Source organism: Aptenodytes patagonicus, chromosome 8, assembly GCF_965638725.1.
Source record: "Aptenodytes patagonicus chromosome 8, bAptPat1.pri.cur, whole genome shotgun sequence".
Classification (NCBI taxonomy): Eukaryota; Metazoa; Chordata; class Aves; order Sphenisciformes; family Spheniscidae; genus Aptenodytes; species Aptenodytes patagonicus.
The window spans coordinates 13,080,446-13,151,751 of record NC_134956.1 but is presented as its reverse complement, the minus strand read 5'-3'; the positions used below and the strand labels follow the sequence as shown (position 1 = coordinate 13,151,751).

General features: G+C 44.7%; 1 protein-coding gene across 11 annotated transcripts; it reads left to right on the top strand.

Annotated features, from left to right (window-relative positions):
• Nucleotides 1-40,258: 40,258 nt before the first annotated feature.
• SLC41A3 (solute carrier family 41 member 3) lies at nt 40,259-71,035 on the top strand. Of its 11 annotated transcripts, none has more exons than XM_076346404.1 (11): nt 43,792-43,810; nt 46,018-46,336; nt 56,890-56,997; nt 57,829-57,900; nt 58,702-58,846; nt 60,958-61,104; nt 63,734-63,878; nt 64,597-64,676; nt 66,505-66,639; nt 67,444-67,592; nt 70,110-71,035. In XM_076346404.1, exons 2-11 carry the CDS (start codon nt 46,046-46,048, stop codon nt 70,293-70,295), a joined length of 1,458 nt encoding a protein of 485 aa, XP_076202519.1. In that variant the 5' UTR covers nt 43,792-43,810; nt 46,018-46,045; the 3' UTR covers nt 70,296-71,035. The 11 variants fall into 11 exon arrangements, with proteins under 11 accessions (XP_076202524.1, XP_076202519.1, XP_076202518.1 ...); XM_076346403.1 differs by lacking the exon at nt 43,792-43,810 and adding an exon at nt 43,940-44,054; XM_076346400.1 differs by lacking the exon at nt 43,792-43,810 and adding an exon at nt 44,864-44,955.
• The last annotated feature ends 271 nt before the right edge of the window (nt 71,036-71,306 follow it).

The following is a 71,306-nucleotide window of genomic DNA, read 5'->3' as shown; positions in this document are numbered from 1 at the left end:
TTCAAAACTGTCCTTTATGTAATTTTGTGTTTGGTTTGAGTCAGCAGTTTACAGTTTGTACAGAAGTAACATTTGCAATACCAAGTCCTAGAGGAATTTTTCAAGACAAGAAGGTTATTTCATATGAGCAGTTAAAAAAAAAATCAAAAAAATTACAAACATCTGTATTTTCTCGAGGGAGACATAGATTATTGCTTACAATGGTGTGGGCTGGAATGTGCCTCTTTCAGCTGGATGAATCCATGTGCCCTTGCCAAGAAAGTTTTACATTTCCCTTTTTCCTCGGCTGCTGTATCCAGCTTTGGCACTGTATCTACTTATTATATTTATTTCTTGGATGTGCAGGTTTCAGCTTTGGCATTTACCGCATCTCTGTATTTGTGTCCCTACCCCCCTCTCTGACATCATTCAAGTGAGATCAGGGTGGGAAAAAACCCACAGCTTGGAGAGTCTAGTCAGGTATAATAGCAAAAATAAGAGCTTATATAGTGAAAAAAATGATAGACAGTTGGCTAGTTATAGCAGGATTGTTCTCCAGGAGTTTTGCCTTTGTTTTCAATGAGATCAGGACTGGGCACTTGGCTGCAGTGAGAAGTGGATCCGGGCCATGTGGTTTTTCATCCAGACCTTCCCAAAACTCAGGAGTGTTTAAATCTGGCCTCCCCTTGGTGAGAACATGCAATGCTTGGATGTACATGCGCATGAGTTGATTTTGAAAGTGCCATGTAGGCAGAGCCCTGGCGTTAACGTTCCCAAGCAGAAGCTTGCAGAGGGATTGCGATCGTCTTTGGACTTTGAACAAGATGCATAATGGTGCCATCTCCTTGTGTCTTCCTTTCTCCCAGCCGTGCTTGTCCCATATAAGGGCCAGAAACAGTGTGGCTCACTGTAGTGTCTTTCCAAAGCTGTAAATATCCAGCTGCTATATAAAAAAGTTGGCGCTTAATACATTTTCAGGAAGACAATTCTCTGTTTGTGCTCATTTCTTGAACCCTGCTCCTGTATAGCTTGTATTCAAAGAAAAGAGTCAAGACAAAGCTATTCTGTTAGTTGCTCCAGATTCAGAACAATATTCTTTAATGCAATAGTTATTCTTGGTCTTGGCCCTTTATAATCTTGATTTGATTTATTTAAATCACTGTGAAAAATCTGGGAGGCTGGCAAATTGTATTTTTTAATTCCCCAATTCATTTTCTTTAATTTTTTAATAGAGAAAATGAAAAGAGAACAAGCCTGAGAATTGATATATGGTGTATACCACAGCCTCTTTGGATGGGAAACATGAATCTGTCACACATGCCTCAGATATAAATCACTCTGCACCATAGGGATGTTAAGACTCTTAGTACAAATGTACGTGTTGGGAAATTGTTCTGCAAATGTTACATGTACGTGTGCAGTAGCTAATTTGCAAATCTGGAAGACTTGGCTTGCTTACATCCTCTCTGAAGTAACTCAGGGTGCCTGGTCCATGTTGGGAAATGGGCTGCTTTGCCAAATGAAGCTTTAAAAAAAAAAAAAAAAAAAAAGTCAGTTGGGTGGTATTGTAGCACAAAATGTCCCAACCTGGTAAACTTTTTATTTAATTTTGAGTTTATTTTTAGCACTCATGAATTAATGAGGCAGCTTTCTCTCTCCGAGGGTGGAGCAGGGGATTCTCTATGTGGGCAGAGGGGGCGAGTCCTGCCACCGCTTCAGTCCACAGTACAGGGCATGGGGGAGTATGTGTCATCTGCTGAGCACGCAGTATAAAGATCTCTGTTCAGTCTCTAGAGACTGACACAGGCCCAGCTCAAAGAAACTGGACTTCCAGCTTGAGTTATAGTGACGAATGACTTAAGCTCTAAAGATCTTGCTTTGATCCCTGATATGTTGGTCAAACTGAATGTTTTACCAGTCTTTTCACCTAAGATTTATGTTGAAATGTCTGCTTCTGTGCAGTTCAAATCTGCCTCCAGCCTGAAGCCCTGAATGCTAAGCTTCATTTTGGTGTGATTTTTTTTTTCTTCACAAAACTAGGATTAAATCAGATAGTTTCATTTGAGAAAAAAATAGGAGGAGAATGATTTTTGCGAGAGTTTTCTTGCCCTGAGGTGCCAGTAACTAGTAGCCTGTAAATTTTGGTGCCTGTGGACCAGCCGAAAGCCTGGTTTCTTATTTCTGAGGGAACTGCTAGAGCCAAAGGCCATCTCTCTGGGTAGACTTTCTGGGATATGAATTTATCATTATTTGATGTGTACACAGTTGAACATGCTGGCTGCAAAGAAGAATAGCATATGTAATAATTATAGGGGGACATGTCTAGAAAAGGAGTCCAAATTCAAGGATGCAATGAATGAATCAGTGGTTAATTAAAGTGCTTCTGAAGTATTTGGATGATATAATGGGAGAGTAGTTTAAAAAAGGTTTTGTCTAGTCATTGCTATCTACTTATTTACCTGGAAAACAAACATGTACCAAGCAGTAGTAACAACATGATTGCTTATACAGTACCTTCATGTTCAGCTAACATGTCTGTAGGTTGAATTGTTCCGCGCACCCCAAATCGTAGGGAAGTCAGAGGGTTTAAATGAATGTCTTGAGTTTAACCTCTTGTGTGATTGCAGGCATGGGCAAGGAAGCCACGTTGCAATGTGAGTACCAAAGGTGTTATGTGTTTTTTAAATGCAGTCCAAAGCCATATTTTCTGTTTTATGGCTAAGTGACGACTAAGTTGGTGGCCCAAAGGTTTTTAGATGTTGACAAGTTCAGCCAGCAAACAATGCTTTACATGCGAAAAACCCTCTTGTGTGGTCATAGATGTTAATAAGTAGGTCAGAGTTTCATTTGGCCTGGCTTAAATTTCAGGCCTAACATATCCATAGGCTAAAACAGTGTGTAATGTGATATTAGGAGGAAAAAAAAGGGGGGCTGAGAGAGATTAGATTTCAGGGAGATTTAAAATACTTCATCCAGTGATTTTAAGTGATTTAGGCATCAAAGGCTTTCGAATACTCTTCAGCATGCTTTAACCTTGAGTGATGCATGTAGACTGTAGTGTTTGCATAAGAAAATATTGTGTGGGGTTGAAATAGTTCCCAATTTAGATGTGTAGTCATAAAGACCTACTCTGTTTGATAATGGAAGTTTAATAATATCCAAGCATGAATAATATGCAATTATGCTTCTGCTGCATTATTTGCATCAAGGGACTATCATAAAGTTTCAGTTCAGTATCTGTCATTACAAAGAGTGAGCATGAACTGATGTTGTAATAATAAAAAGACAATAAAAATTTTGCTTTCAGCAGAAATGTGGCACATTCTGGCAAGCACTATGGTTTCCAGGAGATGGACATGTCATGAGAGGCTGGTGTCCTTTGAGTAAGTGCTGCCTATCTATCAATCTACTCAAGTGCTTACATGTTAAAAAAATAAAAGCAATTTGATTCCTGCCTGTGATTATAAGGAAATGACATACAGATGGCATTGAAATTATGATTATTCAAAATATCCATAATGCCCCAACGGGGACCTGCGCAAGGAGTTGGACTTTAAACCAACAGAAAATGTTGAAGATGAGGGAGAACCATGCTGCTTTTGAGTAAAGTAGGAAAAGGAAGGGAACCTGCACAAGGGTTGTTGGTTCAAGATTTCCTTATGTCCTTGCCCACAGAGGTGATCCCCAGCACTCTCAGTATAGTCACTGTTTTTGCATAACCCAGCCCTTGTCCATGCACAGCCGTAGTGACTCCAAACTGTTAATTATGTTTTTCACACCCAGTAAAATGGAGCTAAGCTCCCCTCCATTCCTCCTAGTGCTGCAGTTCCAGTCTCTCATCCTTCGTGCTCCCCACACCACCTCACCCTGGACAAATCAGCCAGCGAGCCAAGAGAAACCTCTGAGCTCTCTGGCTGTAAGGACAGTTGGTGGGAGCCAGGTTTTTGCTGTATCATCTCTCCGAGGGATTGGGCAGGTAGGAGAAAGGGACAGGGTTGGAGCTTACAGGGGCCGCTCAGTTCCCGGAGCTGAGGGACACCCTCTCCCCAAACCCTCCTGTTGGAGGAGGCTGCGTTGGCAGCCTTTGCAGCGTGAGGCCACAGGAACGTGCTCTGAGTAGGATCTGTCATTTGGGACCTCGGTGGTGGGGATCATGGTATGTGAAAGGGGAGTATTGAGGTTTTTGGACGTGTGTATAATACCTGTTCACCAGCTTGGGACTGGTCTGTCTCTCTTTTCAGCTGGTTTGTATCCCCAGGTTTTCTGTCACGCTCCAAGTCTCCATTAACAAGTGTTTGTTTATGTTGTACTTGCTCTAGGCCACTATCTGCCTAGCAAAGCATAATACACATCTACACAGAAAGAGCAATATGAGCTAATTAATTCCTGATTCAGGGAAACAAAAGATAAATTCCTAAGTGAACTAGTTTTCCTAAAACTAAATAACTCTTCCCACCTGCTTTCTCTCCTCTTGCCCTCCTTCCTGTGTACAATAAAATGGCCATCCATGAAACATGCAGCTCAATTGAAAACATAATGGGCTCAATCAGGGTTTGGAGGAGCACCAAGAGATGATCTTCAGGCCATGCTGAGGAGAATTTTGCTGGACACTAGGGTAACACCATCTCTAAATAGGAACACTCTAGTGACACAGGCCAGCTTGGCCACTGTCCACTGGGAGATGGTGCTTTGCTTTGCCAAGCTGGGGTATTCAGGCTGGTGTGTTCTCAGAGGTGAGCTCAAGCCATAGGACTTGGGTCTCCCTGGTCTACTCTAGCCTTCTGTTCTCAGTGGATGGAGAGGCTCCTTCAGTGGATAATTCAGACTACATAAATCACTGTCCTGTACTGACTTTCCTATTAGAGGGTCATATGGAAAGCAGTTTCCTTAGATGCCTCAGTGAATATCTTCCCTCCCTCAGGATCAGTCTTCGCTATTTTAAGAGCCCAGGACAGGGGATGCAATCAATTCTGGCATGTGCTGTGTGTCGGATGTCTGTGGCTACCTGCGTCCACGCTGTGTAAAGAAATGCCTATAACTAACCTCTTCTTTCAGCAGTAGCTGACAGCAGGGCTTTTTTGGGAAGGATTTTGTCTGCCTGACACTAGCCAGAGAGTAGAGAGACAGCTGGTCATACCATGCTCGATGTCTTCGGTGTGGGTCGAGTGCACATCCCTTCCCTCTGCTCTGGCCCACAGTTCCCCTTAACTCTATGCTTAAGTATGAATTCGTATCCTCAAAGTGTTTCTCCAGCTCTCTGAGAGAGGCCCACTGGTTAGTCTTTACTGGTGACTATAAACTGGCTGGATAGAGCTGGGCCTCCTTCTTTCCATTCAGTTCCCTACAGGGCAAATCCTGAAGGCCTTTCTTCCAGTTTCAGTCAGTCCCATAATTGGGATTTCTCTTTCCCAGATTTGCTAATATCACTGTTGCTGGAGGGTATTCATTAGTTGAACACAAGATATTGGGGCTGGTCCAGGGATGGCTGGGTGAAATTATATGGGCTGTTTTATACTGGTGCTCAGAGAAGATAATTTGTTTTTTAAAACTTGGGTTCAGTGGGAATATCACCTGTCAGCATCTGGCACTGTAAATTGCCATGTCAGTTTGTTGGCAGAAACTATGAATGGGACCAAAAGTGCCCCTGATTTACACCACTCAAAGCTGATACTGTTTTTTTAGCATCACAGGATACACAGGCACAGCTAAAAAACCATTCAGGAAAAAAAGTTGAAGTTAGACATTTTCTTCCTACTCACGGGACCTGAAAACTCAAGCTTACTGTAAACAGCCGTGGAAAACATTTTATGTTTCCAGAGTTCTGAATCCAAACATTTCCACGAAGCAGTGAACAGTTTGAGAGTAACACACTTCTTTTCATTAGTATATTTTTTCTAATAGATGTACAAGTTTTTTAAAAAACTTCTCTTGCTTTTAGGGACAAACATCTCCCTTCTCAGAGCAGATTTTGGTCAGAGATGGGGAAAGGGAAATGTATACTTCCTTAAATAAATACCTATATGTGTTTTTAGTATTCCTGGGTATTTTATTTTTCAAGCAGAAGCTTGATTATAACCATCGTTTAGTACTATGGAAAATGTACAGAGTTGTTTTGGCTGGATGGAGCAAAGCAGTGGGTTAAATTTTAGCACATTTAGTAGCACAGAGATCTCCTGTGAAAGACAGGATTGTATTATGTAACGGTCCGGCTGCCAAATACTTCTGCTGGCAGTGGTCAGCCTTCTATGCACCATTGACATCAAAACCTAATGAGGTTTGATCCAGAGAAGGGATTTGAAAGGACGTCTTGTTTTTCTTCAATCTTCACAAACTGAACTTGTTTAAAAAGGGGGAGGAAAAAAAAAGATACAGAGTCTTGTTTGATAAATGAGGAAAAATAGTGGTTTTTCTCCAAAGTTTTGGCTGTTTATTGGTTTAACAGCTATTGCTCAGAACAAGTCGTTTCTATTTACGGTGTTTGTCATATCAGCTAACCTTGTGTGATGGATCGAGGGGGCTGGAGGTCAGGCCTGCATGTGTTCCCTCCACAGGGGCTTTCTGACAGCTTATCTTAGTATCTCCTGTGCCTAATATTTATACATAGTCATATTGACCATTCAGTAAACATAGGACCAAACAAGTGTCCCACTCCCTATAATGTATACGCTAAATAAAATATATCAGCAAGTAAATGGGGACAAGAAACACAGGAACATAACAAGACAGTGTGCAGGGGTACCAAGCTCCATGAAGGCTGCCGCAGTGCTAGAAGCAATATAGCATGATACTGTGTCAGAGGTAATAAGCTCTTGCTGAAAAGCAGGTCTTACTAGTTTACCTAAAAACGTAAGGGATGTGCTACTGCGTGAGAGCAAAGGTTTATCTAGCCTGACATCCTCTCTGACAACGACTGGTAATGAAGGCTGAAAGGAAGAGATCAGGGAGCAGGGCATGTGTTGAGTGGTCTGTCCCCTGATACAACACCGACCGGCAGGTTAGCCATATCCTGAGTTGGAGATTTAATAGACTGTGACTCCGTGAATGTGTTTAATCCCATTTTGAACTCGTATCACGTGGTCACAAGCTCCACAGTTTGTGTTGCATGGAAAACTTTTTCCTCTGGTTTGTTTCAAACCTGCTCTTGGCTTACTTGGACCCAGGATACTTTCTCCAGATTGTTGTGTACAGGAGCATGGGAACACACCGGCTCATGCAAATGTGGAGTAGTGTTAGATCAGACATCTCCTCTTCATGTTTCTATTGCAGTGCAGACATAGCCTGTTTTGGCATAATACAGGAAAGTTTCAGCTTATGAGCTTGCCTCGTCATTGTCATATTTTAGGGTGATTTCGTGGCAGAGTTGGTTTTAAGTAAGAATTTAAATCAAGAATGAGGTGGATTTAAAGATGTTTATTAGAAGCGGCTTTCCATGAGGTATAGTATAGTTTGTGCATCCGTGGAAAAAGGAATATGAAGCTTATTTGAAATAAATAGCAAAGTTGCCAGCACTAGCAAAATGGAGGCAGGAATGAACATATGGGTAGCATATTGAATATTTTACGCAAGTACAGTGCTTGCCTTGGAAACGTATGGCAGAACGTATACACTTACCTTAGCCTCACCCAGGAAATTCAATATCCTTTTGTTCATTTGCCAATGGGGAAGGTGGTGTAATCAGAGGTTAAATACCCCAAATGAAATCACTGAACAAGTCAGTGGCAGAGCTGGGATTGCAGTCCAGGAGCAATGCCTTTCAGTTATCTATTTAGTCTCCTGCCTGCATTTCTCTGGAAAAGTATTTCTGGTCACAGTGTTAGAGGTGTTAACTCAAATGAAGTTTGACAGTTAATGCTTGTATTTCTGCTTTCATCTTGAAAGTTTCAGGGCTCTCTTGCCTGTTCAACAAGTCCTGTCAAAGCTGTTTAAGAGAAAACTACAGAGCCCAGGATTATTGTTAGTTTTCTCTTGTTCAGCGCTTCAGCTGTTGCCAAAGCTCTCTGATGATGGTCGCATGTGTAGGAACAGAAACGTGCTGATAAAGTCCAACTTTAATGTCTGTGTGTGTTACCAATGGTACAGGAGTGGAATGTGAATGATAAGCAGCATTGCCACATGACGGACTGCATTTTGCATGCAGGTCTCAGCATCCGCTTCTCTCCCCTAGAATAGCTCCCAGTCTGCCAGGATCCTGGGCAGCTACAGAAAGCTGGTTGCTTATAAGGTAACCTGTTAGAGGAATGAGGTTGTTTTCCCCTCTTTTTCTCTCCCCCTAGATTCTCCTTCCAAAGGCCCAGCATATTTCAGGTAAGTATTGTGCCAATGAAAACATATCTGCATTTAAAAGTGGCATATGGTAAAAGTAGTCTGATATCACAACACTGGAGATTTCTTCTGTTAGGAAGGAGTAATTATGCTGAAAGTTTTCTGGTCTAGCGCTGTAATGTACAGAGACATAGGGACATACACTCAGAAAGAACCAAGTAAAACCCTCAGGACCCTCAAACCCTGATCTGATTTGGATTTTTTGAAGCGCACAAGTTCACATGGCTTTCAGCATCTGTGAAGACAATGTAAACTAATGAAACGGTCTTCAGACAGCAATCTCTGAGGAGGGACTCTAATGATAGGCCATAGAGCAGTGACTGATGGGGCAAGAAACTGCTGAGTCCCTTGGAAAAGGCAGGATGTACAATCGCATCCATTTTGCTATCGCATTCATATCTACTTTGCTATCTTGATTAAGATAGGGATAAACAGAGGGATTAGCAGGTTATGCTTGTATATCTTGAAAATTTTGGGCTCAGCGAGTGTACCCTTATTTTAACAGCTCCTGCATTTGTAGGAATGGGTTGTTTTAACAACAGATATGGCTGAAAACCAAGCCCAATTTATTTATCTGAAGATCAAATCTTGAAGTTTTCTTGTCCCTTGAGAAAGATGGTTGGGGACACAGTTCTTAACTCATCCTCATTTTCAGGTTGCATTCACAGCAGAAGATCTTGGGGTAGGGAGGCATGCTAGCATTCATGCCCTGTTTGTGGTTTGCTTGGGTTTGTGTGTGGGTTTAGTACAATCTCAAGGAATCCACACTTGGATTGTGAGAGTTTCACAAATAAACGTCACGGAATGGAATAATTTTGTAATTCAGTCTTGTCATCTTAGTGAAAGTAGAAGTTGCTTAGAGGATGGACTTAGTAAAAACAGTGTTGCCTAAAAGCCTGTTTTAGCACCCTAGTTTGGTGTGACTCCATTGATTGTGGAGGAGTTGTGTTCATGTCAAAACATAGTGACAAGAGGATAAATTGTGTTCTGGAATTTTTAATGCAGAAAAAACAACAGAATTTGAGTTGGAGTGATTTATAGTATGAACCTATTCCATCAGGGGCACATTTGAAGAAATAAGGTTGTCCTCTTGTTTACAATACATGGGCCAAAACCAGAGAGCATGGTGTCCAAATTGTTTTTCGCAAACCTGGCATGACACCCTATTTTTGACGCTGCTTGACAACTAGACACTGCTAATTGGTTATATTAATGTATAGTAAGGCAGGAAAATTGTTGGCTTTTGCTTGGTAATTAATCCAAAAATGTTGACGTCTGTAAAGCCTTTACAAGAGGTTATTTCAATACATACATTGCAGCAGAACGTGAGAGGATATTTGCATAACACCTTGGATGCGCTCAAACTTTTCTCAGATACATATATTGATGTGGCTACCATGGGCTTGGGAAAGTGAAGGAAAAGCACCAGACTTGGCAAAGCCCATAATACAGGTTTGGCTTCCAATATCTGCAAACTAGCTTTAGACAGTGCCCAATTTTCAAGCCAGGAGGTATGCCTAGGCCCCTGTATTTTGTTCTGCCCTCGTTCTGGGTACATGGGGCGTCCCAGAAGCCAGGGCAAATGTGGTGTTTGCTTTGGCTGGGTTATGTTTGGCTGACATTTCCTGAAGGAAAGAGTTCAGGAAAATAAAAACCTAATTTTTATTGGGCATCATAATAACAATAATAGCAGTTCATTAAACAGAGCAGTTGCATTTCCCCCTTTTACTTCTGAGAGGCAGTGGGAGAAACAGGCAACACGCATTGTAGTCGAGAGTAGAGATTAATTCTCCATCTATCTAACAGAAAGTAACAGTTTATGCAAAATTGTTTTGGGAAAAAACTGCATAATTACTTCTGCATCTAAAAGCCTGGCTAGGTAGCCCAGATCTTGTATAGGAAAAAACAACTTTCTGTTACTTGGTTCTGCCCTTCAACCATTTAAAATGGCCACTTTGTAGCATCTGGCTTCCATAGGGAACCAAATGCAAGCAGGGTTGTTTCCAGTACTCGGGGAAGTCAATAGAAGGACACCATTTGTTTTTGATTTGGGCCTCAGACAAAGCAACTGAGGGGGGTATATTATGTGGCAGTGTGGCACCTAGATTTTATGGTGATTTGTTTATTGTAAGTACTGCCCATTCTCCCAGATGTGCTCTGTGTTAACTTTTGCAGTGCTATCTTTGTCATTTAGATACCGCCAGTTTTTACACAAAAGACTTACCTCTCCGAGTTCTTTGTGCTTACTATGTGAGGAACCCTGGATGCAAAACAAAAAACAAACAACAATGAAAAAATTGGGTCTTGGACTATTTTGGGATATTTATTGCTATGGTGTCTCTAGAAGTGTTTGCACGGAAAAGGGATTGGGAGCTAAATCCAGTAAAATATGCAAACACCTTTGCATTGTGTAATTGTCCTTGTAGCTATTTAAATCCAGTATTAACAGCTCTCTTAGGGGCAAAAATTAAGTAGTTATGACTTCCTATGAGCTAATGTAGGCAATTCTGCACTGAGCATGGCGACTTTCATGAATCTCACTCTTGTACATGCACTCATCTAACATCTACCCATAAGGTCCCCAAGGTAGGCACTACAGTGCTGGCCTTTGATGTTGGGAAACAAAAAGTAAAATCTTTGTGTTTAGCAAATGTAAAAATAGGCAGGATAGTAGAACTGCATTCTGGCACTGTGTATTCTGAAAGGAATCACAAATTGATTAGGGAAGCTGGTTTTTAATTATTATTCTGGGGATCTGCCTTTAGCAGTACTATGCACTTATTCTTGAAAAGGTTGCCCTGTTACGATGTTTCAGGTTAGATGCACCAAAATTAAATCACACTTTCCTCAGCCATATCTTCTGATTTTTAAATGAAATCTCGATGTATTTATAGTTGGGGGGAAAAAAATCTAAACCCAGCAGCGACAAATTGTTCCCTTCATGATACAACGAAGGATAAACTTTTATTGGTTTATGGGCTTGCTTCCCCCTTGTCACTTGGCTGCATCTCAGAGTCATAATCAGTACCTTTTAACACCAGAATGAAGCAGATTTGCTCCATATGTTTCATACTGTATATTGCTACACTATCTGCTCTAGCTGTGCCCATAGCCCAGTGACTCCCATGTCAATGCTGCAAGAGCCAGTAAATTGCAAGCTCTTGGCAATAGCAGCAACTATTCCCCCTGAAAATATTGCATTATATTCCCTGGCAAAAGAGAATATCTAATGGAGTACAGATGATGTGAATTAATCTTTGAATAAGCGTTTAATTTGTTGGCCAAGATCTGATTGCCCTTTTTTTGTAGTATTCTCATAATGAACATAAAAAGATTACAAGACTTGTGAATGTAGTCAGTCCTCTGGAAGCTCTGGCAGCTGGCTCAGCTTTGACTTCATTTTTTTTCCCTTAGTAATTAAAAACACTTCTACAAACTCAGAACCCAACCATCATTAAGGGCACTTCCAGAGCAAGATGTAAGATTCAGAACTCCATCACCTCACTTAGCCCTTTCTAGCCAGAGATGCTGAAGAAAAGTATCCTGCTGAGAATTTGTTTGAAAAATGTATTTCTTGCACAGATCATTAGAATTGAACAGGTTGGCTTGTCTACAAACATATGGATTAAAAGTATTGCTATAGCTGAGATACAGGACACTTAAATTAATCCCTCCTCTTGGGTAAACCCTGCTTTCATTAGGCTCAACAAAGAGCACACTGCGATGGCCTATAATAAATTTCGCCCCAAAACCATTTCCAGAATGATGTACAGGATGGCAGAGAATAGATGCTGGTAATTACATAAAGCTTTGGTTAAAAATACAAGGAATATATTTGAATATTCACAGACTCATTAGAAGAAGACGAGAGGAAGACCCTGCGGCTTTCTGGACAATGGAAGGGTCTTGCACCAGCAGTGCATTTGCGTCATGACAGGGAGGAACTGGGAATAGAGGGAGCGATGAGAGAGAGAGAGAGAGAGAGAGAGGAGTAGAAAATCCAAAAGGATTATTTTGAACTGGATCCCAGAAACAATGGGGTGTAGATAAGATATTGCAGGCAAGGCTTGTCTTGGATCAAAGACTTGCTGGTGAAATCAGGGGGCTGTAGGTCTTGGCCTGGATCCCACTAGCACTGCATTAGACTCCATCCTGTGACATGTGGGATCTCATGTTCCTGATGCAGTTGAATCTACAAGGCTATGTGTCTGCTCTGATCGGGATGGGGCTAGCCCTTGTCTTGCCCTTCTGCATGGGGCGAGAAGGTGAGAAATTACACGCTGCACCTGGTAGGGTCGGTGTCATGGGCAACTGGGGAGGGTCCATGAGAGAAGGGGAGTTTGCTGTTCTCCACGGCCAAAGTGATCGTGGCCTGAAGGAACAGGGATGCAGTCCAGGCCTTGGCATTTACAAAAGGAGGTGGTGACAGGAAGATTTGCAGGCAACAGATGTGGAAGGAGAAGGAGAGTTCAGGGACAAGGAGGATGGTGCGGTTGATTCAGGTGCAAAAAGAAAGTGGCTGGAGACAGGGTGGCGGGCAATGCGCCACACTTGAAAGTATGCTTCTCAAATGGCTGTGGCTTTTTTTTTCATTGTTAGCGCATGTGGCAGGTTGGCACAGTTCAGAGCTGTGTTTCCAGCCGGGGGCTCTTGGTTGCAGGGGAAGATTCTCTTCTTGAGCACATTTCTGCAGGGCTTGTGTTAGGAGGTGGAAAAATATGGTCTTGGGCTAAAGCCAAGGAGTGGAGCAAAGATAGCTGGGTTTTATTTCTGATCCCAACACAGGTGTAAGGTTTGCAGGAGTCATTTAACCTTCCATTTCCCTTAATGTAAAACAAAATAATAGCCTCTTCTTATCTAAAAGGATATTTTAAGGCTTAATTTCCTTAGTAAAGCACTTCTGGGGTAAAAGCTGCTGGTGAGAGGTAGAAAACTTTGAAAGCAGGGTTCACACATCCGGGAGTTCTGTCTTTGACTTTTAACTCTACCCCGAAGGACATCCACGTTTTGGCATCTGTACTCCTGCTTTACAGTGTTTGTGCAAGTGTTGTGTTTGCTGTTTTGCTGGTTAAACGCACGTGACAAGGTCAGATGGCTTCTTGTCTGATCCAGAAATGTCAGACTGACTTTGACAGCAAACTGCAGCGGGGCCCAACCATGGACATCAGGTGCCTTGTTACAGATTTCCCCGCTTTGTAGCAGAGTGCTCATGTATGACACAGCTAGGTCTGGATTCGGGGCAGTTCAGCTGACAGGTAATTGCAAACATTGAGGAAAAGGAGACAGCAGTTAGGGTAATAATTTACCCATTCCCCCTGTGAATCTCTTATGTCAGAAAAATTCCCAGAGCATATGCTGCGTGATTTTCAGGGATGCTGAGCACTCATGTTTCCTTCTGTTTTCAATGGAGAATCAAGCCATTAATTTGTTTGCTGATAGCTGACTTCTAGTGAGAAACTACAAGAGGAAAGATGCAATGGGACAGTGACTTTCACAGATTGACATGATGCAGGAAAATCTTAAACCTTTTGAAGACCTCTTTTTCTGTTAAAATTAGCATTTTTCATGTTCATCAGAGTCCTCTTCGTTCTGCAGCATTGGGGGGAGGAAAAGGTAAGGTCAATCCAGTTTACATTCATGTACTTTGCTTTGTGTACCTTGCAATGTTATGTTCACCACGTACAGGACTCTAACAGATGGCTATCCTCTCCCAAATATGAAAACAGCTTCAAGTACCAACACTGTTGTGTGTTCAGGAGTGGTCAGAGTCCTCCTGGGCTGATAACCTCAATAGATAAGAGAAACAAACTGAGCCAGAAGGAAGCGCTTTTGTTCCTGTTATATAAATAGGAGAGGCCCAAAAATGATGTGACTTGCTTAGGGTTGTCCTGGATGCATGTGGCAGAGCTGCACTATAACCTAGACCACTGGGACCTAGCATTTTAACTCAGCCACTGAAGCATACTTGTTCTTCCCTGAGGCCTCATCAGTGGCTGATAGTTTTAAATCATTACTCAAACAGGTTGATTAAATTCTAGCTACCAGGATCTATTTTACTATTAGTAGAGCTGCTGAGTGTTTCTCTGGAATTCCTCTCTTCTCTCCACCCTCCCAGGTTTGCTGTGTGCAGTTATGTATCCCTTAAGTTTTCCTTCAAAACTCAGATTCATTCAGTTCCATGAATGCACGATTCACAGTGGAGCTGACACATTTCATTAAGCTCAGCACATTGCATAGAGGCTTGGCAAAGGGTCCCTGGGCTTTATTCAACCCAGACACACCGTGTGACCAGCTGTCACAGACTGTGTTGTAAAATTAGAATAAAACCATAAAACACAGTTGAGGGAAGGGAAAAAATTGTCCCTCTTTGGAGACAGCACTTTGAGCTGTGACAAAAGATTCACAGAGCACATCAGACACAGACGCACACAAAAGCTTTGTGCAAAACTCAGCTGGTTTCACTTTCCATGCTTGAACATTATACCACGGGTAGGTGCCACTGTATAAAGGATTCACCTTGTTCTAGCTTCAGCATGAAGTTCTGCTTTTAACTTTGTTGTCCAGAGCACATACAGTTTTGGTGGAACACTGCATCCTTTTAACCAGGCTACAGGATTAAAAACAACCTGTAAAAACATTGCATCTTGCTGTGCTACATTAGGGAACAGCGTAAGAGTGGGGAGTTGTGCAGCCCTTTTTCCATAAAGGAACTAAAATCCGTTTGTATTCATTAGATCTGCCAGAGTCTGTGTGAGGTAGACACATGTACTGGTTGTCCCTGTTTTGTAGAGCTCTTTCCCCCCCCCCCCCATTGCGCAAGGCAGCACGTTGTGGGATTCTTCACCATACAGATGCATCTGGGTATGGTTTTTTGGGGCTCCTCTGGCCTCAGGGCTGTTAAGTGGCCCAGCCCCAAGCAGTGCAAAGCTATGACCTCTCCTCTTGACTCCACATAAGAAATGTAGCTGGGTGGCTGTCATGATGCCTTTAATGCGTGGGATGCTGGATCAGGAGAGAGGGATCTGCACTGCAAGTGTTTCAGGCATCTTTTTGGGGGACATCAGGCAGGAATCAGCTGGCTCATGAAGCTTGTTATATCTGATTAAACAGCTAAAGAATTGTTACAGAGTTGAATTCTAGGACTCTCTACTGCATTTGAGAGCTCACTTGGAGGCACTGAGGGATTGATTTGTTGAGTATCTGTATTTTCTCTTGATGTCAGATGGAGATCTTGATTGTCTGAAACAGGACTCTGCAAATCAGTGGATATGAGGAAACTGTGGCCTAAGTAAATTGGCCACAAACGGCAAGTGAGTAACAGAGCTGGGACAAAACTCTTATTTCCTGACTTTCACCATTGCAGTTTAACTACCAGGTGTCATTTTTATTGTCACTGTTAGGTAATTGGATGATGTATAAGTAGGTCATAACTTTGGTAGAGAAATAATTGGAGAACTCAAGGCACTGATAGATGACTACTGTAGATGCTAACAAAATTAGTTAATCAACAGTGATGAAATTATATCATCATCCAGTAAGTGAAGCATGCAACACCGCGACTGGAATCTATTCAATGCCTGCTGTTTACCTTGATTCATGCCAAATTATAAAATGGGTTAAGCTATTTCCATTCCAGCATCATGTTCTCCACGTGGGAGAAGGCTTGCCTAATGAAATGCTTCCAAGTGAAAAACTCTGTTCTGAGGCTCATTAATCTCTTTCCTCTGTGATAAGGAGGTGCAGTTTATGTCCATATTGAATCCTGACCCTTCTGGAGCAGAGATGGTAGCAAAAATGTAGACCATATGGAAATTAAATATGTGTTAAGTTCTCGTTTGCTTATGTTTAAGAGCCACACGTATAACCTTGGATAGAAGAACAGCTCTTTGAGGACATTAACAGGCATCTGCAATGACTTTTCCATGGAATGCTATCAGTTGCATTCATCTCTTAAAATCGGGTCAGTATGTTGAAAAGGCAGAAAGATGAGGCTGCTGAGGTGTGTCAGCACCTTCAGTAAATGAAGGTTTGGGTTCAGGTCTGTTCTCTGTTGGACTCAAGAGTCGCATCAGGTCCCTGTTCTGGACACTGACACAGCCCTAGCACTGGAGATGGAAAGCCCCCACATGCTTCATGATAGCACTGGTTCCGCTCTGGGATGGATGGATTTGGGCCTGGAAAAGTTTAGACAGCTTGGTTTCTGTAGGTATCCTGCATTTTGCTCTTCCTAAGCATAGCACAGATGCTTGGAGTCTGATTTACAGCAGAGCTTATTAGGCTAATCCTGCATGATTCACTGTGTGGGAACAGATGTGGCTTTTTGCAATATATAGACAGAGATCCCACTTGCAGCATTATTTTGTTTATAAATGCGTAAAAACCCCTCCACCTCTGATATTGGGAAGCAGTAGGCTGGTACCTGGATCCAAAGAGAGCATCTTGGATGTGAGTGTGGGGCTGATAATATGAGGAAAAATAAATTATGATCTTGGGGTTTTAACTGTCTTATTCATGAGGAGGTGGCAATGTTCAGCATCTCACAGGATTTAACCCAGGAAGGGATATCTGGCATGTCCCCTTATTTCTACTGTGCTTCTACAAATCGTCAACATAAGATTTTTTAATTTTTTTTAATAAAGGCATTTTTTTTTATGGCTTTTATAAGAATAAATGTCAGGTACAGCCCTTCTGCAAGTCATGAGGCACATTGACACACACAGAGACACTTTTCCCTGAGGAGCTATGGAATTTTGCAGCTTTTTTTTTTTCCCCCTTCCCCCCCTCTCCCCCCCTCCTTATTCCAGCCGGGGATCTGAGGAACAAGGCTGTTTGTCAGGCAGCGTTTTTGTCTAAAGTGGAATGTGACCGGCCTTCCCAATGAAAGCCTTTCAAATGGGCTGCCTGGGGGATCTTGCAGCAAACTCGCCCTCACCGCAATAGTAAAAGAGTAGCTCTGATATAGCTGGCCTGGCAAAGCGGATATACAGGAGTGAAGGCCTCTCAAGGGAGCGAAGCCAGCTGGAGTGTCCTCTTGACTGAGCAAATAGTAAAGGGAGTCCTTATTCTGCTGGGAAGAAGTTGTAGGATTGGCTTTACTCCCAGCCTCTGGCAAGAGGGACGTGTCCGTGGCAGGGAGAGGGTTTTGTCCCTAAACACTGTGTGATATGGCTATGCTCTGTCCTCGGGATAGGGCTTTCTTGCCCTGTAAGGGGACTAAGGGAGACAGACTTGAAGTGAGAGCAGTCCTAAAATTGCTTCAGTGGCAACATGAACTCAACTGGGCCCCAAATCTGAGGAGGATGGATGTACCTTTATGCTACTTTTCCTTCTCTCCTTTGCTTGTTTTTAGCTCCCCCAGCATTTGCAGAAAAGCCCTCAGGCTTTGCGTCTTACTGTCTGTTTGCTGCTCTTTATTTTTCCAAGCAGGTGTTTGTATTGATTCTGATGTAATCAAGTGATTATTGTCATCCTCAGACCTGCTATCAGGCATTTTTAAGTGCATAAAACTGCTTGCCTGATGCATGCGGTATTGCATCGCATGTAGATTCAGGCATTTTGTTTGCAGCTTCTGAAGCATCTTCCCCAAATAGGTAATAGATGCACTTTTCCCTTTAAACAAATAATACCTTAAAGAAAAAAGGAAAATGCTAGTGCTGCTGTTCCCTTGGGTTTTCATATCCTGAAGGACCCCTCACCAAATAAACTACTACCAGGCTGGGCAGGAGGGTTGGATTTTCAGAAATGCAATGGCTTAGGCCTTTTTAATGCAAATCCGTGTTTCTGGGAGCTCATTTAACGGAGAGCTCATATGAAAGCAACATCTTTAATTGCATACAGTTTTTAAAATCTGTTAACTTGAAGGGTAGTTTAGCTTTGGCAATTGGCTGTTGATATGACAATTATCACGTTTTCCATGGTAATAGCTATTTTCTTCAGACTGAAAAAAAGAAAAAATCATACTTCTATTAAGCAGGGGTACCACAGACTCAGTCTAGTATATGTGAACTTATTGATTTCTAATGGACTTTAGAGATGGACTGCTTTCTGAAGTGAGAATTATTACTAGCATCAAAAAATACTTAAGATTAAATTCTGCTCTCAGTAAATTCAAGGTTTGAACATAGAGAATGACAGATAGCATTTGATTTACCAATGCTGCCTAGGTAATAATCCCACTGGGCAAAAATCATAGGCACAAAAGCATTTGCACTGGCCTGCTGTGGGAGTAAGATATCCTTAGATGTGCAAATACCCCTGTAGCCCCCTAAGGCAAGAACACAAATAAAGGTAGGGCAAATGCATGGGAAGCTGTGAGCTACATCCGTCATTTAGCTTACTGTTTCTGTACCTTAGTCTTCCCATCTGCAATCTGGGTACAAGTAGCTCTGCACTGCTCAAAACTGTTGTGAAACTTCATGGATGAGAATTTATAGAATGATTTGAGGTCCTCTGGCAGTGGGGCAGCATATTATTAGAGTCAGAACTGGGCCAGATATTGAGTTTATGCCTGGCCCCTGGGGACCATAGCTTGACTCAGATGCTGTAGGTAAATTTAAATCCATGCCACAGTCGCTACGTCTGCAGAGAATGGCTGTTTTCCTTTTATTCTGCTGTTCTTCAATGGGTTTCCAGCCTTTGCTAGCCTGTCTTTGTGAAATGAATTTTCCCCATTCAAAAGCAGCAGTGTTTTATTTTTGTTTTAGCTGTTCTTGGGAATGCAGAGCAATTCAATCAAGAGGAAAATACACCATGAAAAGCTCTGAAAGCCCTGAGGTCAAGGATCTGAAGTTACCCACAATATTAATGACAAACCAGTGGCTGCACCATGGCAACGGACAGAAGAATATGTGGCGTGGAAACCATAAGTAGTGTGGGGCTTTGAAAGAGCACAACCAGGAGAAAAATGGAAATTACATGATGTTCTCTCTGTTCTGTGCTAGGACAGCCATGTACAGTCTAATCCCTAATGTTGGCAAGTCCAAGAGTTTCAAGAGGGCCCCATAAGAGATGGAGAAAGGAGTTGGAGCTGGAATTAAACTGCTGAAAAATTTTATTTAAAGGGGGAAAGGTTTGGGTCGGAGCACGTTAAATGAAGTCCCTTTAAAAAAAAGGATGCTGATGTTATGGGATCTCCGTGGCTGGATTCTCCTCTGGGGTTCCCTGCTGGGTCCAAGTGAGTCACTCAAAAACCAAACGTTGGTGGTGGACTTGATTAGAAATATGAACCTCAGCTCCTTTGCCAGAGCTGGGAATTAGTGGCAATAGGTTGCACTGTTGACTTCAGAGGGTGTTGAGTTTCCTAATTAAGAAGTGAAGGGGTTGTTTCCAAAAATGCCTCTAGGTTATGTTTCTGTGACCATCTCTGCTGGCTTGTGGTACATGAGACAATAAACAGCTGAAGATATGGAGGGCTGAACTGTCCAGCTCTTGCATCATATGGCAGTGCTAGGGAGTAGGGAACGAGGCAGGGAGAGAGATGCAGCTTGCTTCTCCTATGGGGTCCGGTGAAAACTGCAGTTCCTATGCTTGTAAGTGTGAGAATTATATCAGAAAAAAAGCCAAATAACCTCTCTAATGGTGGTCCTGCAGTAGTCCTGGTCCTACTGTCACCTTCATTCTTACTAGCAGATGAGGCACTGATTGGAGAACTCTCAAACATGGGATGCTGTTTTACCTTGCAGAAACCCACTTCTGCTGACTGAGCAGTGTGGCACCCATGGTTAGTTCACACCAGTTTGTACTGGTCTAGTTCAGGCTTCGACAAACATTTTTCATTTGGCAGCAATGACTGCAGCAAGTAGTTGGCAGTGGTGAAACCAAGCTCTACAAACCAGTGATGATCCACATTACCACAGCTTGGCTACCTCAATCTAGAGTAAGTGTGTTTTTGTCGTCGTATTGCAATGTGTGCTGAACCCTCCACCTAATCCTCAGGTGGCATATGTTAGCATTATGGCTTGAAATCAATGCTGGCAGTTGCAACTGCGTATTATTCTGCACAAATGCCTTTTTTTGCTCTTTTCTTTGGCTGCGTGAGCACTTCAGCCATATAACTATGCACGGAGCTTTGTATACATGTGGGTTTTTTCTTTTTTTAAACCAAGCCCCTACTTTTCAGAACAGCAGTGGTATAGATAGCAACTCAAAACCAGGTCATGGTAAACTGGATCACTGAACAGCCCGCAGTTCTGTGTTGCTGTAATATCTGTTGCTGTAGCATTTGTTGTGTACACTGGCAATCAGATGACCTAATTCTTTTTGTGTTAACAGGGAGAGCACTAGGGCAGGGAGAGGACTGAGATTTGGGGAGAGCCCTGTGCAGGAATCTGTCCATTGAATCTAGTTGGCTAGAGGAACTTGATTATAACAACTGAATGAGAAGAGAGAAAAGCAGCATATAGGGCTTGGGGGATGGGGGTGGGGGAAGGGGAGTAACTTGACTTGGAAAAGGAAATGAGCAGCAGAGGAAGGCAGCATGACTTTGTGGGAGAACATTAAATATCAATGAGGAGTGGGCAAGGGAAGGAAAACCATCTGAAATCAGAGAAGAACGTTTTTAAAATAAAAAGGTTCACTGGATAAAGGCGAGAACTGGAGAAGCAGTGAACTTATTGCTGTGAATGCTGCAAAGGATTGCTTAGCACCTAAAATATGCCCATAAGACCCTTCTGATGGTATGAAAGGCAGTAGCTCAGGAGGTGTTGAATTTGGAACAGGAGGGCTGCGCAGCTTCTGGGCACTCTGGTGAGCAGTCTCCTTTGAAGCACTCTTTGATCACTTGGGAAAAGCTGGGATTAAATGACAGAAGGGAACAGAAAGTTCAGCTTGGACATGTGGCTGAGAAATGTGACTGTGTTTTCTTCAGTTGTTTGGCATTTCTTGGGTACCTTTTAATTTCTTGTTCAGTGGCTACTCAGCTGACCTTGAGTTGAGTATTTTACTTCTGAACATGTGAGGGTTGCATCTTTCCACACCTTCTAATGCTTGTGGTGCTATAGCTCCAACCATACGGCAAACAGAAATGAGATGAAACTGGCTAGTCATTAATACTATTATTTCCTGAGACCATTCTGCTTTCCAGAATAATCTTAACTGTACCAATTTAGTTAATTTTTAACTGTCTCCTTTGCATGGATCCTTTTCTCCTCATAACTAAATGTCTAACATGGTTGTGAATAGATAGAAATGGCGATGAAGAGCGAGTGGAAGAGTGATGGCGAAATGTGTGTGCGTGCACTGAGGGTGATCCAGACTTTAATTTCTGTGGAATTGTTTTGTTGACTAGTGTCTCCAGGGCGGGGGCATGCTCTGGGTTCCTTCTCCCTTTCAATGTCTGGCCAGGACTGGCTGGCAGCAGAGCGTAGTCCCATGGAAGACCTACAGGAATTTCGCATCTGCCTTAGAGCAAATGAGCAGGACAAGACTGATGGCCAGGTTTGGGGCAGAAAAGAAGTGTTGTCTCTACTGTTTACTGATGGAGGAATGTGTGTGGGTTTTGGGCTTTTGTTGCTTCCAAAAACTTTTAACAAAAGGATCTTCTAGGAGAATTTGTTCCCATGCAAAGGTGGCAGAGGTAGGTGGAGAGGAGCAGCTGGGTCCGTCCATGCAAGACTGGTCTCTGTGCCATTGAACATGATTAGTGTGGTGGATGTCCCTATCCTTTGGACACCTCTTTATTTGGACATTCCTGCAAAGCTGGGAGTTGTACAAGTAGCTGGCTACATTGAGGGCTAAATGCAATGCTGATGTGATGGAGGGAGGAAGGTAGCAATAGTGGGTGCCCCATCTTGTGTGACTCTCTAGACAGTTGTAGCAGGCAAAGTGAGGAGGAGGTTTGTGTAGCATCCTTGTCCTCTTGTGCTGATGCTTTCTCCGAGGGCTATTCTGCTGGTCAAACCAGATATTGAAAACTGTGAGCTACTATCCCCTCAAAAATGGCCCAGGTGTTACACTTGGACTAAGGAACTACGAATCTGCCTCTCTCTGGCTGCTTTCTTGACTCCCCTCATTAATGTCTTGATATTTCTCAAGGTGGTTGTGTGGCTCTGGAGCCACAGCTGCCTCATAAGTACAACTCCTCATGCACTGACTATGTCACATAAACAGCAGTGGGGGCCTGTGCGGCTCTGGAGGCTTCTCTGTGACTTCAGATCTATATGGAAGTAAACCAGGAGGGGGCTAAGCCTGCTATGGCTGCATGCACAGCCTGGTGCCAACACACACTAGAGCAGTGAGACCCCAGTGGAGCTGCTGTCCTTGCCTCTGTGACATATTCCTAGGCTTGCAGAACGATATGGTGTGTCTTGTGGGTTTTGGCTGCACAAAACTTTCAATATGCAAAGCAGTGTTGGCCACTGCTCCTCCAGCTGTTCATAAAGTGATACGTGTCAGTGGTAACCCTGCATGTAATATCAGAAACAGCAGCTACAGATGGAAAATCACCAAAGTGCAAGTTGTACTGACATGCTCAATGCCTGACATCAGATTCCTCGGAAAAGATCCTGAGGAATCTGGGAACCGTGGCACATGATGGATTATTTCTGGTTTGGCCTGTCTCCTCCATGCAGCTTATTTCTGTCAGTCTCTGCTCCTCTCGACAGCTGGAGGGTTGTGGAAATGCAGCTCGTCTCTCGCTGCCTTTACTATTCCTGCTCTGCTAACAGGCTGGTGTAAGTCTGAGTGTGACACACGCAAATGTTGATCATATATCCTAAGGTGACAAAGTCCTGGAGTACAGTCTGCTCTGTTCTTTCCAGCAAGGATGCAAAAAATAATCACACGTTTGCTCGAAGCAAAAGACATACTAAAACTCCAGCTGTTACGTTCCTTCAGAGTTTGTAAGCAATTATGCACCAAGAAAAACAGCTTACCATGGGTTACAGAGAAGAGGCAGATTTAAAGCCCATTGCTGTCTTCTGATCCCTGCCAATAAAACCTGCAAAGGCTGCTTCCAGCTCTTGCTAGCTCACTGAGGGGCATATTCCAAGCTCTTCCATCACAGTTTTTTTTCCACTGACCCTGTTGTTACAGAATCAGATGTTAGCAGTCTGCCTGAGCAGTGTTGGGCAGGACTTGCAAATTGTAGAGCAGTGTCCCCTGGATGCCAAGCCCCCTGCAAGGCTCTCAGCACTGTGCAAGAGTGGGGTGAGACACAGGGAGAGATGTTGTTCTGTGTCATCACAGGCTTAGGGCCCAGCCTGTCAAATGCTAAATGCTCCCGGCTCCTTGGTGCTGCCAGTGGGATTTGGGATATTCAGTACCCGGTGCACAGAGTGGCTTGCTCAGATCTGACAAGAGAGGTTTTTACTCCAGGCTTGGATGATCCTACTTTAGTGTGGGAGGGGTGGCTTAGGCAGCTTCTTTTCTTTCAGCCTGGTTCCAAAAGGCTCAAAGAACAGTACTACTAACCCCATGAAGTTCTTGATATTTCCTCTAAGGATGTCTAACAGCAGGAAATAACCTGTCCAAACCTTAACCTGAAGCACAGATTCAAAAAAAGCGGAGCCCAAGCAAAGCTGCTGGATGATTCCACATCTGTAATGGGTCAAAAACCAGGGCTGAAGCCAAGTTCGTAGTCGCATTTCCACTCCAGATCCAAGTTTTCTTTTAGAGTCTTATGTTTATATAACCTGAGTACGCTGGTGGATAGACTCACACAGGCTGTGCAGCAACATGTGACTGAGTAGGTATTTTGTATAGTTAATGCTGGTGTCAATATTAACTGGTCAGTCCTCTTTAGTAACATTGAACTCTCATTTTACTCTGCCTAGTAATTTATTTCAAGGTCTAGGGCTCAGTGAAGGAGTCAGCCCACCTTTGGGCTCATTCTCTACAGGATGATGCTTTTCTAGTAGAGATCCCAGGGAAATAACAGCACTTGTGGGAAGGGTGATTTCACCCTGAGGATTGTCTGAATCCCACTCACACAGGTAGAAGGAGCAGAGCAAAAGCTTTGGTGGCTTCCTGCTTTGGAAAAGGAGGGGAGCTCACTGCAGAGACCACTATTTTCTGGGCACTGGGGCCAGATTTGTTCTGTTAGTGAATCTGCTCTCATAACGTGTGAGACCTTCTAGGTATGCAAAAGGGGGCAAGATGAGCCATTAGCTCTTGCAACAGTTCCAAAAAAAGAGCGAAAGTCCTGTACTGCTTGTTCACAGCCTTCCTGGTGTTTGCACAGGGGAAGTCTAATGCCATTCCCCTGCCATATTGTTTCCCATGAGTATCTGCCAAAGAATGCCTGATGCAAAAAATAAACCATGGCAAGTGCTGTCTGTTTCCATTACTGTATGGGGAATGACTGGCTTATGTAACATGCAGTGTGAAACCATTGCCGAGATCAAATATAAATATTGCTCTATTGTGGAATGTACTGGGAGCATAGTTGACATTTTTGTGGCTGATGAAAAATCAAAGCTCATTATCACTCCTGAGGTTTACCCTCTCTGTGTGTGTTTGTGTGTGGGTCTATTTCTGTTTATTAAAGGCTCTGGGTCAAATCCTCATATTCTGAGTCTATTTTTACTCGGTTGCTACTCAGGCAAAACTTTCATTGACACTAATTGGAAAGCTGCCTAAGTAAAGGGCGCTGAGGGAATTGAGAAGCTGGCTGTAACTCAGTTTGATTTTTACTGAGATTCCCTTTCTTGAGATTTTTCTTTATATTATATATACTTGCTAACGCAAGTTTAAAACGGGTGCAAATTTACACTGCACCACTGGAGCCGAACATTGGGTTTATGCAGCTGGGATCTTTTTTGCTCTGCATTTGTGATAGGTGTCCCGTGAGTCTGTAGGACTTTCCCCATGGAAGGGGCGGGGGTCTGTGGGTGAAGCCAGCCAGATGGCAGCGGAGCTGTGCTGACTTGCACTGGCTGTAGATCTGGCATGCAGAATATTTATCTTTTTTCTTTTTTTCTTTTCCCCCCTCATCACTTGAAGCATTTGGAGTGTGATGGCATGGATTCAAATGAGTCCCGTCCAATCTCGAAGATCTCCCTGATTTTTTCCTTCTAACCTGCTGCTTCCAAGCTTTTTCTTTCTGAACTGCCACCACTATCTTGCACAAAGGCAGCAGGTTGTCATTTGTCATGGAAGGCCCTGCGTGAAAGACACCTGGGGAGCAACTGGCTTGTGGAGTGAAATGCATATCCAGCTGATGAAACAATCCACTGGTAGTGCATTGAAAATGTCTGTCAGGCGGAAACTCTGAACTGGGAGCAGTCAGAAAGGAAGATACATTTCCTTTTATCATCAGCTTGTTTTTTTATTTTAGACTCACTAAAATCATGCACTTCCTTCTTAGGAAGGATTTGGTTTGAGGAAAAACACAGACAAGTCCATCCTGGACAGATGGTGCTGCAAAACAGGGTGGCGGAGAGGTGTCGTGAAAGGAAATGGAGGAGTGGGTGTGCAGCGAGGATGGAGAGAGGGAGTATGTCTGATACAGGCTCGAGCAAGTCTGGGAGGAATGATGTAAACCAGCCCCTGAAATGAGCAGGGGAGCTTGTGGTACGTGAAAATCGTGTCAACAAGAAGAAACTTGTGTGAGTGCACAGGGGCTTTCTGTTTCCTTCAGTGGCGCTAAAGAGAGTTGTCAAGTTGCAATCTACTTACTGGACACAGTCAAACATTTTGTTCCAGTCTTTCTCTCCACATCCTGAGCTCCACTTTCCTGGTGCTACCACTCAAACTAGTCTGGAGTTTGGGAACTTGGGCCCAATGCTCCCAATTCCTTTCTTACCACCCTATGATCCAGCCTGTGTTTTAACTAATTGGGCCATTTTCTAGCTATTCCTGGAGAGTGTGGGTGAGACTGTGCTCTGGGCCACAATGCTGGTCATGGAAAATAAGCTATGTTCTGATTAATGCTATGTTTTGCTATTAGGAAAGCAGTGGTGGGAGAGTTGCCAAGGGCTTATTGCTGTTTCTGCAGAGAAGGGATTCTCAGATTGCACTGTGGCACTTAGGGGAACCCACAGTCCTATTTGCTGATAAGTGTCAAGCCTCTGAATCTCTCCAGAAAAGGGGTATATCCATATTATGCTCCCAAACCCATTAATCATGGGTACAGAGAGGTGACACCGTGCCAGTACAACCTTCGAGAGGAGGTGTTGAATAGGTTAGGAGGTAAACAGGTTGGTTGGTCTTAGTGGTATATGAAGCTCTATGGGGATAGCAGAAGGAGGACTGCTATACTGAGAGATGCTTCTGATGAACATTAATCAGCACTAACTTAATGTTCTGCAAACTTAGTACATTTTCAATGAGTTTTATATAATGCTCATTATCTAGCCAGACAGTTTACCCCAAGAAATATGTTGTGTCAACTGCCATTTATTTTGATGCTAACCAAGTTTAGTACAAGCTTAAAATACACGTCTTGTTTAAACCTCAGCTTACATTGACGACGTGAATAGAACAAGAAATTTCCTTTTTGTCAGTCAGCTTTAAGGTCAGACTTCAGGTTTCTTACCCTCTGATATGACAAGTTATCCCAACTATTGGCCCAGGCAGCTAATTCAGCTGCAAAAGATAAACTGGGCTTCAAATACACCCCTGAACTTCTGGGGTAAACATGCTGCCTTTCTTGGGATATCTGCAGAAGCAATAAAATGCAAAAATCCCTTGTATTAAAAGCCTTTTTCATGAGGTTGCTGATCCATTATTTAGCAAACCAAGAGGACTGAGCAATTTGGTTAATTTTGGATAAGAAGCCTCTCATGTTTCTCAGCTTCATTCATTACTATAGTTAATATGTAATTACAGTTAGGTAAAAATACCATTAGCCATTAATTCCCTGTTACTGATGAAGATGGAATTGAGTTACCACTTATAAGTGCCTTATTTCATGCTTCTTAGTGCCTGAGCCTCCAGAGGAGCATCTCTGAAATATCTCTGTAGGGCAGGCAAAGCATGATTTTCCTAGATCTGGGCTGGAGTTGTGACCCAACCTGAACAATCAGTATTTAAGATTTTGGTTGAGTTTCTTGCATTTCACAACACTTGGAAATGTTTAAGAGACCTCCAAAAGGCTCCCAGGATTTAACGAACACCCCAGCCAGTTGGTTCTCCTGGTGTGGGGATGGTCAGCATGACTTTATATGTAGCTGAGAAACTCTAGGGGCTTTCACTGGTACATGTTTCTGCTCCCTAGTTCAGGGAGGGAAAGACGGGCACTCCATGTGGCAGAGAGCTAAAGCATTTCACATGGGATGATGTGCACATCACAAGGTCTCTGTTGTAATCCTTGGCCTCCTCCCATGTCTTTCCAGGGCGTATCTGTGCAGATGGGAGCAGGCAGAGCTAAGCTCTGCTTCCTGATCTCCCAGCTGGCCAGACACAAGCTGGTCCTGGTCCAGGTGCTGTGTAGGTGCATTAGCAGAGTGCAGTGCCCTGTGGCACAAGGATGGGCAAAGAGAGAGTGTACTTATTTCTGTCCATAGGCACTGGCATACCTAACCTCTTTGCAAGGCACAGAACCGCTGGAGGAGAAGGGATGTCCAGGAGTTTTTACTGCAGGGCCCTCAATCATTTGGTGTGCGAAAGCACCAGCAAATAAGAAGGCATCCAAAGTGACTTTCTTTGCTTCCCTTTTAAATTCTGGATCATTATGACCTACCTTACCGTAGTATTGTGAAGCTTCGTTTCTTAATATTCGCTGGTTGAGACAAGATCCCAAAAGGAAGGTTTTAGACAGGAACACCTGTGTGTGACCCCAGCTTTAAATACAGATTTTCATGTCCCTGAGGAAACGTAAGGGAAGACATGCTTTGCATTGTGGGGCAATGACCGGATTAATCACCCCCACGGAATGACTTTGCCTTCTTAAATTACCCTGTTAAAAGGGCTTCCTGATAGAATGCCAGGGAGAATCTTACTGACTGGTGCTAGAGTAAGAGGCTCAATATATATGCGTACTATACTTTACACATTCAGGTGTAAAGAGCCCCACAGAGCTTCAGTAACCAGTGAGTCTGAGTGCCTGTGAGCTCCTGTTCCTTGTGATTTGTCAACAGAACTCATGACTGTGTCCACAGAGAGTTAATTATGATATATTTGACATGCTTTATTATAAACCACAGCTGCAGGCCTCAATGTATACAGCAGGCTTCCTCCAAGTCTATCATTTAGACAGATCAACCCAACATTGCTGCAAGGTCATAGCTATTCAGGAAGCTACATTAACTACAAACTGACACTTGAGCTGAATAAATTCACTTCATCCAGTACTGGAAAAAAAATCACCAGTTGTCTTTGGATAATGAGGTGTACTTGATAACAGGCTTGTGACTGCCTCTCCACTATTTCATGGTCTTCTTGCCTTGGTTTTCTGTTCCTTCCATTCTGCAAAAGAAGATGGGCCCCTTGCTTTGTTTTGAAAATATCTAGTGACATAATGGAGACCAGATCACAGGACTAAATTAAATGATTCATAGATTATTAGATGTTGAGGCCAGAAGGGACCATTATGACCAAATCCTCTGACCTGCATAACATAGGCCAGAGAATTACATCCAAAAATTCCTGGAGCAAGTCCTCTATTTGTATGGGAACTATGAGGATATCTTTTAGAAGAAGGGTTTTAATTTAAATTACCGCAAGTGATGGGAAATCTCTCTGATTATAGTAATTGCCATGAAGCCATGACATCCCTCTGCCCCCAGCCAAAGTGCTCAGGGCTCAACTATAGCATGATCATTTTACACTCCCTTTCAGGAGGAGGAGTTCAAAGCTGAAACTCTGCTGTTGTTTTCTGAGAGGAGATGGCTATGAATTGACTATAGCTCAAGAAATCAGTGCAAACTGCCCATTGAAAGGAAGGAAAGGAGATGGATTAAGCTAGATTTTACTGAGATTCATGAGGCTATTTCAAGTCATCTAAACCAGGCTGTGATATAAGTAGAATAGCCTCCTGTTGGTCTTGAGCTGCAGACAGTGCAAGGGGCGCTTTGAGATTGCTCCAGTCCAGCCCACAGTCTAGTAGGTGATCCACAGGGGTGCACTGAAGAGTAAATGCAAAGCATAGCTCTCTGCACTGAGCAGAAAAAGGCCTGAGGGTGTTTTGCCCTGAAGTGAACTTGATTCCTTTTCAAACAGATGTGTGACGTTTAAAAGCAAAGGGAGGACTGGACATTAAATGCTTCAGAGCCTGACCCTGCCAGGGGATCTGTTCCTGCAAAATACTGGATGTCCTCAAGTCACTGATGAGTGTGAAAGCCAAAGCTCTCCAGTACATAGCAAGATCAGCTCTTTAATAAGGGTAGTGGTGTGTGGGCAAACTTCCCCTGCCTGAGCCAAGAAGGAGAGCGAGCATCTTCTCTAGGCATCTCTTGTACTCTGGGACACTCATTCTGTATTTCTCTATTTCTAGTTTGATCCTCTGGACAAGAAACTTCAGACTTCAAAGAACCAGAGCATAAGCTCCCACAGTGCCTCTGTTCACAGCCTGGTTGCTTTGCAAAGCACTCATTCCTCTCAGGCTGCTCAGAAGCGTGGCTCTTCTGATAGCTCATTTACTGGGAGCATGCCTGACCTTTAAAGGGTTCACGTTCAATTACCCCTCTGTGCCACTTTCTGGTCACCAAGCAAATATCTCAAACAGCCAAGAAGGCAGTGCAGCTGATGAGGATGTTTCCAGCCAAATCCCTTAGCAGGAGGGAAAAAAGAGACATGGGAGTTTCTCAGAAAGCCACGTGCAAAGTAAGAAGTGATCTCTTTAGGAGTATCCATTCACACCTCCCTTCCAGCTTGCCTCTAGGTCATAACAACACCCCTTTTAAAAAAGTTTTTATTACCACTACTATTGTGGTTTGGAGTCTTTAGGACAAAAGAAATATAAATATACCTATCAACCCCATTGACTATCTTCATATGTAGCTTGCAAAGATATTGCATGAATAATTGATGGTATGGTTCATATCGTGCCATTGATTAGCTAAACGCTGCCTGAACCATCCACCCAACCCTTTGAAGATGAAGTGCTGAATATTTATTGTCATGATCGTAATTCTGGCTTTCAGTTCCATGGAGAAGGGCCAGCACTGAAACTCCAGCTCCAGCCACCCCAAACATGGGTGTTGTTTGGAAGCTGATCCACGATAGGGTTCCAAGTTTAGCAAATCTTTATCATGGAATGAATAAAACCCCAGGTGTGACCATCTTGGGGTCGATCTCTGGCCTCACTGGAATCAGTGGGACTTTTGCCAGTGGCTAGAGTTGGAGCCAGGAGTGCAGACTTGTGAGGTTCAAGACAGGATTGTGTTTAGAACTTGATCTTACCTCCTTACTTAAGCTTGGGCAGGAGGAGAAAGTGTTCCTCAGTTTGTACCCTTTCCTAAGGACCTAAGTAGAAGCAGCTAATTAAAAATGTTGTATTCAGTGTCTTGTTCTCAGGCAATGGGGAAAACTTTATGATCTCCTGCCCCATCTTCTACCCTAGTGGTGTAGACATCCCCTTTATTGGATGTTCTCGCTACAAGCAGTTTAGCATGTTAGCCCAGCATTTCTGGAAACTTGTAATGAATTTTATTCTCTGAAGGACATTTACCGCTGTAGCCAGAAATGTCCCTCAGACAGCAGAGTTTCACTCTTTTGGGAAATGCATGAGATCAGATGAGGGTGGGAGTCCTTTATGGGGCTACACAGCTACTTTGAGGACCTCCGCCAGAACCAGTCTCCTCTCTTGCTGGCTGTAGTCAGCCTTATCCAGCAGCGTTGTCCTGCCTAGGCAAAAGTCAGGTTTCTGTGTCTGAAGAAGAGTCTTGTGTTAAGGTGATGCTTTTCTTCTTTGTGTTGATACACAGAGGCTGGAGGTGGAAAGAAAAAAAGGCTGCTTCTTGCAATCACCCCAGTTCATTTTGCACCTGCAGTGTGGCCAAACTTCGCATGTCTGTGAGCCACACACACTGCCTGAACACACTCTTAGTGGCTGCATGCTTGGGAATGTAGGGAGCTGAGAGCCAGCCCTGCACCAGCTGCGGAGCAGCTGCTGCCCAGAGGCACTTTGTGTGCTAGCTGCTGAGGACCACATCCCATTGCGGTGTGGCGATGCTTGCTGTGACCGCAGCTCTAGGTTCTGACATCCATCTTGCTTTCTGCAGCACTGAACCACATTAATCCGCCCCTTTCCAACTTTGTACACCATTTCCAATGTTTTTAACTTACGATGAATTCTGACCTTGAGAATTAGTTTCTGCGGGCATAGGTGAAGGAGAAGTAATAGACTGAAAAACGAGTGTGTTAAGAAAGCGTACTACTTCTGGAGAGGATGGACTGCCAGTAGGCAGAGGTAGAGAACTTTCTCCTGCCTGGAACAGGACAGGATGTTGGGCAGATACTGGCAAGCAAAACAGCTAAGGGATAAGGAAGAGTAAGTGATCTATGTTTTACTCTGGCAAGCTGTATCAGTATATCTCATTGTGTGCTTTACTTTTTCCTTGCTCTAAAAGGGTCTTTGGATTTAACGTTCTGAGCGTGGGGAAACAAATGCTTAACACTCAGATTTCAGTGTCTCCTTGCACAGCATCCGTTGGCACATGTGCTAGACCCAGTGAGCTGAGGCACTTATCGTGTGACCTTTCAGGATTAAGGTTTTAATGCAGGCAAATGCTGGACAGATTTCCCTTGAGCAGCGCTCCCAGTGTTGCTGTGAAATGCAAACCTTCCTGCATAGCTGCAGTGCTGAGATAAGTAGTTACTCCAAAACAGTTGTTAACCAGATGAGAAGAAACCCAACTCGGTCCACAGGCACAGGCTCTGCTGAACCCAGAAGCCACTTGGCTATTGCAGCCATTGTAGTCTGCGGTAAAAGCCTTCCTCATGTATGTGAGCAGAGGGGCTGGCAGAGATGCTGGCTTTGTTTAGTGCTGAAGATTTTTTCTAAGATTCATATTGTCTGATTACTGCCTTTTAAAATTCAGTGTTTTAAGGCAGATTCCTTCTGTAGTCAGCAGAGAAAGATAAGCACTTTAACTAGGTCCCATCTGAAGAGAAGTGTTTAAGACGGATTGGATGAATTGCCCCCTGACTCTCTTTCCTGCCTAATGTTTAATGGGTTTGATCCAGCCTTTTTCAATTTTGACATATGCAGTCAGGGGCTTTAGACATTAGCCAAGTTACACTGGCTTAACAGTGATCACAGCTCACATTTTCCCTCTTATCTGTGCAAGGCAGAGATTTATGTAGCTCAGCAGATGTGCAGTAGCTCAGTAAACCAGAGCAACTCAATTGAGTGTCTGAGAATGAGAAATGCAATTAAATTCATAAAACACCCAAGGATGTATCTCTAAGTCTTGATAGTTTGTTACTTTCAGGAGGTAACTAGTCAGTATTTATCATAGCTAGTTAGCAAATTGTGGAGTGGGAAGGGAACTCTGAAAGCCATCTCATCCATCCTCTGCTGTAGCTACCTGTGTGTAGGTGTTTATGCCTTTAAAGGTCTCCCTTATTGGAGGCATGCTGGCCTAATGCTTCATTATCTCTGTAGTTTGAAAGCTTTTCCTAAGCTGAAGTGCAGTTTCCCATGTCTTTCTGGATGCTTGTTAGCATTTCAACATAGATAATTAAACTAGTGTATTAATGGGCAATAAAACAAACCAAAAATGCCCAAAGGATGTTTAAGTGGGCAAGAGAAGAGAAGGGAGGCTTGTATTATGTCTGCAGACATAGGTAGATTTCGGCAGTGACAAGACAGTGACTGTCTGCAGTATTAAAGAGATGGTTTAGGAGGTGCTGTTTGTGGAAGTAAGGTTGAAGCATTTACTCCCCCCCCCCCCAGTTGCTTGAAAAAAAAACTGCAAAGGACTTTTGAAGGGCCCTCACAGCTTAAGTTAATGAAAAATATTTGATTATATAGTGATTCAAAAAGTAAGGAGAACTTTAGTAAGATCTTTTTTGCACCTGTACAGGACACTCTCTGGTCCTTTTTTTTAGCCTTGTGACCTGGTATTTGTTCAGTTAGAGTGATAGTCCCCTGGTGTTATAGATGGGCAGGAAGTTGTTCTAATGCTCATTCACAGCCAGAGTTTTCTGGGAGGGTGAAAATTCTCCAAAAGCTCATTAAATTATTACCTTCATCCCTGACTGCACGCTGCAAAACATTTCCCCCCAGTCTTAATGTCACCATCCGTTCAGGCTTATTATTACAGAGTAGATCACAAGATGTAATGTACTACTAACATTGCTGCCGCAGGCTCCAAACAGACCATCACAAATATGGAAAGCTCAGGGCCCACATGCCTATTATGGTTCTCATTACTCCGAAACGCTTTGCTGCCAGCTCAGAGTTTCCAGGCAGTGCAGTGCAGGGCAGGGTCCATTCACCAGAGCATCTCTCTCGTGTGGTACAGGGCAGTATTAAATGCACGGTGCTCAGCAGATTGGTTCTCGTTATTAGCCAAGAGAGTTAGGATCTCCAAACAGAGAAACCTCTTTGTCCGTCATTTCAAGGACTGTGATTTTCTGCTTAGCACACAGATATATAAATAGATCTCGCCTTAAGATAGCAAAGCTGTTTTGGGTCCTATTTGTGGCAGAAGCTAGCTACTAATGGAATAAAAATCCATAAATGCAGTCTTTCATGTGTCTGCAGCTTTTTTCACCCAAGTGTTTAAGAAAGCTTTACTACAGAACATGCTCAGTTGTTAATTGTAATTATCCTGGTAGCATAAATGAGAAGACTGAGATACAGGAGACTAAAATGCTGCTCAAACTAGCAGCACATGTAAATGTAAGCTTTGCCTTGCCTCCTCCAAGCTTTCTTTTTCAACAGGTGGACCATGCTGCCTCTGAAGTGTGCAGTAGTGCCAAAATCCTTCAGGGTAATATCAAAGCTTCTGGTAAACAGTTTAAATAGCTATTTAGCATATATCGTGTGCTATGACTTCTCATTGTTTCTGAATCAGAAGGGCTTTGAATCTAATATGAATCACTCACTGCTAATAGAGGGAAGCAATAGTTCTGTTTATGGCCAGAGGCACAGAGAGATTTGGGTAATATTGAGGGTACAGATTCCTGAAAAGCCAAGGCATGTGATGGCTACTATCAGCATGTTGATATGAGACTTAGAGGCAGCACGTGGGCTGTATACCCATGGGCAGGCTCTTGACCCACACTTGCAAAACTGACACATGCGCTTCTTGCATTCAGGAACCAAGCATTTCCATGCACAAAATGAGTGGTGGCATGCAAGCAAGAACATACTGTCTTTTCCCCTTGTCCAGGCTGCAAATTAAAAAACCCCAAGATTTCCTAGAATGATATTTGTCTCTGGTATTGTAATGTTACATATATACACTTGCATGTAATCAGATTTCTAAGCTAGTTTGATGGAGTATCTGAGCTTGCCATGTCAGGATGAGATCTCCTTGCATGGTGGCATATATGAACACTCTTAAGTTAGAGTCTGAGCCTGGAAAGATGTTCCTCATTATTAGGGAGAAGGGACTGGATAAGAAGAGATCAGGGAATAATGGAAGGTGATACAATCTAGGGGCAAAAGAGTTTAAACAAGGAAAATGTTTTTTCTGCTTGAAGTCTTCAGCTGATATGTCTGTAGCTTTGCGTAAGTTAGATAGAACTCCTTGTGTCTCAGTTTCCTTAAATGTAGCACAAGGGGAATACAACCCAAGTTGTAAGGGGAGATCTGTGTATATTTTTTAGCCAAGTATCCCCAAAGTCTTTCACAAATAGAAAGTCAGGTTCAAAACAAGCTCAGCTGGTCCGAGTAGAAGGAAATACACAGAAATAGGTTCCACTGCTGCTGGAATGTACCCATGTCTGGGACTGAATGTTACAGCAGCGCTTTTTCACAGCCTGGCACAGCAGTTCATAACAGGGTAGAGAGATCAGGCATTGCATACTGTTGAAGAAGCAATAGAAATGCAAATTTGAAGAATGTAATTTACCCAGGTTGGAGCTGGAAAATCATCTGCATAACAAGCTTTATTCCTTCAATCTGCACCCATGTTTGACAGCCCTCCTCTCACAGTGTTTTGTGCCTTTCTGCTATGGTGGCAGAAGACTGATTCCAGAGACACTGCATTGCATTGGCAGGGCAGCTCCAGAAGCAGCTGTGAGCAAAGTGTCTGCCTGCATCCAGCTGTGGTCCACACATGGGTGTTGCAGCTACTGCATCGCCTGGCTGGATGCATCTAGTGACTTTCCAGCCATGGGAAATACTTAGACAAACCTACTTTGAAGTGTGCATCCCCCAAAAGATCTGATGCAATGTTTCTAACCTTGCTGTTTAGATGGGAACGTGCCCTTGAATTTGGCCTCAAAAGGCAGAAGTGGTCTTGCTGTAGTATCATAGGACAGTGGTTCATGTGGTACCTGTGGCTGCAGCACACAGCATCAAGAGTGTATCCAAATACTAATTTTCTTTTTCAAAATTAAAGGAAGACTCAGCAAAACCTTGGAAGTTCCTGTCTTCCTTTTCTCCAGACTGTAAAATTCTAAGTCTGGATCTTCTGAGGGGTTGAGAATAAATTAGCCCCTCTCTAAACAGTAAATAATTGTGCTGTCGGACCCTAGATCTGTGGAGGATTAGACCTAGAAATATGGTAAGTGTAGTAGCTCATACTCAAAAAAGAACCCAACAAGTCCCCAAGCCCAATACTGCCAGGGTTAATCTGCTGGGAGCACGTTCTATTAAATATAGAAACCAGTTTTCCATCTCACAAGCCAGTTATAAATAAATACCTTTTTTTTTTTTTTCAGGAGAGCCTGGCATGGCCCCAAATGAACCTGATCAGCCTATGTTGCAGAGCTGTAACAGGCAGCTGCAAACCTACTTAACACGTAAAAAGGCTGACAAGCTGCAGCTCAGCTGCAGAGCAGGGACACAAGTTTTTCCCCTCATTTCTGTCTTTGTGTAGGTGAGATGCTCTGAGCAGGGCTGCAGAGGCTAAGGATGAGCTCTGCCCAGGGACTTTAGTGTTTGCCCCCTTCTCCTGCCTGTGGAGGAAAATACACTGATGGGGAAAAGAAACTAGAGGGAACTTGGTGCTTTGCGTGGTGCGTGGGAGAAAAAGGAGAAAAGTCACGGCTGAAAGAGAACTGAAAGTGCTGAAAAAGTTGTTGCTGGTGGTTTTCAGTGAGCAGTTTGTCAGATTTGGGCTTGCACAAATAAATGATACTGTGAGCAAGAGTTTGGAGGTGTGCAGGCCTACAGCCAGATGTGCAACCCAGGGCAGGAGCATGTAAGCGCATGGTAATTGATGGGGAGAAATAAAAACTCAGTATTTGCACTGTCCTGCAGTTTGAAGGAGACTGAGTCTGGATCCATAACCTGCCTTTTTGGGCCTAATAACAGCACAATCAGGACATGGGAGGTTTAGATTGGATATTAGGAAAAATTTCTTCACCAAAAGGGTTGTCAAGCATTGGAACAGGCTGCCCAGGGAAGTGGTGGAATCACCATCCCTGGAGGTGTTTAAAAGATGTGTAGATGTGGTGCTTAGGGACATGGTTTAGTGGTGGACTTGGCAATGCTAGGTTAACGGTTGGACTTGATGATCTTAAAGGTCTTTTGCACCCTAAACATTTCTATGATTCTATTTGTCTTCTTTTCAGAATACTACTTAACAAATAATCTGCTTGAGGAAGCCCGTAAATTGCTTGAGCATCCTCGGATAGAAGGCATTACCAAGGGAGAAAACGTGTCTCTCTTATTCTCATGCTACTAATACATCTTCCCTGCTACACAACCCACAAACAGATTCTGCTCTTAAAAGGTAGTCTATAACAATTCTGTATGTCTGTTCTACAGCAATGGTAATATGTTGCTCCCCGAGGTGACCAAGGGTTGGCTGAGTAAAGAGCATAATATTTGAGGGTGTTGTCAGAGATGTACTGGTGTGTGCCCTGATCTTGTTCAGACATGGAGTGGAAAGGAGAGGAGAAAGGCCGCATGCATAAGGATGGAAACTGGACAGTGGCTTGTGGCACCAGTAATATGGGCATAGGCAAATGGGAAAATCCTCCTCGCTCCATTTCCCTTGTTGCAGTGTTCTTGCAGGACACTAGCAAGGAGAGCATGCCTCCTAGCACACGGGTGCACTGGGGACAAGTGACCCTCACACTAGCCACAGCAGGAGACCTCCTCTGGTTAGGGAGCCTGTAGCTGCGTTCCTCTCCAAGAAGGCTTCTGCTTGAGTTTTTCTCTGATCATCTCTGTCTCAGAAGTACAAAGCATGCTATTAAGTCAATCTCAAAATCCATGGAGTTGGGTTGAGCTTGGTGCCTCCCATGGTTTCCAAAAGGTCTAAATGTTGTCTTACAGGAGTTTTGCATTGGGATGTTTAGGGATTAAAATGCATTTGCATAATAATTATGTGCAGTTTGCATAAGCATTTGGCAAGTCTTGAGACAGGGTACACAAACTGCACCTGCCTTGTTAGACAATGACTTTGAAAAGGTGCCCCTGAAAGTCTATGGGTATAATGATCCTTTTTAACAGCCTCTTTTTGGTAACGAATGTGTCCATGCTCAGTCTTCATAGTCCTCTTTAAGCCCTGTGTTTTCTGCTAAGACTTGTAGGCTTGGGACAGGCTTGTGGCCATTTCTCATGGTGATCTCTGTCAAGCAGGAGCTGGACTGAGACCAGCAACTCATTCCAGATGCCACCAAGCAATCCTTAGCTTCTAATGACTCCTAGCCATTACTGCTCTGGATACAACTATAATTGGTAACTTGGGAGTGAAGGGGTTTCTTCTTCCTTTGACTAATTTCCTTTGCTATTTAGACCTGCTGAAATCACTTTGACTGCATACCATGTTTTGCTAAACAATATTGCTTAGACTTCCCAGATCCTTTCTCCAGAAGGATTCAGCTTTTCTGGAAAGAGTTCAGACAGCAATGTTTGCTGCTATTTGCAGCAGCAAACAGCTAAGAAATCAAATGCAAAGATTCATAATACAGATCAGCAAAAGGCAAGAATGAAACAGTTGCCTGAGGAAATATCCTAACAAACCAGAAAGACGTTTCAAAATGATCATTTGTAAGTCACTTAATAAAATCACTTCAGCACAGCTGTGCCCTAAGGAATAACTATCTAGATTTAATTCCTCTTAAGTAAGAGGCATTCATCTGTGGGGAAAGGATGCTGGATGAGAGCTTTGTTCCTCTTCCTTGGGGGCAATGATGTGGCTCCGAATATATTCAATGGTGCCCAACATTCTGTAAAACAGTGTTTTTGAAAGGTGGTTTATTTTAACAGCTACAAAAAACATGCAGTAAAAGGATCACTGCCTTACTTTAAGATATCATTCCCATGCAGAACTGAATGGCAGAAATGATGTTCCTGTTACCTACTTTTAGAGCTGCTCCATCCCAGCAGAAAGATTTCCTACTGCCATCTCCATCATACTCAAAGCACCTAAAAAAACAGAGATGAGAGTTAACCGGTTGTAAGGCTGTGTCCTGTATCAAGACACTTCAGGTGTAACATATTCTTGAATGGTTCTGCAAGTTGTCTTGAAGTGGTCACTACAAACTGGGAACCAGAGAAAGACTGAGTACTGCCAGCTTTTACCTCATGTTCTGATGTGCACTACAGGGAACTAATTTCAGTGCTTAGCATAAATACAGCCATCTTGTTTCTTGGCACAGGTGCAGTTACACTAAATTAAGCATGCTGAGATGACTAAGAATAATTGTTCATCGTGATATCCTGTTGAATTTTCAGGGGTCAGGAAGATGACTCCCTTTTTAATACTAAAAATTACATTATCTGAATGGAGCATATCTGGTGTTGCCATTAGTAAATTCGGGAGATGAAGCGGACTGAGTAGCTACTTCTTGGTAGCTAGGAAATCTGATTTTTTTTTTCTCTCCCTCTTACTCAGTAGCCTTAGCTGTTGGTGATGGTGAGAAACGGACCCTGCAAGGGCAGCAAGGAACAGGGATGTTCCAGGAGAACTGGAAAAAGGCGGTGCTATGTGTCACCATTTAAGAGAGCTGATAAAGTATTGTTAGTCAAAATAATGGAAAAGCTTAGAGGTGGCTCATGAATGAAAATAACTGGGTAATTAGTAGCAGTGAACATTTATTTAAGAAAAACAGGTCCCTTCAAATTAACCTAGTATCCAGTTGGGTTGACAGCTTACAGGCAGTAATCTATTGATTGGCTGACAGTGACACTGTAATACACTGATGGTCTCCTGCTGTACATGCAACCACCTGATGTTTTAGTTATGAAAACCCACGGGCCAATGTGCTAGTCTTTAGAGGTCTAGAAGGGCTAAAATGGTTGCTGGATTGACAGAAAAAGTCTTCTGCTGGTGCAGATAGGTTTGATTCAGCACTACTCCACAGTACTGGGGCCCATTCAGTAGCACGCTATTTGGAAAGATGTTAGTTAATTGGGGTGAGTTTTGAGGAGAGCCACATGAGTGAATGGAAGCTGATCTGTTTGCCTAAGGTGAGGGACTTGAGGATAACCACAAGAAGGGAAAGGGCAGTTTGGAAACAAGCTTATATAGTCATAAAGATGTAACTGCATTCAGGGGCTGTAAGCTGAAACAGGTCAAATTCAGCCTCATAAGGAAGTGCATGCTGGATGAGTTCTTAACGCTTGTGGCTGATTCTCCTCCATCACTGGCTGGGTTTTTTTGTAGGTCAGGTACTTTTCTAACAGAAATGCTGCAGTTCAACCAGGAGTTAATCTACAGACGTGCTATGTCCTTTGAGTCACACAGGACAATGGTCCTTTCTGGCCTTGCAAGATATCAACCACAGATGGGCTGAAAACACAGGGTTCCAGTCTGGGATCTGAGCCTTGTACTCAGGCTGGTGGTGTTTGGGTTAAATATAATACAAAATGGATGCATTGTAATGTGTTTGTTCCTCTCATTTTGTTTCAGGACACTACCTGTGGGAAAACCACGAAGTATTTGGCTTCTTCCCGGGCTCAGGCAGTAGCCCACATCTCAGAGACAAGATGGCCCATGAAACATTTCCTGTTTTCAAGCATTCCCTGTTGGGGTACCGGGTGCGTCTTTCCTGCAGTCATACAGAGCTACGCTGCTAATTCAGCGTGGGTAGCAGTATAGCAGTGCAGGGCTTGGTGAGGAAGGACAGATTCTCTAATGCATGTCTGTGTCTTCCTTACTATATTGGTCATGATACCTGAGAAAGCCCAGCGATGTAAACATGCCCAGAGGTGGAAAACATGCCCTTGGTCTCATTTGCCATCCTGCTCTGGGAGTGTTGTGAGGCGTTCCCATTCTGTGTTATCAGTTTCTGTGGAAAGGGGGCTGTTTGCAAGAATAATAACCACGTATGCAGAGGGCCTGGGTACACGTCCTTGGAATGAGGCATGTTGAATCCCATCCCTGGCTCACACCGGCATTTTCTGTTGTGTGAAGGCATTGGCACCATGAAATGTCAGGTCTCAAAATGGAAATGGCCCGGCATTGTTTAGGACCGATTCCAGGAAATGCCTCTTGGATAGAAGTACTCTCTCTTGCTGTCCCTTCTCCATGACCGCATGAGGAGAAGTATCTAAAATAGGTCATTGTTATGCACGGAGAGAACCCTGTTCCCTAAGCTCCCTTGGTTTCCAAGTAAATGAGCTTTGGAGGTAAGTTAGCAAAAGAGGCTGATTCATTAGCAGCAAGGGAAATCTGTGCGTTGGAGGGGTGCCCAGCTGCCCAAAGGGATTTACGTAGTGACATGCTCCTCAAATCTTAACAGAACAAGCTGAGTGATACACACGCAGGCTTGAACTATATTGCAATCACATGCTTGCTAGGCTCATTTCTTATCTCATGGGTTTCTCTGGAGAGTATCAGTTGCTCCAGTCCCTCATAGGGTTTTAAATTTGTAAGGGAAGGAGTCACAGTGAGGTATCTTCTGATGTGAGAAAATTCCGTATCTGTTTTCTTTTCCAAATTAGGTCACCTTGTAAGGCAGTTCTGGAATGGCGTTTGTCCCTGCAATTATAGAAGCTGTAAATAACATATGTGTTACAACATGTTTGATGGGATTTCATTGCACCATCACTAGTCTATCTGAATATCATATCCCAAATTAATAACAAATTAATTTTATCTGCTGAAAGACCCCAACTGTCACCCTCCTGTCCGGAATGAGATCATTTTGGGCAGCTATTCGCTTACAGGAGGAATGGGGCCAACACATTCTTCTGGCTTCATTGCCGAGGGCAGGCTTGTGCACAGAGATGAGTGCTCCCCTTTGTCAAATCATCTGGAGTGCAGGGAAGAGAATTCAGTCTTTTTGAAGCATCTTCCGCCTCTTTGTTGGTGTGTCAAGCAGGGGTGCCAATTAGTGCCAGTGATGAGATGGGCACTCATCCACAAGACCAGAAACGGAAACCCGCAAACTGCTCTCACATAGGACGTTGAGCAGCTGTTGGATTATAAAGATCTCTGGCCCCTCCTGACCTGGGCCAGATTTGAACCATTGACCTAGAAGTGAAAAGCTTGAAATCCCTGCACAAGCCACGGGATAAATAGGACTTGCAGAGCTGCGTGCCTCATTCCGCATTCAGTTGCTGCCATCTAATGGCAGGTGGGGAGTGGAAAGGTCTCATGCAATATAAATATCTTGTCCTTGGGAGTCTAGTATGTAGGAGAACCTGTGCAAATAGTTCTCATCAGCCCCTAAAAGTGCTGGGGAAACATGGTGATTTAGGCTGGCTTTATTCCTCTATAGAGTAATTTGACAAAGGCCTGTTGTGCTGCAAGTCAAGTAAGATGTGTCCCACTACAAAGAACAGATCTTTGTGCTGCTTTTGCTCTCCTATGCTAGGTTATTTCCATATATGAAACCCGAGTGAAAGTCTGTGATTGTAAATCTGCCTTAACAACTGTCCCAAGGGCAACGGTAACTGAGTGGTGGGTGCCTGTGGCAAGGGGAGGTGATGAGAGAAAGCAGGTAGGAGATGGCACTTTTAATTTCTCTGAGTACCACTGGTACACACAAACATCTGCACTTTCAAGAACTTTGATACAGAAAGAGGAGGAGGTGGAGACTAGAACAAAATTAACTATCTGGAAATTATTTGGTCTGAAGGCTAACAGACAATAAAACTCACTTTCCTTCTAGTAATACATAAAGGAAAAAGCAAAGGAGAAAGAGAGATGTCTCCTCCTCCCCCCTGCCCAATGCCAGGAAGTTCCTGCTGTATTTTCTGTCTCTAAACCCCCAGATTTATAAGGCAGTAAGTATTCATCATATATCAGTTTTGTCTGCCTGTTTCTGTCTACACACAGACCTCCAAATAATACTTTTAAGCCACAGTAGCTAACGCTGTCTCACAGAGGAGAAAGGTTAGAGATTGCATATTTCTTTATGCATCCCTGCACTGCAGCCATTGGGTGTCCAGAGGCATGTCCCATGATGGGACTGCAGCCCAGTGAACCATGGAGTGGTCCCCAGCAGCCTTAATACAGCCCCAGAGGTGACATGGGAGCTTGCATGGCCCAGCAGTCAAACTAAGTCTGTCACCGGGGCTAACTGAAGTCATAAATCAAGCTTTATATTTGAGAAATATCTCCAGTAGTCCCTAGTCACCATTTTATAACAGGAAACTGTGGGAAGAAAAAAAAGTCGTATCTCCGGACAGAATACTGGAAAAAGCTGTAAAATTCCCCTCTGCTTGGTTGAAGGAATAGTTGTTGGAAAGAAAGTCCAGGAGCAAAGCAATATGAAGGAGAGGAAGGGAATAACAAATTTACTTTCCTACTGGAGGAAACAGTCTTTAAAAGCACTGTGGAGAGAAACAGGAATGAGTGCAACAAGTCCTCAAATGCCCTTGTAACTGCTAGTACTACCTGCACATCTGTGGGGGAGCAGAGAAAAGCAGCACACGTGAATTCTGGCTCAGTGCGGGGATAAAACATTTTAGCATGAAGTTGCTCAACTTTGTGCCAACAAGCACTTCCCAGGCTGCAGTGAGCAGCTGAACTATCCTATCTAAAGAGTCACAGGAGCTCTGTTTGCAATTAAGGTCCAGCCACCGTTCCCTTACGTCAAAGCCAGGATCCATCTAAACACTGCTGCTGCACTTCCGAGAAAGTGCAGCTTTGTGCCACTGCTGAAAGTCAGCCTTCTCAAATATGTACCCACTGGTGATACACCAGGGATTTCAGACTGGTACATGAGGACATGGTACACAAGCCAGATGGTTATGTCTCCTGCACACAGAATGAGATCTGGCAGGGTGCTGGGAACTCCTGATGTAGCTGATGGTTGGACCCTGGTTGGAGATCCCTTGTAGAATGGTGACATTCCTGAGCTGGAACTATTACCAAAGTGCCCTTGTCAATCAAGTTCCCCAGGAGACTTTCCGCTTGCTCTGTAGATATTTTTCTTTGAAGCTCAGTGGTAAAGTGATAGCAGAATACATTTAACAGGTCTAAAAATGTCTTGGCAAGGTTGCTATTTTTTTAATCCGTGTCCCTTCCCCTCTTATTTCTCACAGGAAAAACTCTGACCGCTCTCAGGGAAGCATCAGTTGCAAAGCGAAGACATAAAATTACACCAAGTGAGCTGAAATTTAAGCCTTGCCATTACAGCAGTGACATTCGACAGTTAATGCGCACCCTCAACACGCAGCAGCTGCAGGGTTTCGTTACTGTCATTTACAAAAACCTTCAACTCCCTTTGGTGTGCCCTGCTTTGAGCCAGAGCTCGCAGGCCCAGAGACACCGTTTTATCAGTAAGAGCCCTTTAGCGTAGCATGACATCTGAGAGACTTCAGCAGGATATAAGATTGCTGTGGTACTGAGGTATGATTTAATATCCTCAATTGTTCTGGACATTTGAGCTGCATGATTCAGGAGACTTGCATGAGTACGGTTACTTCAGTGCTTAATGAGATTTATGTGCTTAAATGTGATGGATGCTGTAATCACATTTCTAACATGCTGATTCAATATGGGAGGGGGGGGAACTCAAATCAACAGGAGTTCTGCTGTGATTGTGGTGGAGGCAGGCTTTTGCACAGGAAGCTTGCAACAAGAGCTCTTGCAAATGCCAAAATAAGAAAGAAAGAAAAAAAACATAGAGGAAACGTCTTTCCTCAGCTCTTAATTGCAGCCTCCTGTTCACTCTGCCAGCGCTGAAAGTTGTCACCCTTTCCGATAACATCTGCTACGGGCTCTGGGGGCGGCAGGAGGCCCGGGGGCTTGGGCGCGTCCCGGCGGGGCAGCAGGAGGTACTCCTGGCACCCCGGGTACCCCGAGTGCTTCCTTCCAGGGGGCTATTTCCCGAGCGGGAGCCGTCCTTGGTGGGAGTCCGCCAGCCCCACACACAAGCCCTGCCCCGCTCCGCCGCCCCCCCCGCGCCCCGAGCTGTCCCCTCTGGCAGCTATGGTACAGAAAGGGGTATAATAATAATGATGGCCTAGCGGGGCTTGCGGCAGCTGCCGGCCTGCAGAGAGCGGCCCGGGCGTGCGCCCCGTGCATGCACGGCGCCGGGGCAGGCCCGGCGACTGCCACTCACGGCACCGCGCCGCCTCCGCCGCCGCGCGGCCGGGGGCCGGGCTCGAACCCGCGGCCGCCGCGCAGGGCGGGCTCCGAGCCGCGCCGCCGCGCCCCAGATGTGGAGGGCGCTTCCCGCGTTTGCATCGTCTCCGCTGCGCCCGCGGCCCTGCGGGCAGAGGCCCGCGCAGGGCAGAGCAAGGAGCCGGTAAGCGCTGGGGGGGAACGGGGGCCGGGTTTCCTCCTCCCGCGGAGGGGGACTTTGTTTTGTCCATCCCTCCTCCCTCCCCCCCAGCCGTGACTGGGGCCTCCTAGCAGTTTCCTCTGCTCCCCAGATATTGGGCAAGAAGAGGATTGATCCTACCTGAGGTAGTGCAGGGGCTTAGGGCGTTAGGGGCCCATCCTGAAAATGAGAGCATCAGAGAACATCTGCCAGCAGTTCACCCGGGTGAGTGCTTGCAGGAGGTGATGGGGAAGGACTTGGGGCACTGCATGGGCTAGCAGTGGGGCAGGCAGGATGAATGACAGTTATATCAAGAAATGAGATGTGATGGCAGGAAAAGGGTGACTGGTAACAATTTTGCATGTTTATTTTTTCTTATAAGATGCTGTGGGGTCATGGCAGCTTCTCTGTAGATAGATGAGTCACATAGTGCATGCATGTCAACTAAGGCGCAGAAGGAAGGAAAAGTATCCAGATCATAAAGAAGATCAAAAAATTATCTTGTTATTGAGGAGCGGTGGACAGCTAGCTGTATTACGCTAGGTGCTAGCTGTACTATGCGTAGTACATCCCTGTACTATGCTAGGTATGCTACTACCTTGCTGGACTGCAGGATGCTAGGATGTGAACTGCTCCCATTTCATGGCTAGTGGTCAGACCCTAAAAAGGGTTGGATTCTGCTGGGCTCCTCAGTTCTCATGACTCTCAGTGTGAGAGCTGGTGGGTCCAGAATTCCGGCTGTGTGCAGCCCCTTCTGCATCCTTCTAGGTGTTTTCAGGGTGTGAGCCGGGATGCACAGCAAGCACTCTGGTGTGAACACAGGCCTAGGAATAGATGCAATCATAGAAAGGGAGATTGATTTGACGCTATACAAAGTTGAAGGCAGACTAAGTACTAGTATTTGGGTCAGCAGAGCATCTAGGGTTTTGGGAGTAGGTGGTGGTTTGCCTTCAGGTTAGTGGAGTGGACAAAATACCAAAGGGTTTCCTGTCTCTGACCTATCTGATGCCTCTTTTTGTTATCTCATTGTTTCTGACTGTTTTTCAGAAAAACTCTGTGATTCAAGAAAGCCACCATGAAAGGTGAGGAAGTTCGGCAGAGGAGAAAAGAGGGCAGGAGTAGGAATGGAGAGCGATCCAGGCACAAGGCAAAGAGCAAGGGTAAACACAGAGAGAGCCGACTTGGCAGCCAGGAAGCAGAGGATGTCTCTCTGCATGCACAGCAGAAGCTGTTGGCAGAGGAGAAAGCGGCCATGGCAAAATCACGGGAAGAGTCAGCCATCGCAATTTGCCTGCAGGTGCTCCTGCCGTACCTCCTAGCTGGGCTTGGCATGGTCTTGGCAGGCATGGTTTTGGATTATGTTCAGGTAAGGGAAAGAAACTGATCTGATGTACCTGGTATGGGATAGGTAGGGGACTTTTCTTCAGAGGCAGGGGATTTGTTCTGGGGATGGCAAAGTAAAGGAGGATTTGCAGCAGTTTCACATACCAACATGTCCTTCAAAATCAGCTATTATGTACTTCTGTGCAGCTCTCGGGAGACAGCATGTAGTGTTTTTCTGGCCCTTTTCCCTACTATGGAGATAAAAGACAATTGGTACTAAAGAGCACGTGAAAGATCTGAGGCATCTATGTAGGAAGGTGCAGTCCTGTGCAAAGATCTCACCTTGGTCCTAGGAAGAGGGTGGCTGAGCTGCAGCCCCAAGGGCTGTGGTGGCATAGCGCTTTCCTGCAGTAGATACAGCTGTATCACTCCTGGATGTAGTTCTGGAAAGTCCTGCATCCCCTGCTTCATTGTGCCAGGAGCCAGCCAGCCCAGCACTGTTAACGCATCATACAACCAGCCCAGCCCAGCCTGCGCACCACATCCTTTTCTAAGGCCTTGTAGCAGATGACTGAAATCCTTGAGCCTTCTTCCAGTCTGATTTCTGATTCTGTGGCAGTCAGGACCAGACCTTTCCTCCTATGGTGTAGCAATACAGAGCTTTAAGGTAGTGGTGAGCACCTAATTGTAGACAGTTTAAAGTTGCAGTTAATTTCCAGATTATAAATTGCTATGCCTTTGCACTCTAGGTGACTCTCAGTGCTGCGTGCCTTTTTGTTAACCCTTGTTATTTGACTAGCTAGCTGTTGGGTCAGACTGCCCTGACCTATCTGATACAGTGACCCTGAAACTACTGTGCTTGCATTGATAACTTTCACAAATCTGGAGGTGTGTTCTTTTGCTATTAGCCCTGGGCTCATCTCCCTAGGCTAGAAGAGCTATAAAGGCTTAAGAGTGATACAGTATCCTTAACTGACCTTAGCACTACTCAATACCCAGCAGAATGTCTAGTCAGATCAGAAAACACCAAGGCAAATCCAGAACCCAGTGGCAGGCTACTTTTTGTCTCCTTAGATGTCATTCTGAGAGTCTTGAGCCTTGAGCAGCCACTTTCATTTTTATTTTTCAGACTGTTCAGACCTGCCCATTCCTATGGATCTCTGACATTAAATGCACGTTACCTCCTATTGTGAGATACTAAAGCATGAAGTAGGTTGCAGATGGGTTTACGATGTTGGAGGAGTGTTTCTCTTTCAGTGTTCTTCCCTTAGAATATTTTTTTTCTAGGAAGGACTGGGCCACTAATATAAACAGAATGCGAAGCAAACCTCATATTCTTCTGAAACTGCAAAAGTCTGGTTTCTGTTTTATGTAAATAAAGAGCTCACAAAGAGCTTTTATGTTAGTGCATAAGCCTGGGAAATCAACCCATGCAACATCTCATAGGAGAAGCAGGCCTTTGGCAATTAGTACAGTGACTTTTCGTACATGATCATGGACTACTTGAGTGCGTCTCATTGCGGACTCACTGCTGCTAGGAACTGCCCTTCCTTTCTAAGCCAGTCCTGGCCTCTGCTGCTGCTGCTGTTTCTGTGGGGCAACAGGAGATGCTGCAAGGTTTTGGGCCCCAGGCACTCTCCATCTGCTTGCTCTCAGTCTCTCCACATAAGCTCTCCTGTCTGCCCTTTCCTAAAGTGGGGAGAAGAGGAGCAAGGTAAGAAACAAAAATACACAGCCTGATCCAATAACTGGGACATATGGTCCCTGAAAAGCATCGTCCTCCCATGAGTCTAAGGTGTCAGGATAGGGCTGTCTGTTGCTAACACTGCCATGTTGTAAGAGCACTCACTGGTATCCTTGTTCCTTCTTTGCAGGAATGATAAGGTACGTCTCAAACTGTGTTCTTTGGCGCTTGTCATCTTTCTGTTCTTTTTTTGTACTGTGGCAGTGGATGGGGGCCCTAGATCAGGGTCAGGGCCCACCAAAGAGGCTGTTTCTGCTTTGGCTCCTCCAGGGCAATGCTACCTGTTGGCTAGTTTGCAAGCATAGGGATACAGTGTATTTGTGTGCAGAGAAGGGCAGCAGTGTACCTCCCTGGGTTTTGCTGTGATGAGTGGTGCAGCCATGAGGTGGGTTTTTTTCCCAACTAGTTATAATCTTTTTCCCTCTGTTCAGCAATGCTTTCTTTCCTCTCAAACCTGATGCATCTCTTTGTGGACAAATATGGTATATCTCTTTGCCAGGAAACTGAGATGCGTCTCTTTGCTGACAAATATGGTGCGGATCTTTATCAGAGGCTCCTTAAATGTATAATAAAATGACCCAGTGTACACACGCAGGTCACCTGAACCAATTACTTTCTCTGCGTACTGATTCATCGGTTGAAGGCTTTTTATGGTGCTTGCTTAGAAACAGAGAGCCGAAGCGTGATAAACTCATAAACCCTGCCAGGCTGACACTTTAGTACAGGATGTGTTGCTGCTGTGTTTTTTAATGGTGTTTGAGTCATTCAGGCTCATTAATATTTCCTTTACATTAATGTTTCTGTCTGTCAGCAATCCAGTTGGCAGATACAGTGGCATATGGGACTAGGTATGCATGTTATAAGACCTTTGAAAACCTGTGGTAGCTGTCCAGAAATTGTCCTTGATTTCCTTGAAGCCTCTGTTTCTAACCAGATCTGAGCCTTCATGTTGTCACTTCTCAGTTCCTGGCTGGTATAAAGAGGTTGGGTCATGTGTGGTTATTACAGGATTTTTATTAACCTCCCTCTTCCAGCTATTGTGGGCTTTTTTTCCAGTTAGATTAGCTGAAACGTACTCCCTTGTTTAGCTTTCAGCTAACTGACCATTGTTAGGTGGAAGACACACACGTACACACCAAGGCAGCTGGGAGTGGAGGAGGCTTTGGGGGCTGTACCAAAATATCAACCTAGAAAGCAGCAAAGCTCCCATCTCTAGCTAGGGCTTGTTTTCCACCCTGCCATGCTTGCAGAGATCTGCTGTGCCATCTCAGCCCACTAGGCTTTGTGCTTTGGTTTGTGTGAATTCAGACCAAAAGAAACACACCATCCAAATGGCTGAGAGCTTCCTCAGTTCCCTATTTATCTGCAAGGCAAAAGTATGTCTTGTTCTGTCCAATCTTACCAACGCATTTAGCTCCAAGCTGGGGACCGTGTCACAAGGACAGAGCCCACAAGCCATGAATCTTTACATGTCTCTGCAGAGAGTGTCAGGGAAGCGGCTGATTAGTACAAAAAGCATTAGTAAGGCAATGGAATTTAAACACTGAATTTGAACTGGACTGAGAAACCTGTATCTTTCATGCCTACCACTGAATACTTGCTTTCACTCATTTGCCTTCACTGGGGCATGGCTCAATTTGAACCTGTGGTTGAACAGTGAAAAAGCTCAGTTGCCAATGTACTCAACCAATATTATACCCTTCCATCCTAAATTGTGCTTTTAAAGCTTTTTGACTGTCTGATACAATTAGTTTTCCCAAATTAATTATTAGAAAGGAGCCCCAACAGAATACCCTGACTCCCTTCCCCACATGCATGACTTTGAGCTGAAGTCTTTACTGAGCAGGATACAAATTCTTTGGCTGTATGTGGCCATGATGCAGCTCTGGTTCTTGACCTTGTGTCAGCTGTTTGACCATGGAGACTCTGGGGTGAGACCCCCTCTCTCAAAGACAGTGTCTTCTTGGGAGTGTGCAGAAGCAGTGTTTTTCACTTTAGGACAGGAAGGGAGACCAGCTCACAGCATGCCATGGAAACGTTCACCCTTTCTCTCCCTTGCCTGTGGTGTAGTGAGATTACAGAGCTACCTTAAATAAGCTCTGGCTATGACTCTTATCTTGGCCTTTGCAAACTAGCAGAAAGTTGAAGTGATGACAGCAGATAAGGGTGTTCGCTTTTGAAGCTTATTGGCTGGTTCTCTGGATTTTTTTTTTCCCCCTGAAAGCCAGTCATTCAGAGGTATAGCTGGCATAGACCGATTGTTACATCCTGTGGAGACCATAGAGGGGACAAGAGGGGCCGGCGTCTAAAGGAGCAGATCTTCTCTCACCAGCCAGCTTAGCTGTGTCACTTGCCTGGGGATGAGACCTGTGTAATATCGTCAGCCATGAGAAATGCGGACTCATGTTTTCCGTGACTTTTCTTCACCTTGAAGGAGAGCGAAACGGATCCTGGTTGTTAACTCCTCCCCACCTCCTCGGCCTTGGGACAGTGAGAAAAGTTCAACGTTGCTTATGGTGGGAGTGAGGGAACTGGGGCTGGTTCACAGCAAGCTTACATATTAAACCATCGTATCAGGCGAGCCACAGACTGACAAGAAATGTAACCTGAGGAGAAAGGCCACTAGTGCGTTTGAGCACGCTGAGGGATTCTTGCATGACCTGTCACTCTTTCAGTGCTGTAGCCTGAGCAGGTCTTACTGGTTTTTACTGAGGTAGTGGGAGCTGAATGGGGTGTGGGCTCATTTCTATTCGTCCACAGACATCTCCACAATCTTCTTTTCTCTTTTTTAATTCCCCCCTGGATATAAATCGGAGAACTAGTGTCCGTCAAGTTTGCTGCTACCTGGGCTCAACCCAACTGAATCAGTTTTGGAGGATACCCTTGCTGCAACCCTCTGGATGTGCTCCTGGGAGGAGAAGAAGCTAAAGCAATTTGGCATCATTGCTGTAGTTTGAGGAAAAACATTTCTTTTGACTTCAAAGAGAGCTACCAGGAGGATCTGTGTGATGACCTGATCTCCCCCCATTTGCCCTGCTGAGCATGGGGTAATGGTGTTTGACCATGGTGGTCACCCAGTTACAATTGGAACTGTGCTTCCATGGCAAGAAGCTGAGAGGTTTCACCTGCAAGTTGACCAGGTCAGCCAGTGGATTTCTTCCAGAGACTTCATTCTCCATTGCCTCCCAGATTTTTGTGCCGTTTCTTCTGGCTGGCTTGGGCATGGTAGCTGCTGGCCTCTTGATGGATGTTGTTCAAGTACGTACATGTGGTTAGGCAACTTTGTAGTGAGAGGGTGGGCTAATTCACTGACCTTGAGTATTTGTACGTTTTTGTTTTTAATGTGTGTGGTCTTAGCAGCCAGTCAGCGGGATGGCTGTAGGCTTTTCCTGTGCTAGAGAGACGCTATCCATCTTCTTCAGATCAACAACGGGCCCCTTGTAAAGTGGGATAGTGGCTTTTAGACAGGCTGCCTGACACTGCCTGTGGTGCGTTAGACTGGGTGCTCCCTTTACTGTATCTAGCTAAACACTTTGGTGATGACTGCTATGAAGCAACTGGGATCAGACTGCGGCATATTCCCCTATTGCATGATATTATTACTTTCCTTCAAAAATTGCTGATAAGGAGATCTAGGTCAGGGTTGTTATTAACTACCTGTCTCACTTAGAGGCAAGTTTATGCTTTCAGTTCTTTGCAAACAACCTAATGTAATCTTTGGTCTAGAAGGCATTTAGATACTGTGATGAGAGGCATGCCAGCATAAAAAGATTAGCATTGCCTACAAACTGAGTGCTTCTTGGCCAGATTCTGAGGTGGGTGTAAATTTGGAATAACTTGTATTGACTTCCAAGAAGTGCTGCTGGATTTACACCGTTATGCCCACAACCAGAATCTATCCCGTCTGTCTTTGCTTTGTACCAGTGGCACAAATAGAAATGCAAAATTTGATCTAGTTTGGGCATCTCAAGCCAGTGGATTTACAAATCAAAAGGCTGGCAGAGTTCCCCAAGGATATATCCTACACTCTGAGCTCACTGGAGTACATTAGATTTGCTGGCATTAGTACCACAGCAGGAGCTAAATATGGATACTTGAGTGTTTGGAAAGACAATACCTTGCTGTTTTTTCTTGCGTTGGAAGAAACAAAGAAGGCAGAGAAGTTGAATTAAAAGGAATATGAAGAATATCAAAGAAGGGTTAACTGGACTGGCACACGCTGTTGCTATGCTGTGTTTGTCGTCTCCACCTTGTGCTGTGCTTAGGCACAGACCTGTCTTGCAGCATTACAGAAGTTCTCAAACTACCCAAGATGTTATGTTAATAGTTAGCAGTTATCTCAGAGAAGGATAAAAACATAGTACATAGCCACTCCATACCCTTGGTAGGTGAATAGGCCTTTGTCTAAAAGAAATCGAACGCACTTGCTAAGAATTGGGCTCTGTTCAAAAATGTAGCTGTATCCAAACTGATGGAAAACACAAGCCATGTACACCTACGTTGCATATGTCCTTTAAATACCAGAGTGCAGTCTACTTTGTGTATTTGTTCACTAGACTCTTAGAAATGGGGTCATGCGTGAAGCACAATAATAGGAAGTGTATTTTTTGGTGAAGGTGTTTCCAACTATGTTGAAATAGAAGCCATCGGTCAGTGGGTTCAGCTCCCAGAGGAGGGAGCTAGTGCATTGAGAGTCACAACTGGCATAGGAGAGATGTTAGTGAGGTAAGCTGCCATGGTATCAACAACCCCGTATCTAAAAACAAAACCAGTAGCTGGGAAAATCCAGACATCTTAGCCTTTAAAGGTTTGGATTATTCTTCTGTACCTTTTTGTCTTTGAGCTGCTTATTTTCAGCTTTTCTTCCTGCAAGTGTGAGAACTAGAAACTCACTGTCCTGTCCAACTAAAACCTGAGACTAAGGTTTGTTTGCTTGAGGCCAGGTACCATAAGACTCTTACTGGTAATCACGAGGGCTCATGCTACTGAAGTTACAGGTTTTTCTAGTCCAGAAGTCTGTGATTTGCCCATTTTTCAGGGGATGGTCTGGCTGAGGAATGCTTTGCCCTATTGGCAGTCACAGAAAAACATTCTTAGGAAACGCTGTGTCTGCCTTTGACAGGGAGATACATGGGCAAGCTGTAATACAAGGATAGTATCTAGAGCATAGGTGTGAGTTTAATGGTGCTGCCCTTGTTTTGTTACATACAAAATATCTTGAAATAATGTGGTTCTGTGCTGGGAGTCCAGCTGGCTCTCTCATTTGCAGGGCTGATGTTGTAAAGAGGAGAACAAAGTGGGAATTGCTTGTTTGTGTCCTATCAAACTTTTCAGGATTTTAGCAGTTTCTGATCTGTCCTGGGATGAAACCAAGAACTGTTCATGTTACTGTTAAAAAACCCAACCAAACAAAAAAAAAAACCCGAGATATTTGTCTAGCCCAATTGACTCCAAGGCTCATACTGTAATAAAAGGATGCGCAAAGAAATAGCTATTTGCCATTTTCTCTTCTTGGTTGTGCAGATGATGCAGTCTCTGTGCAGGGCCGGTAGTATGGCACAGGTCTTTTCTTGTTGGACGTTTCCGCCTTTGCTCCAGTGATCCTTGGCCAGCTGGTCGATCCAGATTCCAGGCTGGCTGGCATTGCTGGAGACCTTGCAGGGCCCTGCCAGTGTTTGGCCCACTCTTTTACAGTAAGGTGAAGAATCATATTGAAGCTGGATGATCAGATTTCAAACCAGAGAATTCAGAAGGAAAGCTTCCCTTTCATTCTCCCCTTCCACACCACTGCAGTGGGACATAGTCCAAATAAAAGTCACAGACATAAGATATCCCTGTCCTTTGTTGATAGAAGTCCATGAGATGATTAGCATTGAAAAGGATTTTGAATTGGCTTGCATTTTATAGTCCAGGATCTTTTGATTTTTCTGTTGACTTGTTCAGGGCAATGGAAAACCTCTGAGGTTTCTTAGCTGCTGCCATGGGAGCATGGATGCCCTGGAGAGGTAATAGGACACGGCTGGGACTGTGAGGACAGTGTAAGGAGGGACAGCGGGGCTAGACTGCAGCTGGGGAGGCTGTCTCAGTACATTATAGCCTCTCTTCCTCTGTGCGACCCCATGAGCAGATCTAAGTGGCATGGCGACCAGCTGCAGTAGATCATGGGGTAACCAAGTTTCTTCAGAGCTGAGCTTTAGGGCTGTAACTCCATTATGGGGACATGAAGTGGGTAAGAGTCTTTGTGGCTCAGTGTCCCTGTGTGGGTTTGCAGTGCTGCAGGGAGTGTTTCTGTTCCTTCTAAGCTAGTTTTCATCTCGAAGGAGAGATGCTTCCTAGACTTAATCCAGCTGTCTTCATTCAGGCAGCTCCTTGCATGCACAGCTCTAACCTGCCACATTCACCTGCTCCTCCAGCTGACAGTCCTGCAAGGCAATGGCACAGGGATCATCTGTTGTTTCTGTATTTCTGCAGTCTCTAACACAATGGAGTCCTGGCTATTGTGGTATAAATCATTATGAATCTGTCCTTAGGCTCTTGGTGAGTCACTAATGAGACTCAAATGGAGGCAATTAAGTCAGCTTTTTTTATTAGTACAGTTGTGTGATTCTTTATTAATTGTTGAAAGCCTTTCAGTATAATTATATGTAAGGCAGAGTCCCAAAAAATCATACCTCATATGCTGAAACTTCTGTTATGATGGCTTGAGACCTGCAAAATTCATCATGAACACAAAGATTGGAGCTTACATTGATAAGACAGTCATATTTCCCAAAGGTGACATGCACAGAAAACACAAACAGTTGAGTTTTTCTGTTGCTTTTTGTTTATGTCTTTTTATGTGCAAAATATGCAGGGTCTTAAATATGAATGTCTGCACACCTGTGTATTTTAAATGATTGGGTTTTTTTACATTGTGCCTATGAAGTCTCTTTTTTCTCCTCTTTCTTTTGAAGGTGTCAAAGATGTGTTTGGATCTTTATTCTTAATTAAAGAGAGAGGAGAGAGGGGGATTTGAATCTTTAAAAGAGATGTCCGCCCCTAGCTTTTCTCAGGTATTTAAGTTCCATGTTAACAAATTCAAACAAAATTGTAGTGTGTCAAATAAGGTGACTATTCTCGTGTTGTCTGTTATTTACTCAACAGTAACTTACCTTTAACATTTTGAAACATGCCTGTTTCCAGGTCACCACTGCCAGGAAATGTGCCTTTTTATATTGATAATAATGTTTTGCCTGTTATCTGCACCTCTGAGGGTTGTCGCATCATGTGCTCAGGGCTGGCTCAGCCCCACTTTCATTCATCCTGACTCAGAAGGAAGCTGTGAGGTCTTCCCAGCAGACAGCCACACCACCGGCTTCCCACAGCTTCCCATGGCACAGCCAGAGCAAAACATCGAGCTGTTACACCCTGTATATATTTCCCAACAGGCTGAAGGCTGAATGTGTTGACATTTACTGTCTGTCCAACCTCCTGGATTTTCAGGTTTATAGAATCCCAATGGATGTGAAGAAGGTGGGCAGGCATCTGTTGTTCATTTTGTCCTCTAGCGCCAGAATTTGGGACCGTCATATGATACTAGCCAGTGACAACTTAGAATTAATGAACAAATTGATCCTTCGTATGACATGTAGCTAAACTGTGGAAATTTTTGCCACAGGATGGCACATGGGTTGGAGGGGGGAGACTGGATGAGTACCTGAAAGAGAAATCCTTTGAACACTGGTAAGTGTACAGAAAAACCCCACCAGCTCAGTACCCTGTGGCAGATAGTCATAGGCTGGAAAATACACAGGGGAATTATCCCATCTACTTGTCATACTTGTAGATTCTTGTTTTATACACCTGAATTTGACTACTGGTGGAGATAAGAATAGGTTAGATGGACCTTTGGTCTGACTCATTGCAGCTGCTCTTTTTTGCTTGTGTTCTGCTCTTAGATGTGGGGCTAGTTGGTTTTACTTCATGGTGAGCTGCTCCGTTCTGTGATTTCATCCTGATGTGAACCTCTCTGGCTACAGTGGGACTTTGCCAACATCCTTGAATGCACAGGGGGTGAATGAATTACGTTCCAAGGCACTGTATGGTAGATAAATTAGAGAAGACGTGTTAATCAACAAAGTTTCTTAAGGTTTCAGATCATTTCTAGTGTTGCAGCTGATTCAACAGCTTTGTACAGTTCAGCTTCAGAGGAGCAGTGATAATCAAGATACTGGCCCAGCAGTTCGGGCTTATGGGATATCTTAATTCAAAATCCTTTTTCCAGCTATGCTGGAAGCATGCTTGGTAATAGGAAGATTTAGGAACTGCCTGTGGAGAAGAGATACAAAAATCTCCTTCCCTCCCAGCACCAGTCTTAGATGCTTAGTTAGAAGTTTGGTAAAAAAAGACAGGCACAACTTTTTGTTGTTAGATCATTTCCAGATCTTTGTGTTTATTCTTATGAGTCTGGATAGCAATAGGCATTCCTGTATCTAGTGTCAGTACAAAGGATGGAGAGCATGCTGTATTTCATTTGGCTTGTGAACCCTAATTATTTTTTATGTTGTTCTTGGCTAATGCTAAAGGCACATTTTAATTTGTGGCTTTCCAAAATCTTCTGCTGCCCTCAGGAAGAAAGTTCCTTCCCTGTTAGGATAGTGCTTTGCTGTGCATGAGATCAGAAAGAATATTGCAAGCTAAAAACTGCTTCCTTCACTCCCAAAATGCAACCAGCCCAGGGCAGCATCTGCCCCCGTGTGCATAGCAGACACCTGTAGAGCAGGTGGCGAGGTAGGAACCCACTCCCCTTTGAAGCAACAGCATTGGACTGGTCAGCATCACAAACTGAGGTCGTTGCCTTTGTTTTTTTCCAGCACTGGGATGTGTTTCGGACAATTACAGAAGTTTTTATCCTTGTTCCTGCCTTGGTTGGCCTGAAGGGTAATCTTGAGATGACACTGGCATCCAGGCTCTCTACTGCTGTGAGTGTTAACAAAGTGGTGGTGGTGTGTGTGTGTGTGGGGAGGGGAGGGGGTTAGCAGAAGATATCAGGAGATTCTGCTTTTACATTACCACACTGTATGTACGAGACATGCCCTTTTCTGCTAGGTAGAAACTAGTGGTGTGAGAGTGTTAAAATAATGTGTTTGCCCTCATTTTGTAACTGGAACAGAGAATTTCCATCTGTGCTTTGAAGGTGAATTAATCCCTGGGTGGCCAGTTCCTGATATTTGGGGCCCTGTGACACATGAAGGAGACAAAGCCAGGGCTCCACAGCTGTTAGCTTCAGTATTGGATTGCTTTTCTGTGGGTATTGATCCTTGAGGCTTTCCCAGCAATCCTACCTTGGGGGGAGCAGACCGAGGCTTCTTGGGACCTGCAGTAGCTTTTGCTACTCTGGATTTGATTTCTCCTATCTCCCTAAGCAGTTTTGTTTACTTTGGGCTGTTTGTATTGCATGTCTTGGGAGAAATTGGAGCTTAACAGAGCAATTTAGGGGGGACAAAAGAGAAGAAATGGTTTAATTTGTTCAGCTTTTGGTCTGGGCAGGATGTGGTGGATGTGCCCACTCCACCTTTAGTTGGGTGCCCTGCAATGCCTCTGCACCTCCATGTGATACCCCTGGGACACTGGGCTGGAGCATGATGGAGATGTGTCACGAAGGAAGTGCAGGGAAGGCTGGGAGATGCTGACCTGTGCTCACCTCTCTCTGGCTTTATTAGCTCCTTTCCCACAGGGACCAGGTGAAACTGCCTTCAGCATCCATGTGCACCACAGGAACAGGTTTTCAGGGTGTCTCTCTTGGCTCCTAGGCTAACACTGGACAGATGGATGATGCCCAGAAGCAATGGAAAATGGCCACCTGCAATTTAGCCCTTATCCAGGTGAGTCACTTCAGCTGGGAGAGGAAAAAGGCCCTTTTCTCTTCCTATGCTGCAGCCCAACAGCATCTGTTCCCAGCAGTGCTGAATCCCAGGCTGTTGATTTGGCGCAGGTATTCTCAACAGAGCCAAGCAGAGCCCAGGACTTGACCTCCAGTAAAGCTCTGTGTGGCCCCAGAGCTTGTAGTTTAGCTGCAAAACACATCTAGACATTCATTGCCTTTGTGGACAAACTGAAATAATGAAAAAACCTCCTTTTGCAGGGGGAACTGCGGCACAATCCCTGTTTCACAACAGCTCCTAGATAAAGCCTGTCATTTACTGGCAGTGTTTGGGAATCAGCCTTGGGCAGGAGGGGAGAGATGGGAGAAATGTGACTCTTGTAGGTCTTTCTGCTTGTTAAAATCCAGCAACCAGCCTAGAGGTTGCACATGGCAAGGCCACAGGGCTTGCAACATGTGTCTGTGTGCTTTCCCTTATCTCCTTCCACAGCTTTCAGCTTGCTAGGACTGTTGTGTTGATGGGAGCCCATTTTTGTGTTGACCAGGGCTATTCGTTTGCAGATGAACTCAGTGTCCTTTGCTGAAATGTTATCTGCCCTTTGCAGGCCTCTAGAGTTTTTCTCCAAACTTTGTCAGGATTTTTTTTTTTAATGTAATGGAGCCTTACAGGGATGCTGCTTAAATACATAAGTAATCAGCATCTCCGCAAGGCTTAGCTGTGTGGAAATGCTGCGGTCGCATGCAGCCAGGACTGCCTGGGAGCAGATGCAGATGATTGCTCACCAGTTGTCTTGGCCCCCAGGTCCAGGCCACCGTGGTGGGACTTCTGGCTGCTGTTGCTGCTGTGATCCTGGGAGCCATCTCCAAGGGTTCTGTGGAGCTGAGCCAGGCTGCCGTGCTGTGTGCCAGCAGTGTGACCACGGCCTTCATAGCTGCACTTTCTCTTGGTGAGTTGTTTTGGTTCCTCAGATCAAACACGCAGCACTCAGGTGTGGAAAAAACTGTCTCTTCTGCCAGGGAGGCCCAGCTGACATCCCTTTGGTCTGGCATGGGGGAGGAGGGATGCAGGAAGCATTAGTCCTATGTCTGCTGCTTTCACACCCTCTGCATCCTGCCTTTGCTTCTCTTCTCGCAGGATCTGTTGTTCGCTGTGCTCTCGGCATCCATAGCAGCAATCAAAATGTCCCACTTCACCCGACATGCGAAAAATGCCATATGCTATGCACGGGTGTACACACATGCGCACACACTTTCTCCATGTGTCTTGGGTGACATGTTAGCCATCTACACTGGCGCTTTCCTAGGGGAGAGTGAACTAATGCCATGCACAAAGCAGGGTATTGAGACTCTGTTAGCAGACAACTCCAGACCACGTTTGAGATGGACTCGGGTTGCCCAAGACCCTGTGGAGGATTGTGGCCAGCCTTGTGGCTTGCCTGCTGTGAGCTCTGAGCCAGGCAGTCCACTCCCCTGGCTATTCAGGGAAACATGAGTGGGTGGACGGGTAGGAGCTGCTCTGTGTCACCTGAAGATGATCAGTTTGTAGGTCTGCCATACGAGGGCAGCATGATACCCTGAATAGAGGGAGCTGGCAGTTGGATACAGCAAATTTTCTAAACGAAAGGGACAAGTTAGAGCAAGTGCATATCCTGAAGCTGGAGTCAAAGGGTAATTGTAGATGCCTTTGAAGAAAAACATGGGATGAGGCAGTTGTTAAAAGAGAAAAGCAGCAGCCTAGCTTTCATTAAACTCTTCCTTCAGCTCCCTGCTTGGTGTGATACAGAGAGGCTTTGCTGCCGTACCAACACAGGCTTTCAGCTAGCATTAGTTTCTTCTCTGGACATGGACACAGGCAGCTTGTGTGTGGGTGTGCACAATGGGAAGCTGCTATTTTTATGACCAGGGAGGGAAGCAGCATGAACTGTGCTGTGGGGAGGGGAGCATGGGTGTCTGGGAGGGCTTTTGTGGAGAATGCCATGTTGTGTGAGGATGTGTTTCTGTGTAAGGGATGTTGTACCAGGGAAGGAGCACACATGGCATTTCTTAGGGGAGAGCCGATGCTCCTGTGCACGCTCAGCTTTGGTGGGCCTGTACGAACAGGCACAGAGAGGTTGTGAGCTGGAGAAAACCACCATTTCTCACACTTTCTTTGGTGCATCCTGTCAGCCATGGAAGAACTTTGAAGAGATGTCATGTGTCTTGTCTCAAGGCTGCAGCAGTGGAGGCTGGCCAGGCAGGGTTTGTTCCACGTGGCTCTTCCACAGGCCTGCAAGAGATTTGATGGTTGAGGGATTCCCACATGTTCATCATGGTTTGGGGTTTGTGCTCATTAACTTACCTGGGCAAGCAAAACATCTCTTCTCTCCAACAATGCTGAAAAGCAGCTGAATTTTCCAGGTGCAGCTCAGAGGACAGGGGAAGAGAGGTGATGTGGGCCATCTCCATAACCCCTTGACTCTGGAGCTGCTCACAGCACCAACATCCACCCAGTGCAAATTAAAGCACCCCCAAAGACTCTGGGACGTAAGGGGTCAGTCTGATGGCTGGGCCAAAAGGCTAATTCAGGCTACCGTAAGGAAGCTTGTTGCTCCTTGGTGGTTCAAACTCAGAGAAATTTTGGTCTAATATGGAAAATCTCTTTGTACTGTGGAATCCAGAGCAGGGGATGGCACCAGGAGGCTGTTGCATGCCTGCTGTGTGCTTATCTATGAGTGTGCTTCATGCCTGGTCCTGCTTCAAGACAGCAAAGATTAGGCTGCTCAGGAGGGGAGTGCCTACATTTGGGCTGCCTGCTGGTATCTCCTTTGATCCCTGGAATTTGCTTGTGTGCCTCTGGGCCTTTGGTGCAGTTCATAAGGGCAGAGTCATGCCCTTCAGGTTGGTGAAAGCAAGAGGACAAATCCCTGGGGATGTCCAATCTCCAGCTGTGTGGTACCACTACGGGCAATCTGCTTCTTGCTTTTCCCAGATCCTGTGTCCCTCTGGGAACCAGAACAGCAGCTCTGGGGTGAAATGCAGCAGGATGCATTCTCTAATGCCTGCTCTGTGTCTTCTCTAGGTCTGGTGATGATTGGCGTGATCATCGGAGCAAGGAAAGTTGGGATCAATCCAGACAATGTCGCCACACCCATAGCAGCAAGCCTTGGAGACTTGATAACCCTTTCCCTGCTGGCAGGAATCAGCAGTACACTCTTCAAATACATAGGTACATGTTTAGCAGGGATTTGCAGCTCAGCAAGCAAGGGATGAATCCTTGTGAAATTATTGCAGGGAGCTTACCCATTTCTGGCATGTTTCAGAATGGAGGCTGTCATGCTACTGGGGTAGAAAAATGACCAAAGAGGCTTTTTCCAGGCTCTCTTTTAGTAGCAAACTGGAAGGCAGAGCCTAAGAAACACAACTGGGATTTGTCAAAGAAATGACCAACGTGTACTGCACAGCTGTGGAACAGAAGGTTGACATATGTGACACTGACTCTGTTCCTGCATCTGTCGCTAGCCAAGCATAACTACTTTCTGTGCATGGGTAGTAGCAGGTCCTTCCTCACAAAGCTATTTCAGGGTTTTGGCATTTGTAAAATATTCTTGTATCTTCTCATGTGGAGAGTCATGGATGAACAAGATATTATCATCTTGGAGGGAGGGAGGGAGGCAGTGCTGCATTGTTTTATGCTCACAGGACTCTGAGTAGGAGTTGTGGCTATGGGGTTAGCTGTTCTGCTGGTTGGCAAAGACTTGGACACCTGTTGACACTGAAAAGCTCAAAACATGCTGCAACTTGGTGATATATGCCTGACTGTGGCTTGTACAGTGCTAGGCTATTTACCGCGAGCCCAACCTAGAATAGAAACAGGAAAATAAAAAGATCCAGCAAACTCAATACCATTTGAAACCCAAACTGTTGCTTCAGACTGTGAGCAGAAGCAGCGAGGCAGCTGCTCTCAGTTTGCGTAACTCGTTCCATATGCCAGCAAGTGAGGGAGTGAAGGAGCACACATTGCAGGGAGAGGCCCACGAATTGCTTCTGTCCAGTCCTCCTTGAGCTTCAGAGGTGCATTTTTTTAATAGGCTTTTCCCATGATGCCATCACACCTGTCTCTGTAAAGCTAGTTTGTTTTTCAATCGTTATGCCTCTGATAATATCTTCCAGGGAGCACATGGCAGAACAACATGATAACCTCTATGGTTGTGACCAGAGAGCATTTGTGATGTCTTCAGAGTAGTTTAAATAGCCTCTTGAGATGGAAAATACACAGCACGCAGACACCTAGTCATTGGGAGCATGAAGTGAAGCAGGGAGGAGAAAGGCACTGTTGATGGTGGTTGAATAAATGCATTTCCCTCCCCAGTGTGTAGTAAGGGACGGGTCATGCTGTGACAACTTCTGGGTCCTACCAAAATGTATCCTTCAAAAATACCGGTGGGTCTGTAAAGTTTGGAGTACTGTGTGCCATCTGATGCAGCACCATCTCCTTCTGCGGATTATCCTTTTGCCAATGAAGATTTTCACTTTTTTAAAAATCAATCCTGGTCCTTCCCAGTCCTGCATAATGGAGATACAAAGTGTGCCAAAGGGTTGCAGCTTGCTTATGGACTGTATGTGAGAGAATGTGGCAGAACTGGAATGTGGAGACTGAAGTCCATTCATCCTACCAGCAGTCTTTCTGTGGGCTTTGATAAGGTTTGATAGATTCCAGTGCTCTGTGTCTGCATTATTTAAGAAGGAATTAATTGCCCGAAACAACTGGGGGGGGGGGGGGGCCGAGATCCAGTACAGCAGCTAAGTCTGTCATACAACCCATCTGTCCTAAATGACACCAGGTGGTAAAGTGCACTGACAAAACAGCAGCTATTTACACCCCAGAAGTGGTTGCATTTCAGTGCCGACTAAAGCCACACATAAAGAGTGCACCTCTTTGTGTAAGAGCCCTTGATTCATGGAAGATATCATCATATCAGTGCTATCTCATCCAGGTAGCCTGAGGCCCTGGCAATGTCATTTTGAAAAATGCACACTTTGAGTCTGCTTCATCTCCCAGATTACCTGCAAAGTCTACGTTACAACCTGCTGGCTTTGGCCCCAACACAGAGACCAGATGGAGAGCTTTGTTGAAGAAGCGTTTTTATATCAAAAGGGTTGGCATCATCCCCATTGCTTGAAGGTGTTTCTCATGCTTGAGTCATGTTTATTTTCTTTTAGTGCTGCACATCTACTTATTTTTTAATTCCTTTGCTTCTAAAGGTCACTTCAAGGTTATGCCCCTACCGAATGGAAAAAGCACCTAATGGAAACACATGTAAGCTAGCACGAAAGAAACCCTGGATCTTAACTGGCTTATATGTGCAACAGAGCATTTGTTCCTATAGAGCAGGCCAGCTGCTCAGCAATTCTGCTAGCTTGCCACCAAAAGTACCTATTACCTATTGTTTTAGGTGAAGGCGTGAGGTGTCTGTCGTGTGATACAGCTTGCACACAGGAGTTTCCCCTTTGCCTTGCTGTTTGATTTGTACCCTGAAGCCAGAAATTTTGTAACTTTTTGTCTTGCTTAGTTGGAGATGGAATTGGAGACTTGCTCATCTTCAAATATAACTTGCTTTGAATCCTGCTGATTTTCAAATAACATCCTCTAGCAGTGAGTTTCAGGGATTAATTATGGATTTCTGTGGTGGAGTGAGGTGGTTGTGTGGGGAATATCTTGGTTCATGTGATTTTTCTGCTAACGTAACTCAGTCTGAGCAAGAGCCCTGCTGCCTTTATTCCAGACTTTGTGCAATATGATTTTGGTAACCTGAGAAGCCATGGACATTTAATGCAAGATTTCTTTTCCTTGCCAGATATGAAATACCTTTCTCCTCTGATCTGTGCTGTCTTCATTGTCATGATCCCTCTCTGGGTTGCTATTGCTAAGCAAAGTCCTTCCCTTGCTGAAGTCCTGAAGTCTGGATGGCAGCCGGTCATTGTTGCAATGAGCATCAGCAGGTAAACTGAGGAACTGCTCCTGAGCCCACATGCGTATGCACGCTGCAGAGAGATCCCGTGCTCATTTAGAAAGCCATCAGAAGTGAAACTGGAAGGAGCAGCAGAAGGGTATTTGTCCAGTGCTTCTCAGCCATTGGTGGCTCTCCAACAGGCTGTGAGATAGCAGATGAGGAGCCCCCAAATGACTGGAAAAAGCAAGTTATCATTTTAAGTCTCACTCGCACATCCATGCACCATGTGGGTGCAAGCCAGGAAACTGAAAAGGGAGATGATGACCATCACAAATAGTCAGACTTCAACCTCATTTTTATCCAGGTGTAAAGACAAAAGACTGGTGAACGTAGAGCCAGGTAGTTTATTCCCCCTGTGCTATGTCTTTCAGACCCAACTGAGATCTGGGAGAGAATTTAAAAAAACTGCTAAGACCAGTATAGTAGTGTAGCAAAACTTTTGGGGAGGATGATAAAGCCTCCCTGGCTACTATCAGTTTTGCTCAAGGGTAAGCAAGGAGGTCTTCCTGATCTCATTATGCCATTAACAAAAACTGTAAGGCTATCTATTGGTGAAAACTGAGCTGTAAAAGGGGTAAATGGGGAATAGTCCAGCCCTGGCAATGGGGAAGAAGCAGTAACTCATCTCAGTGTGCTATTTTCACAGCGTAGGAATTGCCCTGGGAAGAGGGATTGATCCACCCTCATTTCTTGTCCTTTTTTAACAGCATTGGTGGGCTCATCTTGGACAAAACTGTAACTGACCCAAACTTTGAAGGCATGGCAGTTTTCACACCTGTGATTAATGGTAGGTTGGGCAGGGGGGGTTATATGCATGCTTTTATTTATACCTCCCCCTCCTCCCCAAGGGTTATGGTATCCACTGTTGCTCCTACACAGAGGTCTCTGTTCAAGTCCCTGCTCCCATCACGAGTGGAAGTGAAGCTACTGGTCCCCATTACATCCCTACTTACTCATATCTTGAAGCGTCTCTGGAGCAAAATAGCAGGCAGGGCTGAAAAATACTGGCAGAGCTGTGGGAAAGGTTAACAGCATCTGATAGTTGTCTCCGAGAGCTATGTTGACACCTTTACTTTCATAACATCAAACCTACTAAGGATATCACAATAAATCTATTTTCCCTGTCTCTCTCCACTCAGCAATTTGAGCTGTGCAATCATCCCCTATACAGATTGTTGATAAAGATTAATATATTAAGATTATATGTGTGTGTATAAATATAAAAAAGGTTATATATATGGATTATATATATAGGGATTTTTTTTCTCTCTCTCTCTCTCAACATCTTTTGTGTGTGTATTTATATTTGTTTGAAGCCTCACAGTAGTTTTATACACACACATACCAGTACAAACTGCTGGGGATCCTGGCATTGCTGAGGATCCACAATCTGCTATTGTAATGTTCTTGCAGGCCAGGCCCACTCCAGGGGAAACCCACGTTCCTAGGGCAGGCTTGGTCTCATATCACCCTCAAAGCATGGTGTGCTCTTGCGGTGTCAGAGGGTGTCACCCAGCTGTCACCTTAGTGGATCTGCATAAAGACAGCCACCTCGCTGACAAACTCTTTCCAGCATGGTTAGCCAAAGAGCCTGATTAGGAGAGTATGTCAACAGCAATTTAGTTGAACAATGATTGACCCAGACATCGCTCTGTGGGGGCGAGCGACCTGTTTGGCAGAGCTGGTGGCAGAGTTACACAGTGCTGTGTGTCTTTGCACAGGTAGCTCTTCACTTTGCATGTGCAGGGGAGTCCTGCAAAGCGTGGCAGTGCACAATGCAGAAAGCTCCCATCTTGAGCTATGTTGAGCTAGTCTTAGTATTTTCACTTTGATTCTGCTCTGGCAAATCTCACATTTAATGATGGAGCATTTCCTTCTTCAAGGAAGGGAAAACATGAGAAGCCTGTAGGATGTGGCTCAACATTATCTTTTCTGTGGCATTTTTACCCTGCAAATACTCGGGGTGGTGGAGGTTTGCTCCGTAGATCATCATCCCTCTATTTTCTGCTGGAAAATGTAGCTGCTTTTTCATGTTTGCTAGAATTAATCAATCTGGAAGGAATTAATTGCCTTTTAATTACCTAACATATTTGGGCTCTGATTCATTCTCATATGATTCCTTCTCATTTAACAAGTGTGTTAGATGCCTTCAGACAGACATACAATCACTCTCTGTGATGTTTGTTGTCTTTTAAACAATGATGACTCTCTGGGTGAGTAAATCTAAGAAGTGGCCGTGAGCAGCATCTGCTGTTGCCTGTGCTGTTTTCCCCAGGTGTTGCTCACAGACTGCATCAAACCAGGTGTAATTACATCGTCTTCAGAGGCCACGTGGCATTTACAGCCGGTGCTGGGAAGCAAGGGAAAATGTTTCCAATAAAGCAGTCAGAAAGAGACGATCACTGTAGCCTTCCTGATTTTTAAGAGCTGTTCCTGCCAAGTGAATAGTGCAGCATCACCATGACATGTGGGATCAGGGTTTCTCTTTCTCTCACTGCTGCTCTCAGTGAGCTTGTAAGTGAATGCAGATCGACTCACCTTGGACTAGGTTTTAGACTGATGTTTTCTGCTGCAGTGAAGGTGGTTTACAGGTTTACTGTGTTTTGTCCTCACAGGTGTTGGAGGGAATCTGGTTGCCATCCAGGCCAGTCGTATTTCCACATTCCTGCACTTCTGGAGCATGCCTGGAGTTTTGCCGTACAAGATGAGGCAGAATTGGCCCAACCCATGCACCACATTCTTCTCATCAGGTAGACCTTGAACCCTAGGTGTCCATGTCTCAAGGCCTGTCATCACAGGTAGCTCCTTTATCAAGCCTGGTTGGCGAAGGACTAGGTGGTTTTCAAAGGCAGAACTCCCTTTCCCCCTTACAGGGAAGATAGATTGGAGAGGAAGCATCTTTGCAGTGGGCAGCTTGAAAAAAAGCTTGTGGTATACTTGCTTGCTGGCATGCAAAGAAACTGGCCTTCAGGGAGCACTAAAGACAGTAATTGAAAAAGAATTTCAGATTTGATCTAATAGAAAGTCATTTTTACCATGGCCAGCCTAGAGCCATCACCTATGGACAGAGGGGTGAACAGAGCATAACCTTGCTCAAAATCAGCAGTTCCTCCATCTTCAGCAATGGATAAACCTAAGCATCAGCAAAACTAGATTTGGGTCTGTTGCCTTTTTTAGATTGCAGGTTCCTCTTGATTTTCCCTGCTAAATTGGGAGTTACTGCTAAAACAAACTAAAAACTGGGAAAGTGGGTTGCAGCAAGGCAGAGCAAAAGCAGTGGGAGGCAGAGAGCAGCTGAGAGAGGAGTGTTTGGAAGAAGTGGAGTGGATCAGCATGGAGCACATCTTTGGCACATAGTTTCAGTGCTAGACAAAGCTGCTGGGCTGATACTACAGATGCTCCAGATTGCTGCGTGATCTAGAAAAGGCATTAGCAATGTGGTTGGTGGGAGGGGACAGCCCCGAGTCTATGCATCAAAATATGCAGCTGCGTCCTGTCCTCCCACCACCGTCTGCAGCCGCTATCATCGCTGTTTCTGTCTCTGTCCTCTGCAGAGGTGAATTCCAGGTCAGCCCGAGTCCTGTTCCTCCTGGTTATCCCAGGGCACCTCGTGTTCCTCTACACCATCCATCTGCTGCAGGGAGGCCACACCGCTCTGTCCTTCACCTTTGTGATGTTCTATCTGACTGCTGCTTTGCTGCAGGTAAACCCCAAACTCTCATCCAAAAGGAACCTCTCAGATACCATGAAAACAAAGCAGTCTCCAGGCTAAACAGGGGTCATAGAATCATAGAATGGTTTGGGTTGGAAGGGACCTTAAAGGTCTAGTTCCGACCCCCCTGTCATGGTAAAACTTCCAACAGCGGCCCACATTTCCAGTCATTTCAGGTGTGTTTCCTATCAAGCATCATGTATCTTCTGTGGGTCCAGTAATACTTCACCCAAATTGCCAGGGTCTGGTTTCCCACATGAGCACAACTGCCCTTAAGGGTGACTGAGGGATCAGACGTGAGATGAGGAACAAGTTATCATCATCTGCTGAGCTGCAGTTAGTGTGCCGACACACACTTAGCAAGGAGGTAACTCTTGCTGTAGGTGGTACCTTTTTTTACCATGTTCACTCCTTGAGTCTCTAAGCCCCAAGTATTTCTAGACTGCCACTGGTCATCCCAGTAAGGGGCAAGTGAGAGGCTGTGAACCCCAGCCAGCAGGTTTCCCCACTCATTTTGGAAACCAGTTTCACGTATCATGGTGAAGACCTAGGAATCCCTCTGGGCAGGGCCATATGGGTCAAAAGCAAAGGGAAAACCCAGGCCTGAGAAGTTCATCTTCAAAAGTAAAAGTTCTGGGTAGGCAATGGGCAGTTCATCCAATTTTTTCTACCCGTTCCCTTTCGCTGTTTTGCCTGCCCTGTAAACTTTGTCGCCTCACTCAGAAATGCATGCGGCTGTTGCTTGAACTCACAGACGCTCTGACTTCACTTGCCCTTTTAAATCAGTGATTCATTAATTTGCAGGGTGAGGTAGCTGACTTCTTGCTTTGCCTTACAAGCAGCCTCCTGTCTGTGGGTGAATTCCTTGCGTGTGTAAACAATCGGTTTTTCTCAAGCTTTGCACAGCCCTAAGCCCAGCAACACAGCCATAGTTGTAAATGAAAATGTTTAGTCTTCTCTTTATGCATCGAGGTAACTCCTCATCCAGAGCCAAGCATGAAAATACGCAGAATAAGTAACAGCATAAAGAGCAGAATCCCAGCAACGCCACTGACCCGGAAAGATTTCCATGGAGGCCAGTGGAGGAGAATACACTCAGCCTGGTTCTTTCTTCCCCTCTATTATACTTTATAAAGAAAGACAGAAAGAAAGAGAGGGGGAAGTTTGGGTCAGCTGGAGGAAGCCCAAAGAGAAAGATCAGAGGCCTAGAAAACATGACCTCAGATGAACGATTGAATGGACTGGGGTTAGCTAGTCCAAAGAGGAGAGGCTTGAGAAAAATCTGTTTAACAGCCTTTAAACTACCAAGTTTCTGTAGGGAGGGACAGAATAACATTTTCTCTGTGGTCACTAGGAATGAAACATGAAATCATGGGTTTCAAATGGAAAAAGGCAGATTTATGTTAGACCTTGGGAAAAAGAAGAACAGAAAAAAAAAGCCATAGGACTGATTACTTAGAGTGTGGCATCTCCATCTTTGAGGGTTGTTTAGCATAGGTTAAACAAACAACCATCAGGAAAGATGTGGGCATATTTGCTCCTGTATTGAGGCAGAGGAATGGTCTATAGAAAACTCTTGAGTTTCAATCCAGCTTTAGTTTCTGTGATTCTGTTGTTTAATTTGCTTCCCCCATCTCTCCTCCCTCTCCCCCCACCCAGCTCGCAGTTTTCACCTTTAGAAATGCCGCCTCTGGCTTTGGTTCCTGTTGTGCTGCGGTCTCCCTTGGAGGGATCACAGATGTGGGGTGCAAACTCTCTCTCCCTTCTTAATTCAATTAACTAGACAGTCTTTAATCTTTAGCCGAAGTATTTTTTTCCTCCGTCTGTTTATCAGAATTGGGAATGAAATAGAAATTAAAAGAAATCACAACAAAGATTTTAAAATTGTTTAGATGAAAAAAAAAAAATTACTTTCTTTTTTTAACATGTCAGTGCTGCTTGGGATAACTTTGATGTAAAAACTGCCTCAAACTCCAGTTGTCCACTGAGACGTTTAGGAAAAACAAAGTAGATGCGATTTGAATTTCTAATGGAAAAAAAGAAGGATGAAGAGAAAAAATCTGGCTACAAACATCCTTTGGGGCTGCCTGCATATTCGCAGCAGCCCTGTTTCTGGTGGAGTGAATGGGAGCACTCCCATGGCATGGGAAGTGGGAACCGTACCTTTGGGAGATGCTTTTGGTGTGGCCAGACTCCCATTTTGAGCCATGAGATGCTGGTGAGCAGTTCAAGAGTGGTCCCCACACTTGTGGCTGGCAGTACAGGGCTGTGGCACCATGGGCAATCCCAGGCAGTGCAGTGCCCAAGGGCATGAGCCAACTACACCCATCCCAGCGCAGCTTCATCCTGCAGAGAAACAGCAGTTCTCTGGGGAAGGTGTTAACTCTCGGCGATCCCTGTTAGCTCTGGTACCTTGGCTGTGGCCACGTCATTTTGGCTGTGAGCTGAGGGAGGTGCTGCATTACTTTCTTGCTGCCTCACAGCAGGGCCTGTCTTGCCTCTCCTCAGGTGGGAATCCTGCTCTACGTGGCTGACCTTATTGTGCGCCTGATGTGGAGGAAGGCGCTGGATCCGGATAATTTCTCCATCCCCTACCTCACTGCCCTGGGGGATCTTCTGGGCACCGGATTCCTGGCTGTCTGTTTCCGCCTGGTTTGGCTTGTCCACGGTGCAGACATGAACCTGGGGAACTGAGAGACCATGTGCTGCTCCGCATCACTCGTGCGACACGGTGCTTTCCTCTGGAACAACGGGGTACTTGGCGATGAGCGCTGGGTTACCTGGCTGGATTGGGCCTCCTCTGCCACCCCATCTCTCCTCCCCATTGTGCCTTACAGCTGGGCTCGCCCACCCTGAGGAATCAGCACCCACAGACTTGCGCCCTCGCAAGTGAGCAAGCTGGTTTTAAGGAGTGCCCACTGCTCACACCTGCGCCTGGCAAACAAGGCATTTAAGGAGCATTTGGGCCATTTGTAATGAATGAGCATTTTGATCGGTTTCAGTCCCTAGCACCGACACAACCCATGAGGCTGCTCCAGAGCCTGACGAGGTCACTGCATCTGATCCTGCAAGTGGATGTCGCAACATCTCCGTCAGACTCTGACTTTCCATCAAGGGAAATTCTTTATTCGCCCCCCTTTTCTCACTTGTCACATCCCTGGAGGAGAGCAACCAGGTCTTTAAACTTGTCTCCTCTCCATTGCTCAAGATGCTCAGGATCTGATGCAGTGAGCTCCTCACTGGCTTGTGCCCAGCGGGGAGGTTATCTAGGGATACCACCTACCTGCCCTGGCAGCGTCACTGTTGTCTGACTGACAAGCTGGATTGATTGCATTTTGGGGGTAGGAAGGTTTGTTTTTACGGTTTATGAAATGTCCAGTAGTTAAAATGTTTATAGAAACACACACACAAATAAAGTGGTTAAAAAAAGGTAATGCTGTGATTTGGGGGTTATTTTTTCTTGCCATGGCTCTGCCTGTTTCTAGTTCAAACTTGTCAGGTAGAACTTCTTGCTCACTTTCTCATCCATTCAGGGTTGGACAATGCAATTTTAATAGGGCTTCAGGAAAATCAGTGTTTCCTAACCAAGAGCAGCCTTTTGCAGCCCACATGTTTCAGGTTAGAATTAAAGCCCATTCCCTCTCCCACAGTTGCCATCCACTCATTAACAATTGCTCTGCAACAAGTCTAGAATCTGTGTGTGCG

Bases quoted from the DNA above. Each gene is read 5' to 3' on its own strand.
- SLC41A3 (XM_076346404.1), top strand. From the start codon at position 46,046: ATGAAAGGTGAGGAAGTTCGGCAGAGGAGAAAAGAGGGCAGGAGTAGG. The intron at 56,998-57,828 runs GTGAGTGTTAAC...CTTGGCTCCTAG, and splicing joins CATCCAGGCTCTCTACTGCT to GCTAACACTGGACAGATGGA. The intron at 67,593-70,109 runs GTAAACCCCAAA...GCCTCTCCTCAG, and splicing joins TGACTGCTGCTTTGCTGCAG to GTGGGAATCCTGCTCTACGT.